Source organism: Scyliorhinus canicula, chromosome 12 (assembly GCF_902713615.1).
Source record: "Scyliorhinus canicula chromosome 12, sScyCan1.1, whole genome shotgun sequence".
NCBI classification, from domain to species: Eukaryota; Metazoa; Chordata; class Chondrichthyes; order Carcharhiniformes; family Scyliorhinidae; genus Scyliorhinus; species Scyliorhinus canicula.
Genome location: NC_052157.1, coordinates 123,027,139 through 123,099,227, shown reverse-complemented (window position 1 = coordinate 123,099,227; position 72,089 = coordinate 123,027,139). Strand labels below are relative to the sequence as shown.

The 72,089-nt window shown below is 45.8% G+C and overlaps 1 protein-coding gene across 2 annotated transcripts; it reads right to left on the bottom strand.

Annotated features, from left to right (window-relative positions):
• Nucleotides 1-20,115: 20,115 nt before the first annotated feature.
• On the bottom strand, nt 20,116-59,119 carry LOC119974775 (collagen alpha-1(X) chain-like). Of its 2 annotated transcripts, none has more exons than XM_038813995.1 (8): nt 59,038-59,119; nt 37,194-37,326; nt 34,888-34,955; nt 32,633-32,684; nt 28,697-28,758; nt 26,812-26,973; nt 23,935-24,096; nt 20,116-22,457 (listed from the first exon to the last, which is right to left on the bottom strand). In XM_038813995.1, the coding sequence occupies exons 2-8, from the start codon at nt 37,208-37,210 to the stop codon at nt 21,700-21,702; spliced, it is 1,281 nt and encodes a 426-aa protein (XP_038669923.1). In that variant the 5' UTR covers nt 37,211-37,326; nt 59,038-59,119; the 3' UTR covers nt 20,116-21,699. The 2 variants fall into 2 exon arrangements, with proteins under 2 accessions (XP_038669923.1, XP_038669925.1); XM_038813997.1 differs by lacking the exon at nt 59,038-59,119 and adding an exon at nt 42,321-42,403.
• Nucleotides 59,120-72,089: the final 12,970 nt, after the last annotated feature.

The following is a 72,089-nucleotide window of genomic DNA, read 5'->3' as shown; positions in this document are numbered from 1 at the left end:
TGTTGGTTATATTTGTATGTTTGACTGTTTGTATGTTTGTTGAATGTTTCATTTGGAGGTTGGCCACTCAGTTTTCAGCTGAAAAGCTTGTGACCACCTCACATGCACGTTAGTTTGTCCGCAGATATTTCTGAGGACTTGACTCAGCTGAAATGACTGGAGCCCAGCTCAACGTTTCACCAGGAGCATCTTGGCTCCTCCCCTTATTTTTTAGGTGCCCCTCTATTCCGGGAATAGAGGCTGCAATTCCACAATAACTACATTCTTGCCCATTCGCTTCAGGTTGCTCAGGCAGTGGAGAAACGGCATTGAGGACCCGCCCTGTCTGAGGACCACCCATCTGGTCAGCTAAGCTCGGGTACAGCACAGCACGCCCTACCCGGGGATCCCATTCAACTCTTACCCGTCACGGCCCATACGCAACTCATTCGACCTTTCATTTCTAAAGCTTGGTTTCATTTCGTTTAAGGTAGCCCTTCGGCCGCCACTCCATATGCTATTTACATCCAGGAACATTTTGGGATGGTAAATTGCAACACTCTGCGAGACGGCTCGCACTGGTTTAATAGATAAGTATATGTCTGGTCCTAAATCCGTTTTTGAAAAAGAAAAATGAGGGAGTCACATGGAGGTGACCATCATAAAGGGAAAATTGGAACAAGAGGACAGATATACTTAAAGTCAAGATATTAAGCTGAACACTAACAGATAATATGCTTGATCTCATAGCTTTCGGAGGTTCGGAAAGGAACCGAAGCAACAGCACAGCAAGATCCCACGAAGGAAGAGCAGAGAAGATGAAGAGCACTCGAATTGCTATGTTTTTAGCTATTGTGGCATCTGTGTGGTTGCGCGTGGACGCGGACCCCCTTTCCCACAGTACAACGTTTGCTAACTTCTCCCAAACCCAGACCACCCCCAGCCCAGTCAATGGTAACAGTACCCCGACCTGGTGTACCAAATTTCTGACATGGTACTCCTTGTCGTATGTAATAGAATCACTTTTGGTGATTGCAGTCCTATGTATTATAGTCCAGACCCTCAGGATGAGGAAATGGAGAAGGAGAGCCCACCGCTCCCGTGCCTCAACAGTGTACAGAGTACAATCCCCCATTTTCGGATTCCACCAATCCCCCCAACCCCTTGATGTATAATAAAGCATTTAATTTTGATACGATCTGTAAATAAAGACTTTTGCGGATGTATTAGAATGTTCTGCGCTCCACTGCCGAGTCAGAAAATGAAATGGAAAGATGCTGTTGTATAAATGAGTAAGGGTTTAAAATGTGGTAGAATGTTTTAAATATGAGATGAGAGTAGTTTATTGAGATAGTTAGAGGTTCCCGATTCCAATTGGTAATACATGTCCCCTTTGACATAGCGCAAATCAGAAATTGTTAGTAAAAATTTTTTTTGCCACAGTTGAGGAAAGGATAGAAGCAATGGAACTCGCTGAGGTCAGGAGACCCAAAGACACCGTACTTAGGTGATCCTTCATGATTTCTCATGAGGATCACAAGGAGGGAGTGTAGCCACGGAAGTTGGCCATTCCCTAAATACAAAATGGAGGAACGCAAAGCATACAGGTTAAAATGGACAATGTTTGCAACACCAGCAGGCTGCACCAAGCAAATGTGGATTCTGTCTGCTAAGAGAGCAGACAGCACCGAAAACGAACATTCCGCATACTAATGAGGCAATCTCCGGGATAGTTAGCATATTAATGGAACGATCCCGGAGACAATGGACACAAATGGGGAAGTAACTGCAACACTGTATAGGATACCAGACACCCCGGCACCAGCGGGGTCCGAAAACAAAGCACCTGAAAGACCGCCTAGTAGCCAAGGAACAGCCTCAGGGGGAATCAAACATATCGATTGGGAAGAGACCCAATCGATTCCGAGCAGGTAAAGGGATCTGCCCAAAGGAGCGCGGATCCCTGGGACCTATAAAAGACAGGTCCCACACTTAGTTCGCTCTTCTTGTCCAGCCCTCCTCTCTCCTTGACCAGCCCTCCTCTGTGGACCAGCACCTCGACCAGCTTTTGCCAAGAAGACCTTGAACGAGAGAGAGGAGAGGTTTAGGGACAGCAGCCGCCAGCAAGTAAGTGCCTCACAACGATCGCTATCAGAGATAGACACTCCTGACCCCTTTTAACCTATACCAACCTGAAGTCTGCAGACCAGAGCAGAGCAAGAGGCCTTGTTCCCTGATCCGGCAGTTTATTTAGCGGCAGGAATAGTTTAATCCTTTTAGCGTGTGCATGGGCAGTTTTATAATTGTATTATAATAAACTCAGTTGTTTGAACTTACTAATTGGTGTATGGCTTTATTGCTTTGAACGTCACCTTGAAACTTGTGGCGGTATCTTAACAATACCTGGCGACTCCAGAGCTAAGTAAAGAAACAGAGCCAAATTGAGTGTTAAGCACACTGACCCAGAACGAGCAACACCAGACAGCACAGAGTCCTGCGTCCCTGGGAACATCCCGTACAGCAGAGTCGTGCACCCCTGGAAACAACCCATACTGCACAGAGTCCGCATCCCTGGGAACAGCCCATAGAGCACAGAATTCTGCTTCATGGAGTCGGGAACAGCCCATAGAGCACAGAATTCTGCTTCATGGAGTCGGGAACAGCCCATAGAGCACAGAATTCTGCTTCATGGAGTCGGGAACAGCCCATAGAGCACAGAATTCTGCTTCATGGAGTCGGGAACAACCATAGAGCACAGAGTCATGCGTCATGTAGCTGGGAACAGCCCAGACAGCACAGAGTCCTGCATCCCTGGGAACAGCCAACAGAGCACAGAGACCTGTGTCATGGAGCTGGGAACAGCCCAGACAGCACAGAGTCCTGCATCCCTGGGAACAGCCAATAGAGCACAGAGACCTGTGTCATGGAGCTGGGAACAGCCCAGACAGCACAAAGTCCTGCGTCCCTGGGAACAGGGTGCTGGGATCAACCCATGGAGCACAGAGTCCTGCATCCCTGGGAACAGCCAACAGAGCACAGAGACCCGCGTCATGTAGCTGGGAACAGCCCAGACAGCACAAAGTCCTGCGTCCCTGGGAACAGGGAGCTGGGATCAGCCCATAGAGCACAGAGTCTTGCATCCCTGGGAACAGCCAATAGAGCACAGAGACCTGTATCATGGAGCTGGGAACAGCACATACAGCCCAGAGTGCTGCGTCACTGAGCTGGGATAGCATATAGAGCACAGAGTCCTGTGTCACAGAGCTGGAAACAGCCCATACAGCACAGAGTCCTGTGTCACAGAGCTGGAAACAGCCCATACAGCACAGAGTCCTGCTTCACAGAGCTGAGAACAATCATAGAGCACAGGGACCTGTGTCATGGAGCTGGGAACAGTACATCCAGCACAAACCTGCGTCAAGGAGCTGGAAACAACCATAGAGTGCAGGGTACTGCGTCAAGAAGCTGGGAACAGCACATACATCAGAATTCTGCACCATGGAGTTGGGAACAACCAATGCAGCACAGAGTCATGCATCATGAAACTGCTCAGGATGAACTTCGGTAATCTCTCTTCAGACCTTTTTGGCCGAGGCACATTCCACAAGAAGGTGGACAATAGACTCTTCTCCACCACAAACACCTCAAGGGCAACATGCAAATTGGCTGAGACTCCAAGCGTGTATCAAGGATCTGACCAACATAGCCTTTCTCACCACCAACCAAGCTAAGCCTTGGTGCTTGTTTGAAAGTTCTGCTGCAATCTGCCAAACAATATTTGTTTTGTTATGCTCTTGGCATAGCATAAGCGGCTTCCTTGATGTGCACTCTGACAAAGGAAGGTTCAGACGTGGAGATAACTTCAACATGTTTATTGAACTATTTACAATTCTCCTACGCAGGTTCACCACTACTGTTAATCCTTCTATAGCTACTTAGACTGACAAACCCGTCTGCTACAATCCACATGGTGGGTGTGATATTGAATCAACCCTGTGTCTGTACTCACTGAGTGTCTCCACTGGAAAGAGGAAGATCATGTGTGTTGTGTCCTTTATATATGGGTTGGTGTAATGCTCCCTGTGGTAGTGTCACCTCTGTGTGTATTGTGAATGCCTATTGGTCGTGTCCTATCTTACTGACCTATTGGTTGAGCATCTGTGTGTCATATCTCTGGTGCTCCCTCTAGTGTCTAGCTAGCCTACGTGTATTTACATTAACCCCTTGTGTATTTACAATGATTCATATCACCACAATATTGACAGTCTGCGCAGGGAACTATCTGACAGAATCCACCATCTCCTTTCTACAGGGCCTCTGGGATGTTACTTTCAGTCTACAGTCTGATGCACTTGTGGTCAAAGACATTTCTCTGAATAAATCTTTCCATGAGGGATGGATTGTTCGACATGATCCAATTACTTAGAGTGTTCCACAGCAATGTGGCCAGACCTATCCATTAAAACCTTGGATGGGTGGAACCTCAGCACATAGTGACACTTAGTGTTTGTGTACCAAGGGTCAATGCACAGTGTGATGTAGCCACACACCAAGGTGGCTATCAGATGACAATGATATTGGGTGCACTAATCTCACAACATCTGGGGATATTTGTCTTATCTGATGTTGATCTTTGTTGTGGTTCCAACTCAGCGAACAGTTACTAAAATATTTCTTCTTTTACTCCATTCATGGGTGTTGCTGGCTAGTCCAGTATTTAATGCCAATTCCTAATTGTTCTTGAACTGAGTAGCTTTGTTGGCCATAATACCAGAGACATGGAACAGTGTTTCATTGTTCCTTTTGACTTTGGGACTTTGACGAGGTTCCTTGTGATGACTCTTCTCATGAAGCATCCTTTAGAATGTAGACTGCTAGTAGGATCATTAGCTTCCCCAACCAGCCTGGGTAATAGTGGGGGCTACACTCCCCCATTCCATCTTTACAATGCAAAAGACAATAAAGAGCTTTACATACAAATGAATGGCTACAAAAGTTAAAGCACCACCTAACTCCAACATATCTTGAAGTGACCTTAGAAAGGACACTGACCTTCTGGGAACATCTGAAAACAATTGCAGCCAAGATCAAGTCCAGAATCAACTTGATTGCCAAACTAGCTGGCTCAACATGGGATGCTGCTACCACCACCCTCTGAACCTCAGCACTCGCACTCTCATACTCAGCAATAGAATACTGCTGCTCTGTTTGATCAAGATCATCAGGCACACGCAGATTGACACTCAGCTGCAAGCTACCATGTGTATCATTACTGGACACTACACTCAATGCCACTCCCTTGGTTCCCTGCCCTGGCCAACATTACTCCTCCTACATCCGCTGACTTGCAGCAACCCACAAATGATAGAAACGGTTTGCAAAAACTCCTCACCTGCCACTTTGTGTTCATGTATTCAGACCACCCAAGGTATTACTCCCATCAAGAAGGCTGATCTGCAAAATCCCTCCCACATTGGACTTCAACACAAATTCTACCTGGACAAATGAATGGGAATCATTGGACATGACAAATAAATACTTTGGCCGGGATTCTCCCCTACCCGGCGGGGCGGAGGGTCCCGGCGTAGCAGAGTGGTGCCAATCACTCCGGCATCGGGAGTTCTCCGCACCTTTAGGGGCTAGGCCCGCGCCGGAGTGGTTTCCACTCCGCCGGCCGGCGCCAAAACTGGATTTGCACCGGCCCCGGGGGGCCCCCGGGGGACCAACCCTGCGGGGGGTCCGGAGAAGTCCGCCCCTTGTCTCAAGCCTAACCCAACAGCTGCCTGGTTTTAACCTTCCAAGGAAAAAGTGGTCCAACCTCAAGAGGTTCTGACCTGCTTGGCCAACCTCCACCGATGGGGCATTAGTGCCAGCCTCCTATGTGCCGTGGGAGACAGTAAACTATGCACCACCTCATACAAGAATATCCAATGCAGAGATTCAGTAGAGACCTATCTATACTCAACACTCAACTGTTTGGTTTCTGGACTTTGCATTTGCTAAATAAATAAGCTAGAACTAGTTGAACCAGTGTTAATGTTGAACTAAAAGGTTCAGTGGCCTATGGGGATAACCCCATCACTCTGGTGGGGCAGGGCCTGACAGAGCCAGCAAGGCCGGCTCCACATACTCAATTCACTAACTTCAACACACTCTACAGAGATCAGGATGGCATCTTTTTTTTTTTTAATTTAGATTACCCAATTATTTTTTCCAATTAAGGGGCAATTTTAGCGGGGCCAATCTACCTACTCTGCATATTTTTGGGTTGTGGGGGCGAAACCCACGCAGACACGGGGAGAATGTGCAAACTCCACACAGACAGTGACCCAGAGCCGGGATCGAACCTGCGACCTCAGCGCCGTGAGGCGGTTGTGCTAACCACTAGGCCACCATGCTGCCCTAGGATGGCATCTTTAAAGGGCACGTGGAACTTCCCCCACCCCAACATGAAGCTACCGTGGACTTACCCACCCCGTACAAACTTTGGAGGTTCTCCCAACCCTCGGTACAAAGATCGGGGCTCCTCCCACTCCCCTCCCCACCCCCAGCACAATGATCAAGGGCTATGACTAACCCCCACCCCATTACCACTACCCCCCTGCACCCCCAGCACAATCATCGGGGGCTCCCACCCCCCCCCCCCCCCCCCCCAGCACCACTGAAGTATCACTGGCATTCCCCCCCTCCCGCGTTGCCCGCTTCCTCTCTGTACCTGCATGCTCCTTCCTCGTTGCCCACTCTCCCTTCCCCCCCCCCTCCACCACACATACCTGGAAACCTCCACACCCCCATGGAACTCCCACAAGAGCATGCCCCAGGAATGCCCCGGCACTTCCCCCTGGCACTGCCTCTTGGTATAGGTTGGCCTTGTGGCAACCTGGCAATGTCAACCGAGGGAAGCAAAACATGCCCAGCCAGTGCCCTGGCACTGCCCCGGCACAGGTTGGCACTATCAGGTTGGCATTTCCAGGCTGACCAATCTCTTTTACTACGAGGACACATTGCGTTTTTGCTATGTGGACACACTGACAACAATAAGGTTTAAATGGATGTGATTGATGTATTTGGAGCTGCTATTGTATTGTAATGTGCATGTCTGTAGATGTTAAAAATGCTGTGTTCATTTAAATTTAAGACCGTGTTACTAAAGGAATGGGAGATTTAAAGGAGCGCTTGAACCTCGTAGAAAAAACAGATTTTTAGGATACGTTGACAGTGAAAGAACTTTGGGGAATTAGAAAGTTCCAGTTTGACTGACTCTGCAGCAGATCTGAAGCTGCTATCGTGCTGGCTGATTCTTCCTGTCATGTGAGAGTACCTTTTAAGAAATGGGTGTTTAAGAAATGTACCTTTAAGAAATGGAGCTGCTCATGTTACTGGAGTGATGTCAGAGTATGGGTGGAGCTGAGCTCTACTTCTGCTTTTTGAGTTTCAGTTTGAGAAGAGCTTGGGGTGTGTCTGATTATTTGAGTGAGCTGCATTGCGGTTGATCTCTGCCACCCAAAAGACTATCTATGGATCATTTGGCGAACTCAGAATTGTAAAAAGGTCTCAGTATTAAATGTAAACCTAATGTGCTCCTGTTTGAAGGTTTGTTAAGTATTTTGGGTGTAAAAGGACAGCATACAGGTTACTTAGTGTTGTATTCTTTGGGGGTTGTATTTGATTTACTGATTGCTAAGGTATTCACTGTTTGTTTTAAAAGGTTAACTTGAGTTCATAGAATAAACATTGTTTTTTAAAACCCACTGGTCCATTTTCTCCTGTACCATACCTGTAGAGTGAGCCGTGTGCTCCCCATACCACAATCTATTAAAAGTTGTGGGTCAGGTGAACTCCATTATACACTTTGGGATTCTCTAAACCCTGACCCATAACATTCCCCAAATCGAATGTATGTTTTCTCAGCGAAGGAGTAATTAACCCTTTATTTCCATTTTACCATGTTACATTGCTGAATACAAATTCATACTCTATTTGATTTTAAGTATCATCTTAAAATGATAGAAGCATGCTTATTGCTTTCAAGATCTCACAAGGTGGAGAAATCAAGGTAGTTGTTAGTGATAATGAAGCATGATTTTTGAGCTAGTTCATGAAGACATGTGCACTAGGAACAAATAAATTGATTGAAAAAATGTTCAAGGAATTAGAAGCATAGAATAGAATCATAGAATCCCTACAGTACAGAGGAGGTCATTCTGCCCATCGAGTCTGCACTAACCTTCGAAAGACCACCCTACCTAGGCCCAACCCCCTGACCTATTCCAGTTACCCCACCCTAAGGGACAATTTAGCATGGCCAATCCACCTAACCGGCACATCTTTGGACTGTGGGAAGAAACTGGAGCACCGGGAGGAAATCCATGCACACACGGGGAGAATATGGCAAACATCCACACAGACAGTGACCTGAGGTCAGAATCGAACGCTGGTCCCTGGCGCTGTGAGGCAACAGTGCCAACCACTGTGCACCATGCTGCCCCAAGTAGTTTGAGTAGACCAAGATGTCTAATTATTGGTAATTAGAAGAACTGTGTTTAATAAAACTAATGTCCTTTAGATTTCAAATTAAGGAGCATCAGCGAAATATCTCCGCGATATCTCCATGTTTGATGTGTTAAAAAACACCTTTGTTAATGAATCCTTTCAGGGGTACCAGCCATTGAAATACCTCCCCTTTGAACACTTGGCTAATATCCAACTACATTCACAAAACTGTATGGAGCATTAATTCTTTTTGGATTGAACTGATGCCTTGGATGTTCCTTGCTATTTGGAGGAAGGAGATACCAGGGTACCTGCATATTTCATTTACGAATGACAATTTAAAAAATAAATTTAAAGTACCCAATTCCTTTTTCTTCCAATTAAGGGCAATTTAGCGTGGCCAGTCCTCCTACCCTGCACATCTTCGGGTTGTGGGGCTGAGACCCACGCAGATACGGGGAGAATGCGCAAACTCCACACGGACAGTGACGCAGGGTCAGAATCGAACCCGAGTCCTCGGTGCCGTGAGGCAGCAGTGCTAACCACTGTGCCACCGTGCCAGCCTTACGAATGACAATTGATGGTTCAAGGTGTGTTGGTACTTGGCTGACAGGATGATGCACACAAAGGTTTCAGTTTTACATACAGCAGCATCAAGATGAATAAACTACCATTCATGAATTGCGGAAATGGAACTGTGGACTCAGATTAAAGAACTGAAATGAGATCCCAAAGCAAACAAAACTGCTTCAGGATGAAGCAATGATATGCCCAGACAAGGAGAAGAATCAAATAATGAAAAATCTGCATTGATTGTTCTCTGATGGACTGTGGGCTTCATTGGCCCGCCAGCATTTATTGTCCATCGCTAATTGCCCCTTGAGGAGGTGGTGGAGAGCTGCCTTCTTGAACTGCTGCCGTCCCTGTGTACACACACAGTCTGTTGGGGAGGGAGTTCCAGGATTTTGATCCAGTGACAGTGACGTTTTAATCTTGTTCAGAGTTAATTTCAAGTATAAGAGAATATAATGCTCTCACTCACCAAACATTTATATTTTTAACTGCTGAGAGAGTCTCCATATTGGCATGTGACTCTGGCCTAAGCAGAAATAAATTCTGTTTGATGCAGCAGGGAGTATTAAGTACGTTAATGTCTGATCACGACCCATACGGTAGCTATTGGTCTCAGTGTAAAAGCAACACATGAAAATCTGCTTCGCGAGCATTAAGTCACCAGTGGTGGGTCAGCCAACATCTGCTCACCATGACGTCAGGACATAACAAAGAATCAGATATATGGACCTGGACATTCGTGGAATTGTGGGGACTATGCAGCGGTGTAAAAATATCATTCAGGACCTGATTCTAGATTTTTCCAACCTTTTTTCCAGTGTCAGCTAATTTTCACCATTGCAGTTTCAGGGTGCAGGCTGGTGCAGGTAGTGAACTCGTACCCTGCACTCCTGATTTGGCCAGCTCCATTGCTGGAATAACCCTCTGTAATGTTGGTGGAGTTGGATCAGCTTTTAAAGGTTTTGTGGTTGACTGACTCTCAGACTGTGAACCATAGTCTGGATGAGTGAATCTTTTGAAAGGTAAGTTCATAAGATCTTAACCATGCCCCTCATGCCAAGCTATGTTACCACCCAGCACCCGCATCCCGTGGCTCTTTATTCTCTCTCTGTTAAAATGTGGCACCTCATGCCCATTCATGCCCTATACATTGCTATGGCCATGTTCGGAGGGATTAAATATGACTCCCCTAGTTTATCACTCCAAATCTGACTGTAAGGGTGTTTGGACATATGTATGGATTTTACTCAATGTCTCTGAATAACAATTTATTAACTGATTGCAAATAAATGAGTCTACCAGTTTTCATGAAGTTTGAAACAAAAATGAGTTAGTTTCTATTGAGGCAAAAACCCACCCACATCAGGATGTTCTTGCTATGGAAGGAGTGCAGTGAAGCGGAGTTAATCATGGCCAATCCACCTAACCTGCACATCTTTGAACTGTGGGAGGAAACCGGAGCACCCGGAGAAAACCCACGCAGACACGGGGAGAACGTGCAGCCTCCACACAGAAGGTGACCCAAGCCGGGAATTAAACCTGGGAAACTGAAGCTGTGAAGCAACAGTGCCACTGTGCCACGGTGCTGCCCTTGACCTGGGTTCCCAGCTTGGGTCACTGTCTGTACGGAGCCTGCACACTGTGTCTGCATGGTTTCCTCCGGGTACTCCGGTTTCCTCCCACAAGTCCTGAAAAATATGCTGTTATTTGAATTGGACATTCTGAGTTCTCCCTCAGTGTACCCGAACAGGCGCCAGATTGTGGCGACGAGGGGCTTTTCACAGTAAATTGCACTTCGTTGCAGTGTTAATGTAATGTAAGCCTACTTGTGACACTAATAAAGATTATTAAGATTAGTATTGGGATGGCATTCATCCATACATCTCCAGACATTTTGGGAAAACTGTCTAATTTGTTTGTTGCCAGGGCAGCACGGTGGCCTAGTGGTTAGCACAGCTGCCTCATGGCGCTGAGGTCCCAGGTTCGATCCCGGCTCTGGGTCAGTGTCTGTGTGGAGTTTGCACATTCTCCCTGTGTCTGCGTGGGTTTCGCCCCCACAACCCAAAAATGTGCAGAGTAGGTGGATTGGCCACACTAAATTGCCCCCTTAATTGGAAAAAATAATTGGGTTAACTAAATAAAAAAAATAAAAAATAATAATTTGTTTGTTGCCAAATAAAACAATTGAGTAATTTATTTGCATTGTTTCACCTCTGTACTGTCGTGTACAAAAGAACTCCCAATCCTTGCGCATTCGTTGGTATACACAAGTCAATTCTATTGAATGATGTCGCCACATCTAGCCAAAGCTACTATTTCCTGAGCCTGTAATCCTCGGACGGTTTCATGGGCACTGTCGTCTTGCTCCTTAGAGTTTAGCATTCCACAACAGAATCTTCTGATTAAAGGAGAGCTTAAGAAACTCTCCCAACATGAGTGACAGATATTGTATAAGAAGAAATTTATTCAGCACCTGGGAGATAATTCCCCTCTATCCTTTGAGCTGTTGCTCTGCCGGCCAATTGCATGCCTCAAGCGGAAGTATGAATGAGTCCTCAAGAGAGCCTACAATTCTACGCTTTTTCGGAGGTGGATCATCAAGTGCACATTGAAAGTCATGGCAGCATCACATAATTTGCACCCTGCCAATAAATTAATACATCAATTCATCACATTTGCTTACCTTGTTGGGAGTGATTGATTTTTGTAACGGGAGGCAAGAAGCCTGCACGAGCAACACAAAATTGTCTGGATACATAATTGGAAGTATCCCACTTTGGCATGTCAATCACATAATGGTCTCGGGGACTTTAGTATATAACTCAGCGGCCGAGTGGAATCCAGCACCACTTTATTTCTGGGAGACACAATGTAAAATTCCTCATCTGTTTCTGAGCAAAGTCACAGTCGAGCATCTCCGAGCGGGGGGCAGTGCATGAAAGAGTGGCAGGTTTCCAAAAACTCTTGGTCGCATAACACCTCTGACTGTCCTCCCTCCTCCAGTGCCATTGCCATGTTGTTGAGTATTTCATCATCCGTCCAGTCCTCATATGCACAGATATCTAATGGGTATTTTACAGTCTGCTCCACTGTCTTCCCGGGATGATAGCACAAGCCACACCCATAATGTACATTAAATCTGACAGTATCCTGACATGAAGGGGTTGCATTGGTGGGTGCCAGGGGTTTTGAGGAACAAGCTTGAAGATCAGTGTCAGCCAGTGGATTGGGGAGGGTGGCGGAGGAGGGGTGGGGGTTTGGGAAATTGGAGGGATGGCATTTGGGACTGATCCCATGAGAGGGGTGGTAAATTACCCTTGCAGCTTGTTGGATGTCGTCCGTCTTCTTCCCACATTGGACGGCAGTCCTCCTGGTCATGCCGCCTGCACTCACTGCAGCTGCCACTACCTCCCAGCGGCATTAGGTGAAGCAGATGGGCAGGGTCAAAGGTTGCTCAGCGAGTGGGATTGGATCTAGGGGATTGGCGTGATGGTGCTGCGAGCGATTGCCCTCCAGTTACGCCCCAGCTCCTCCCCCCCACCCTCCCACGGCAGCCCATCCCTGTGGAGGATCCCCCCACACCCAGCTTAAGGTCCCCCATCCCCCACCAAGCACTGGGGCAGCAAGCCCAGTGCCCCCGGGGCTCTTTGCCTGTGAGCAGAGATGGCTATTCAACTCCTCGGCTGCTCACAGAACCCCTTCCGTCAGGTTCGCGATTTTAAAAAGGAGTACTAATTGGCGCCAGCGTGACCCCTTGCTGGGGAGGCCGCTGAATGACAGGAGGCCATTGGATAAGGGATGGTTCTTGTTAATTGTATGCAAATGGAGCTTAAGTGGTGATACTTGATTTCTCGCCACGATACAGCGTGATTCCGATTTCGCCGACGGGAGCAGGCCGCTTGTATCACAAACTGTTTGGTGCCTGGCGCGGTTCTAATTTTTAGCCTCTCCCACTATTCACCGGCCTTGTTACGCTTGACTGTCAGTATAATGAGGCGGCCAGATCGCATACTATGTTTCTTTTCTTGTTCTTTAATGGGGAATTGAGTAGTATCGTTTAAGCGGGTAATGGTAAGCTATTCTTTCTGGGTGTGAAGTGAAAGAGTTTCCTATTGTGTTCATAATAAAGTATTCTTTAAAAAAATGCCAAATCCCTATTTCTTCTTGCAATCAGTCCTGGAGCAAATCGGTCTTTCTGCACAGTCTTACCACATAAGCTAAAATATTGGGGTTTCAGTCCAGTAGCCACTGTTGGGATCATGTCTGGGATCGTAATACTTACGATGGAAGGAAGCTGCTGAAGAGAATTGGGCCTCGGACTCCCCTGAGGAACTCCTGTGATGTCCTGTAGCTGAGATGACTGACCCCAACAATCACAACCATATTAATTCGCCCGGGGTATGACTGAACCAGAGCTCCCTGATTCCCATTTGCTAGGCCTCCTTGATGTCACAGCCAGTCGGGTGCGACCTTGATATCACTCTCACCTCACCTCTGGAGTTCAGTTCTTCAGCACATGTTTGAATCAAAACTGTAATGAGTTGAGTGGCACTGGCGGATCCCAAATTGGGCATCAGTGAGCATGTTATTGCTAAGAAAGTACTGCTTGATTTATCTCACTTTACTGATGATCAATGGTAAACTGACAGGGCTGTAATTTGCTGGGTGGGATATGTCCTGCTTTCTGTGTACAGGATATTTCTCGGCAAATTTGCACATTGCCGGGTAATGGTAGTGTTGTAGCTGTACTGGGATAGCTCGGCTAGGGACGCGGAAAGTTTGGAGCTCAAATATTCAGTCCCATTTTCGGAATATTGTCAGGACCCTCAGCCTTTGTAGGCGCAAATTTCTTCTTCAAGCTTAATGCCTCGCATTGTCCCTGGTCATTTCATCTTGTGGAATTTCCAAGAGCTTACTACCTACTACTTTTGGGCTATCTGTTAACCAGGATCTCTTTCAAGCTCACATGGACTGTTTTAAGTGCCACAGGATATATCTGCATTGCAAATTGTAGCCACCTGGGGTGACCACTGCCCAAACACAAAATGGAAGATTGCAAGGAATGCAGGGAAAATTGGACAGGTTGTAAAAAGCAAGCAGCTTGCAGAGTGCTTGTATATTTGGACTGCTACAGAAACCAGTTTGGCTGTTGCTGAAACCAGACAGCACTATGAAAAGAAACAGTTAGCATGTTAATGAGGCGATACCGGGCGATCCCCAGGCACAGAAGACACAAGTTAACACTAATCGATACCTAGGATGGAAGGCCAGACTTTTTGCCGCCAAAGAAGCCCAAAACAATGAGCCCCAAGAACCGCCCCAGTGATCGAGCAACTGCCCCGCTATTGGGGAATTCAAATCAATCGATTGGGAAGAGACCCAATCAATTAGAAGAGTATAGAGGGTCCGCCCAGGTGGGCGCAACACCCTGAAAGGAGTATAAGACAGAGAACGCGACCCCAGGTCTCTCTCTCTACCAGCCTCTCCTCGACTAGCTCTCTACCAGCCTCTCCTCGCCTAGCTCTCTACCAGCCTCTCCTCGACTAGCTCTCTGTCAGCCTCTCCTTGACCAGCTAGCCCTCCCAGCAGAACACCGTTGCAGCAGAAAAACCCTGTGCAGGAGAGGTCTGGGCAGAAGCCGCCAGCAAGTAAGTCACAACGCACGCTACGGGAATAGACACTCCTGACCCCTTTAGGCCATAACCACTGGAAGCCTGCGGACCCTGGACAAAGCTAGAAGCCGTTGTTCCCTGATCCGGCAGTCCCCTTATCCAGATAAGTATTTGGCCTAGTAGTGGTAGGATTAGTCTCGTCTTATAGTTTTATATGCATGATTAGTAGATTACTGTAATATAATAAATGTGTCTTGTTTGAACTTACTAATTGGTGTATGGTTTTATTGCTTTGAACTTGACCTTGAAACTTGTGGCGGTATCTTTACGATACCTGGCGACTCCAAAGTTAAGTAACGAAACAGAGCCAAATTGAGTGTTAAGCACACTCAACCAGAATGAGCAACAAGATGATGTCGCCAATGTGGGATAAGCAAAGCAAGAACATGACCATAATCTGCGCTTTGTAAGACTCCTTCCTGTTTATTTCTTAATTCCCATTTTATTTAATTATTTCTGGTCCTTGGACCCATATTCAGAATGTGCTTTTAAGCAGAGGACTTGAGCTGAAGCAGCCTGCTTGTGAGGGCATTGTGTTGTTAGGTTTTGTATTTTAGAGAGCAGAAACAAACTCATCAGCATCAAGTGAATCTCAGGAACCAGTTTTGGAGGAAGTTGGTTCAATTGGTTGGTTAGCAACCTGTGGATTTCCCAGGGTCAATCTTCTGCCTGACAACAATCAGTGATTTGTTCCTCTCTGATACTTTCTGAGGGAGCTTGGCAGAAGTGTTTGGACTTGGAAGTAAAATGGGCAGTCTCTCTCTCTCTCTCTCTCTCTCTCTCCTGAAGTGAAGAACTGCTTTACTGTTCTTGAACCAGCAAATGCCAAGCACATCGCTGCTGTAAACTTGAACTACTCCTGAATCGACAGAAAAGTATGCAATCTTGCCAGAGAAAGAAAAAATCTCCAGCCTAGAAGGAAGACGTACCGAAACAAAAACTTGAACACCAGAAAGGCATGAACTGAAAACCAACCTAGTGCATCAAAAACCCCAGACTCTGAGATTAAGTGCTCTGTTCCCAGTTTCCACCCGAGGAGAAACAAACTCATATTATCTACCCTATTAAGCCCCCGGAGAACCATGGGCGCGATTCTCCGCAAATGCGGAGAGTCGTGAAGGCTGCCGTGAAACCGGCCGTATTTCACGGCAGCCTCTACGCCCCCTCCCGGGACCCGATTCTGCTCCCCGGTCGGGGCTAGCAGCGGGGCCCCGTGAACCTCGGCATCGCAGGCTTAGCGAAATTCCTAAGCCCGCGCGCCAAAGCTACCGGCGGCTGACGCGCACAATGACATCAGCCGCGCATGCGCGGATTGGACGGCTCCAACCCGCGCATGCGCAGATGACGTCATCGCGCATATGCGTGAAACCCGCGCATGCGCGGGCCGTTATGCCCCTCAGCCGCCCCGTGGACTGATCCAGCGGGGCGGCGGAGGAACAAAGAGTGCGCGGGGTTCGGACCCGCTGCCCGCGATCGGTGCCCACCGATCGCTGGCCCACCACGGCCGTGCCAATCGGTGCCATGGTTCCCCAGAACGGCACTTTGCGGCCGTTTTCACGAACGGTGAGAGCAGGTGTGTTGCCGTTTGTGAAAATGGCCGTAAAGGCCTGGGAAATAGGCCCATCGGCTAGGGGAGAATCGCTGCTCGCCGTAAAAAAACGGCGAGCAGCGATTCGTGTCGGGGGGCGGGCGTGGGTGAGGGGGGAGAATAGCGGGAGGTCGGGAAAAATGTCAGGAAGCCCCTCCCGCTATTCTCTGACCCGTCGTGGGGGCGGAGAATCGCGTCCCATATATATTTCAACAAAGTCAATTCTCATTCTTTTAAACTGCAATAAATATAGGCCCAACCTACTCAGCCCTCACAATAAGAAAATCCCTCCATAACCTGGATCAATTTAGTGAACATTCTCTGGCCAGACTCCAATGCCAGTATATCCTTCCGTAGATAAGGGGACTAAACTATGCCAGTTTTCCAAGTGCGGTCTAACTAGTGAAGGAAAACCACACCATTCCAGGAGACAAAGCGACATCGCTTCTTGAGAGTCAGCGAGGTCAACACAAATACCCTGGCCTCTAATCTCTAATTCCGGTGAGGCGGCTATCTTGTTGGCCCCACATTTTCAGCTGGAGACCCTAGGGGTCAAGGAGCTTGTGCTGGGCCGGTTGCTGAACCCTGCTGTCTGCTTGGGGAGAGCGACATTCACTTTGTGAATCTGTATGTTCCCCAGACTGGGCCGTAGCAAATGGGCTTCCGTGAAGACTTTTCTGCTTATCTCAGCTCCATTGATGCGGGCAAGTGCGTTGTTCTTGTGGGGGGGGGGGGGGGGGGGGGGGGGGGGGGGGGGGGGGGGGGGGGGGGGAGGGGGATTCAATTGTATCCACGGGGCCCAGGTCTGTGGCAGTGCCCCACACTGTTCAGCATCGATGGGGAAGTTGAGGAAGCTGATCAGGTCTTTCAATTTGCTGGTGACATCTCCACCCTGACTTGACGTTTCACTTTTGTGCTGCCTAGAGTCGGAGCATCCAGATTTGACCGCCTTTACATTTCTGAAGTGTACATGTCCTGTTTTCCAAAGGCCTCTGTGCAGCAGGTGTTATGCTCAGTGCACCATCTGGTGTGGGCAGAACCCGTTCTGTTATGCACTTGGATGGGGTCTCCGTACTGGCATTTTAGCAAACTGTTGTTGGAGGCCAAGTGGTTCCTGAACTCATTCCATAGCTTCTGGGTCACCTGGAGAAGGAAGCAGGGAGGCTTCCCCTCCTTGAGGTCATGGTGGGACTTGGGCAAAACTCGTGTCTTTGTATTCTGTCAGGAATATGCAAAGGGGTCGACAAAGAAGCAGAAATCTAGGATTGAGGTGTTGGTTGGTGAAGGAGTTACTTGACTTGGAGTCATGCTTCTTGAACCCGATGAGGACCCGGCCCTGAGGTCAGTGTATGAAGGGGGACTTGAAACTTGTCAGGTCACGAGGCATTTATGTGAGGTCGTGGATCCAGTTGTTGAAAGCCCTGGAACATGGCTCTCCCATCTTTTACCCGCTAGAAAAAAATGCAGGGGGTCCATCAGCAGATCTTTACACTACTGGCTGATGATAGTTCCCTTGTCTCGGATTCGGAGGGAGCAGATGATCAAACCTGAGCCTATTACTCTGCTCTTGTCCTTCAGATCTGTCCAGCGAGGATTCCCACAGAGCTTTATGGGAGGACCTGCTGCAAGTCAGCCCAGAGGGCACCGGAAAGATTGATGCCCCTATCAGCCTGGGTGAGCTGACCAGCACCCTCTACAGCCTCTGCAGAGGCAAGTCCCTTGGGCTGGGCCGGTAGACCATACACCACCATCGAGTGTCTAATTGAAATAAAAATGAAATGACAATTGCTTATCATCTCAAGTAGGTTTCAAATGAAGTTCTGTGAAAAGCCCCTAGTCGCCACATTCCGGCGCCTGTTCGGGGAGGCTGGTACGGGAATTGAACGCACGCTGCTGGCCTGCCATGGTCTGCTTTAAAAACCAGCTATTTATCCCTGTGCTAAACCAGCCCCCTGGATTAATGGAGGTCAATGGATCCTTGATGGCGCCCATTTGGTTTGGGAGAGGAGATCGTCTGGGCTATTATATTCAATTAGCTTAGTGCCTTGCCTGTGCCTCTTGTGGAGGAGGTTTTCAGGATTGGCTCTGTGCCAGCCGGGCATTGGGGTGCCCTTTCAGCCTGTGCTGATGAGGTACACCTTATGTTGACTGCCCCAGCGGAACTGCGGAGGATGCGCCAGTGCCAGTCTGTATACACTGCTGCATCCTCTGTCAGGATCAGCTGGAACAAATGTTCTAGACTCCTGATCAATCAATGGCGAGTGAACTCCCAACTGGAGGTGCTCAGGCCTTTCACCTGGAGCAGGACCAGTCTCCTCCATGTAGGAGTCCATCTCTGATCTGGCTGAGGAATCCTGGCCAGCGAACTGTTGCTGCCAGATGCCCAAGCTACTGCTTGTCTGGGCAGGACTGCTTTAAGTGCTGTCCTACAGGGGTCGGGCGCTGGTCATAAACCAACTGATTGCCACACAAGTTGTGGCACCGGCTAGTCACTTTGACCCCTTCTTTGGAGTTTGTCACAAAAATTCTGAATATGGTGATTGACTTCTTCTGGGATAAAAGCTGCACTGGATCACTGCTGAGATTCTGAGTCTCCTAGTGAGGGAGAGTGGTCAGATGCTGGTGTGCCTTTGCATTCAGGTAGCACTCATGCAACTTCAGACCCTGCAGCAATACGTTTACTTTGAGCTCCCTCCTAGATGGTATGCCCTGCAAATAATTTTTTCCGCTCGGTGCATGGTCTGAATTCTGACACGCAGCGCCTGTTTATAGACCTGAGGGGCCTGAGGGGTCTTTGCAACTCCTTACAAGTGTTACCCATCTTTTATAAGGAGCTGATCAAAGTCTGGAGTATGGCTGCCTTTCCCCTACCGTCAGGAGCGGTTGTCGTGAGGGAGCTGCTGCTCAGGAATCCACACCTCCATCATTTTAATTTCAGCTGGCTGACGCGGTGCCAAATTTAAACTTGCATTATTATACACCTAATTAGTCATAGAATTCTTATTATACAGAAGTAGGCCATGCAACCCATATGGTCTGCACTGACCCTCCAAAAGAGCACCCCACCCAGGCCCACACATCCCTGTAACTCGACCCAACCAGCTTTGGACACTGAGGGACAATTTTAGCATAACCATCCACCTGACCTGCACATCTTTGGACTGTGGGAGGAAACCAGAGGAAGGCCACACAGACACAGGGAGAAAGTGGAAACTCCACACAGTTACCCAAGGCCAGAATTGAACCTGGGACCCTGGTGCTGTGAGGCAGCAGTGCTAACCACTCTGCCACTGTGCTGCCTAATTAAGGAGGAGACAAGAGAACGCTGTTTATCACGTACTCTGGTAGGGTGTTGGAAACATTTCAGTCACTTTTGGTGTGTGTGACATAACCCCATGAAATTATGCTTCTCGTGAAAAGATCCAATTTTATTTCCTCCAGTCACTCCGCCCCCATCCCCACATCAAATATGACCTTGCAAGGATACTTAAAGAAAGCAAAACTGATGATTGATAATGATGACATTTCAGGATTTTCTTGTTTGCAGACAGAACTTTAAAGCTGGAAATCTAGCTCTTTGGTGTTTTGTGAGCTTCTCTCACAGTTGAATGAAAATAGGTTGGTCTGCCTTTTAGTTTGAGATGTGGTGGGTGTATTATTCTGGGTGTTAATTTGCATCTGTGTTCTCGTTTCCTTCTACCCATGATAGAACTGAAAACAAAGGTAGCTCCTTAATATAACGCGAGCCGTGTGGATAAAAACACCACTACCAGAATGAGAGTGCAGTGTTCTTTATTGTGTATCTTGCGAGTTTCCAAACAATCAATGTTTCAATTTCCATACAATTACGTTTTCATAGAAACAACCATTTCAAAAGGACAATCTGTTTCCCACTGAACTAAACTCCTGAGTTCTTATTACACTGGTCACCCAGTCACTCTGTTAGGAACTATTTCTTTACCATTGCATGTTTTTGCTATTAAGAATGTTGAATTCCAGGCATATTTTGTAATTTAACATATACTGATCCGTCCCATTGTGCCCACATGAATATTTGGCCCCAAACAAAATTGATAGGCAGGTCAAGTGAAATGTTTTAAATCAGACAAATCCAGACACAAAAATAAATAGGAAGAGGAAGATTTTCTTTAGCATGGTCAATTTTTCATTATTTGTTGCCAGGCTGTGGGATTCCAGACAGTGAGGGGCAGGACAGAGAAGGGCAGAACCCACAGAAATCTGGAGCTAGTGGAATTCCGCAGAGTATGGACAAGATCCACTGCCATTGACCTGAATTGTAAACTCGCGGGTTAAGCTGCTGATTCCGCATTTGCCACATCGTAAGTGTAAACTTTTCAACATCGATTTAACAATTACTTTGATTAGGAGTAGTCATGGAGGAGATTTGTCATTGGCCGAGGGTTACCACATAACTTCAGCTAGCCTTGATCAAAGCTGCTGCTGTGAAGCTGGTATGGTGACTGATCATAGCACACAATACATAAAAATAGGCATTAATAAATGCAAGCAGGTTCATGCATGTAATGAACTAAAATGAGAGTCTTGAACTTTTTAATGATTAACAGCATTTGGGGTGCAAACCCCTTCGACTCATTACCTGCTAAAACAACATATGATTGAGGCTGAATGTTTTATTCAGTCGATGCATTGTCTGGATTATAACAGATGCACTTGGCCATTGTGTTCTTCACACCATTAGCATCTCAAGTGACCGTCTGCTTATATTGCCCATGACCTAGCCATCTATGTGCCACACAGAAAGATTACTAGATGGTATCACAGCTAATTAACCAACACCAAATATGCCAATTATAGAAATACAACATGCAACAATCCTACAAATTCCTCATCATAGAAGCACTTACCAAATGAATGAGTTCTTGAAAATGTGCAAGAAATGTTAAATGTTTAGGTCTGAAGTGATCTTGTTCTGATTGGCGTTCTTTCTGTCCAAGAGGGTATTCAAAGCTCTAACTATGCTTGGTGTACATACATTTGGGTGGTTTCATAGAGTAGGTATCTGGAGCTGTTACTGTTAACTCTGTATGTGTTTTTGATTTGATAATATGTCCTCACTATACCCATGTTTAAGAAAATCACCTCTTCGATCATGTCTAGATAGCGTTAATGAAAGAAACTTCGCTCGTCTTTGGTGTTGACAGAAGAAGTACAGTTATGCAGTTCACAGGTAAAATAGGAATACATTATGATAACCTTTGAAATCTTTAAAACTAAATCACATTGGTGATAGTTTTCACTAGGGGATTGTATTTGTCAGTAATCCTAAAATAAAATGTGAAAGTTGTGAGATGATGCCATCATTAAATAGGGTTCACACTGAGATTAAGGAAATTAGATACACAATGCCTGTCTTTAACGAGAATAGTATGGACATTTGAAGAGCAGATGTCCAGCAAAGATGCTTGCTTTTGTGAGGCCATTCTGGTTTTCTGTTGTTGTCAAGTAAACTGTATCTCCAACATCTAATGCCATGACTGCACCCCCTGCCATTGATTGATAACTATTTTGATATGCCTGATAGGCAACAACAATAGTCATACCATTTTTCCTCAATTCAACATATGCATTTACCCTGTTAACCTCACAGTTAAATGAAAAGAAATACACACCAGGAATACTTGCCCTAAACATGCCTGTCTCCACAGAATAAGCTCTTTGTTCATTGTATATTATATTTCTAAACTGTATTGGCATATTGGGTCGTGGATAATTGGAGCCTAGAGACACACAGAAAGCTAGAACAAAAGATACAAGAGGTGGCATCGAACCTGGTGGCCCTACAGCCCCAGGCTCTCCTTTTTCTCCTGGGGACCCAACTTCCCCTCTGTTGCCCATCATTCCCCTTTGCCCAGCAGCACCTCGGTTACCGTTTGCACCTGGCATTCCATTAGTACCGTCTTGACCTTTAGCCCCAGGTGGTCCTCTTGGACCTCTTGGACCTGGTGTTCCAGGTGTTCCAGGATAGCCTGCTGGACCTGCCCGGCCCCGATGTCCATTTTGCCCTGGAATGCCTGGTGCTCCCCTATTTCCATCTGCACCCGCGTCACCTTTTGGTCCCATTGGTCCCATGGGACCTGGATCTCCCGGTGGTCCTCTTGGTGCACGGATGGCTGTTCAAAAAGTAAGTTTGTCATGTTTAGTCACAAAACCTGCAAATGTACTGTGTTATATACATGAGCGGCTGGTTTAGCACACTGGGCTAAATAGCTGGCTTGGAATGCAGAACAAGGCAGCAACGCGGGTTCAATTCCTGTACCGGCCTCCTTGAACAGGCGCCGGAATGTGGCGACGAGGAGCTTTTCACAGTAACTTCATTGAAGCCTACTTGTGACAATAAGCGATTATTATTATTATTATTTAGCATGCTCCCACTGGCAATGTGAGATCAATGTGATCATCCTCAAACTGTAAATATGAGAAATCTTTTTGACACTGATGGCGTGCATTGTTTCATCGAATGTTCATTTTTGTGGCACAAAATTGGAATTCAAGTCTGAAAGGGAACAGCCTTGGGAGAACAATGGGTCAAGGAAGCCAGCCAATTGTAGCTCTGGTTGGATGTGCAACAGCTCAATCGTAATGTGAAGACATGTACATTTACTTCTTGTCTTCCCAATGCCTCAAATTGAAAATTGGTTTTGGATCTCTCCATTGACTCCATTTTTCTCTAAAGTTCTCAAACCCTCCACCCCCACCCCGAACGTTCTGATCTCTGAGTCTTGCCTCCTATACATTCCCCTTTTTCCACCCCCCCCCAAAAACTCTCCAATGCTATTCCTTTCTGGTCACCATTGGTCATGCTTTCAGCTGCTTCATGGAATTGTTCAAAATTCCCTCCCCTAAACTCATCTGCCTTATCATGGTATCCTGGGGAATTCTGAACCCCTGTTAGCACAAATGAAATTACCTTTAGACATCGAGCAAGCTTTCCTGCTCTCCCTCCGTTGACTATTTTTGTTTTAATTAGGCCAAGTTATCAAAAACATAAGGGGTGGGCCTGCTACTCCCAGCTTGTGCTTTCATTCAATGCTGAACAAACTACCCGCCTGTTTGTGGGCTGGAATACTATAAGATGGTGAAGTGAGTGAAATACATTCTCCAATATAATTTGTATTGATGGCCTCAGATTGGAGAGTTTTAATTATTTTAGTTTTTAACTGACAAGACGGAGAATTTCAATATTTTTGAAAAAGCACGAGCAACCAAGCATTGCTAAATGCTACCCCACCCTGACCTGACTGCCCAGCTGAGGCTGAGAGTGTGCCTACAATACCTTAAAAGATCCTAAGACCAGGAAGTCAACCAGAGACCAGAAGTACATCTTTGTAGTCGCCAAAAGTCCCATCAAAACTGGCACTCTCCCCAAATCTGTAGAAATAAGTCTAAGCCCAAATGCATAGGTCAGCGGACAAATGTTTCTAGAAACTCCTTTCCTACTTCAGTAGCACACATTATCATCTTAGCAATTTGCTTAAGTTGCAAACCTTAGAATCTTAATGAATAGAAGGAGGCCATTTAGCCCATTGTGCCTGTGCCGGCCACTTGGAAGAGCTACATTTTAAAAGAAGGGAGTCTAGTAATACTCACCGATACAGCGTGGTGTAAATCCATCCCATTTACAAGTATTAAGACAGGTGAGCGTTTTCTTCCCCAGAAGATAATAGCCGTGTTGACAGGAATATGTCACAGAGTTACCCACACGATTGAAATGTCCATGCTTGATGTTCATCGGTGCAGGGCAGCTAATACCTGTAAGATAAAATTAAGAATAGTTGTGAAAGTTACACAGTGCACAATGTGAAACTACAGAAAGCGTAAATCAGTGACTGAGAATTATATATTGTGTACCCTGACATGTTGCAGAAAGTAATGCATGCATTCATATAACACCTAACTTGTAAAAATAATCACCACAAGATGCTTCACAGAATGAATGGGGATTTGTGCCAGAAAAGAGGCATTAAGAAAGGTATTCGTTATAACGCGCACGGACTTACTGGGTGTGAGCAATCCCAATCCCCTTGAGTCTTGCGAAACACGAGCTCCCCTGCTAAGTGGTCGGGGAGCCGAGATTGATCATAGTTGAGTTCTATATCAAGTCGGCCAAGGATGGAACCAACAGGACAGACCCGGCTGGGATTTGACGTATATTGTAAATGCCTTTAAATTACAATAAACCGGTTTGGACTCCTTGTGGTCTTCAAAAGTAATCAAAGTTATAATTGAAGAAATGGTTTTAAGGGAGGAAGCGAAGATATAGAAGGGTTTTCGAAAGAGAATTCCAGACTGCAGGGCACTGCAATGGTGAAGGCAAAGGCACAGATGGTTGATGAAGGGAGGGGTCAATGTACAAGAGGCTAGAGTGAGTGTTTCTAGCATGTAGTGTAGAATAAATGTTAATCTTACCGTACTTCCTCTTATAATAAGTAATATTAACCAAATTGGAGCCAAAAGCATGCACAACTCATTTCTGACATAATGTCAGCACTTGCGCTGGGAAGATCACAAACTATGTCAGGAACTGAACATGGTGTGATCCAAGTTTCTGGCGGGCCTTATGGGGATAGAGCTATTGCCCTCCCCAAATAAAGTTAGTGGCTCCAAAGTGGGAGGGGTCAAAGTGCAATGATTCCCAAAATCCAGGCCTCAGAACAATTGGGGAACATTTGTAGACAGTACATTTGGTGAAATCAAGAGCATCAGGCTGCTTGCTATGGATTTGTCGCTAATCTTGGGCAGTCAAGGGTGGACGCAGCATATAATTTAAATTTCTCCATTTTTACTTGGCTGGATATTCTTCCATCACAGTTGGCAGTTGCCTGAGGAAAGCAGATGTTCCAGCAGTTATCCGAATGAACTAGGACCCAATACTTTTGCTAGATTACGGATGGCACTGAATTTCACTGAGTCATCGGATTTGAACCAGGGAACACATGGGCACCAAGGGAATATCTACCTGTTCTTGTCAGTGGGAGACCTGTGCTACTTCAACAGCCGGACCACAATTCATGACTTTACTGAGCTGCACAAGTAGGATTTCTGTTAAAGGTCATTATCTCTGGACTGACTCTATACTTAGCAATATGAAGGCTGGGCTGGATAGCTGGCAGGTACATAGGTCTTTGAATGGTGGAACTGATTGTGGAGGCGGGAAATCCAGGAGAGCGGTGGTCCAAAGTGGTGCTCTGGCGCGTGGGGAAATATTCCAACTCCTTCTGCAGGGGCAGCACGATAGCACAAGTTGCGCAGCACGGTAGCACAAGTGGCTAGCACTGCGGCTTCACCGCGCTAGGGTCCCAGGTTCGATGCTCTGCTGGTACATTGTTTGTGCGGAGTCTGCACATTTTCCCCGTCTCTGCGTGGGTTTCCTCCAGGTGCTCCGGTTTCCTCCCATAATCCAAAGACATGCAGGTTAGGTGAATTAGCCATGATAAATTGCCCTTAGTGTCCAAAAAAGATTAGGAGAGGTTATTGGGTTACGAGGATAGGGTGGAAGTGAGAGTTTCAGTGGGTCAGTGCAGACTCGATAGGCTGAATGGCCTCCTTCTGCACTGTATGTTCTATGTTCTATGTTCTGACCTCAAGAAAATAGATCTGTATGTGGGTTTTTGGGTCTTTTATACTTCTCTGCCCTTTAAAATTGGCAGAATGCCCAAATACTCCTCAAAGCTGCATTGGGATCCATTGAATGTTATAGGAAATTGACATGCACTTAGTAATGAAATACCCACACATTTAATTTGAACCCCTCAGTTGAAGATGTGGGCACAATTTCAAGGATGATGAGCAATTGACACTCGTAGTTGTTTGGGTGGAAGGTGTGGGGGGGGGGGGGGGGGGCGACGAGTGCAGTATCGGTGGTGGATAGACCAAGGCGGGAGGGTGTCCTGGAGCTCCAACATCTTGTGGGGAGGGCTCCCCAACTCTGAAGGGGCCTTCAAAGTGAGAGGTACAGCCCCTCCCACCTGCCCGAGATGGGGAAAAGTGCATATGTAATTTTCTCAGTCTCTCTCCACCCACTCCTACCAGCCTAAAAATTGAGGATGAGCAAGATAAGCACCTAAGGTGGCCACTTAAGGGCCTTAATTGTTAAAAGTGTGGGTTCCCACCCAAGGCCTTGGCTGCCTAAGCGTAAAATTTTGGGAGCATGGGTCCCTGGGGTGGGGGAAGGGGGGGGGGGGGTGGGTGGGGAATCCAGTCAAATGTATTTCATGCTCAACAGCTGCCCCCCCTCTCCCCCCCCCCCCCCCTCACACCATTTCCATTCAATGCTCTATTAAGTGGGATGTGTAACTCTCTCTGTCACATCAACTGGAAAGCTTGACATTTGAGTATTATCCTTTCACACTTTATCCTTCCAGAAACACGTTTTTGGTCAGATTTTCCTCCTGAGCGATATCACCTGTCATTTTGCGAAACACATATTAATTTTATGCTCCAAACATATGCAATTAGGTTACTTACGTTGACATTTTGGTGCATCACAGGACCAACGGTTATTTTTTTGACAATGTAGTGTTGCACTTCCTATCATTATATAACCAGGATTGCAGGTGTATGTCACTGTTTTACCAGCGACGTGAGCCTCTCCACCAGTCACATCAGGTGGTTTACCACAACCAGACACTGAATTAAAGATAAAATCATCTTAGAATCATATACAATGACAAGAACAACAAATTGGCTGGGAATTCCCGGTCCCACAGGAATTGTCACAGGTTGGATGGACAATTTGATGGAGCAGAAAAAGGTCTGTTGACGCCAGGGCTCTGGTCCTGAAAGGAGAGAGGTTAAAAAACCCCAGTGCTTTTAGCACAGAATGATGTACCAAGACCCTTCAAATAGCTATATACAAACCAATGTGAAGCGAGGGTAGGTATGTTCAGAAGAGGAGGCAATTAGCCTGATTCGAGGTTTGCATTCAGAACGTTCTTGAAATAGAAGAGACTGATTGAAAGGTTTAGGGATAGAAGCCCAGCTAATAGAAGGCACATTTGTCAGCGGTGTATTAATGATGTGAAGGGGGTTGTCGGCGGTAATGGATGGCATACCTGACTGTTCTGGACAGTGAGGAAATGGAAGTTCAGGGTGGGGTGCTGTAATGCTGAAGAAGTTACAAACGTATGAATAACACTGATGGAAGAGTAGGAATTGGCTTGGGGTGGAATGTGGAAAGCAGCAGAGTGAATGGGCTGAAGTTGATGGAAGATGACCCACAGGCAGCTAGACTGGAGTTATCGATATTTTTGAATGGAATGAATATATGGTGGGCTGAGGCCAGGTCATATTTAGATGGCCTAGAATCATCAGCATGCAAAAGGCCAGCTGTCGGCTTGTAGGTTTATTATTAATGAAAAGGCTGTGGCAAATGGTTGGCCCACAACTTCTTAAAGCCAGAACGTGGCGGATAGAGATTTCAGTGGTGATGAGTAAGTGATGCATTCCAGAGGCATGATGACATCAGCTCTGACATGCTAATTCTTAGGTCTTGCTTTCGAGGACCTGCAGAGCCAGTGAGGACCAGGAAAGTGGTCTTCTCTCTTTCAGATCCCACAAGTCAACTTCATTCGAGGTAACACGAGGTTTATGAGTATTTCGGCACCAGCCAAGCTGAGGTAAGGGTAGAGACACGTGATGTTGTGGAGGAAAAAGATGGAAATGAGGGGCCATACTCTTCCATTGTGAAATGAAAATCAGACAGGTTGATGAAAGGTGCACTGCTGCCTACGGCGCTAAGGAACCAGTTCGATCCCAGCCCTGGGTCATTGTCTGTGTGGAGTTTGCACATTCTCCCCGCGTCTGTGTGGGTTTCACCCCCACGACTCAAAGATGTGCAGGTTAAGTGGATTGGCCATGCTAAACGGCCCCTCAATTGGAAACAAAAAATTGAGTACTCTAAATTTAGAAAACAAAAGAAAGAAAAAAAATGTGTATGAAGGGCACGTGATTTGTTCTGCCTGACTTACTGCCCAGGTGATCAATCTGGAAATGTTCCCAAATGTTAGGTCAGAAACTCAACTTGTGATCATATACTGTAAGCACTGACTCTGAAGAATGGATAAATCAATGATAATCCATTGTAATTCAATTGGAATTCCCATTGAAACCACCCCTCGCCGCTGGGAAACCTGCAGGTGGGGGTGCGCTGTCGGCAGGACCAGATAACCCAGCAAACGGCTGGAGAATTCTAGCCTAGAATTTCCAGTTGGATCCTTCCAATATTCCATTGTAACTTCAGCAGACAGTACATGTGAAACACAGAGAAATAGAATTAACAGTGATTGTGCCATCCTTCCTCACCTAGTTACATTACTCCCTTCATTTAGTCTAAAAATGTTTCTCAACTCACTATAAACGCGTTTTTGAAGATCAGCAGAAATTTCCTCAAGGTCTGAAGATGCTGGAATTACGCTGTTACAAAATAAAGAAAGAATTAGATTAAGTACCTAATCAAAGCAAGAGCTTTCGATTAATGCACAATCTACATTCTGCTAATGATGCAATGGGGTCATTTCAGGAACAGTAAAGCATTACAACAATATAAAATGACAAGAGGTAATTCAATGTATGAAAATTCATATTCATTCTTCAATGAAGTTCATTGGTTTGATGCCCTAATGCTCTCTTCAAAGTTCACCCTCTAGTTCATTAATGATTTGATCGAAGCTCACTTCACTAGTACATTAACACACCAATTTAAGCTCATACTAGTCCAAATTCTCCCAACTGTTGGATTCCGCTATGTTTTAGGTGTTTTTAAAATTCATTCTTGGGATTTGGGTGTCACTGACTAGGCCAATATTTATTGCCCATCCCTAATTACCCTTGAGAAGGTGATGGTGAGCTGTCTTCTTGAACAGCTGCAATCCAAACCTTCCAAACCCACTACCATTATCGCCTGGAAGGACAAGAGCGGCAGATATCTCGGCACCGCCTGGAGATTTCTCTCCAAGTCACTCACCACCCTGACTTGGAAATATATGGCCGTTCCTTCACTGTCGCTGGGGCAAAATCCTGGAACTTCCTCTCCAACAGCACAGTGAGTGTACCTACACCTGAAGAACTGCAGTGGTTCAGGGACTCACCACCACCTTCGGAAGGGCAAATAGGGATGGGCAATAAATGCTGGCCGAACCAGCAATGCCCACATCCCGTAAATGAATTTTTAAAAATCCATGTGGTGTTGTACACCGACTATGCTATGAAGTAGAGTTTTCCATTATTTTGACCCATTGGTAGTGAAGGAACAATGATATATTTCCAAATCAGGGTGGTGAGTGCCTTGGCGGGGATCTTGTAGGTAGTGGTGTTCTCATGTTTCTACTGCTCTTGTCCTTCAAGATAGTAACAATCATGGGATTGTAAGATGTTGTCTAAAGAGCCTCAGTGAGTTGCTGCCGTGCATATTGTAGTTGGTGTACACTGCTGCCACTGTGTGTCAATGGTGGAGGAAGTGAATGCTTTTCGAAGGGGTACTAATCAAGTGGGCTGCTCTGCCTGAATGGTGTCAAGCTTCTTGAGTATTATTGGAGCTACACTCATCCAGGCAGGTGGATAACACTCCTGACTTGTATCTTATAAATTGTGGACAGGTTTTCGGAGTCAGAAGCTGTATTTTCTTACCCCGCAGGGTTCCTAGCCTCTGACTTGCTCTTGGAGCCACAGTATTTATATGGCCAATCCTGTTGAGGTTTTGGTCTGTGGTAACTCCCAGGATGTTGATAGTAGGGGATTCAGCAGTGGGAATTCCATTCAATGTCAAGGGGCAATAGTTAGATTATCTTTTGTTGAAGATGGTTATTACCTGGCACTTGTGTGGCACAAATGTTAATTGCCACTTGCCAGCCCAAACCTGGGGATTGTCCAGGCCTTACTGCATTGGGACATGGACTGCTTCAGTATCTGAGAAGTCATGAATGGTACTGAACATTTTGAAGTCATCAGCAAACATCCTAATCTCTGACCTTATGATGGAAAGAAGGTCGTTGGTGAAACAGCTGAAAATGGTCGGGCCTACTTCCAGCAGTAAGATTCCAAAAATCATTTATCATTATATGTTTAAAGATTTCCTTCATGATAATATAGTTAGGTTGCTGAAAAGTGAAAATAAGTTTATATTGCCAGGTCAGTGTGGAAAATGGCAATTAAAAATCATGCTGATGGGTTATCATAATTAGAGATTAATTCTGGTGCACTGATTACATTTGGGATTATAAAGTATTGGGATTTGAATTCCCGTAATTTATACATTAATTAATTGAATGAATACTTAATTAATTTGATGAGTTAGTAACCAAAGCAAATACCGAACAACCAGTCTATCCAAAAATTGCAGACCACAGCAAATGGTTTCCGCTGTTAGACTTGCGTCTGCCCTTATAATGTCACCAAAAGTTTTAGTCCTGTAAATTATTGGAAATGTGAGATGGAAATGGTGTGAAACTCATTGTACAGGGCTTCTGGGAATTTGAGTGTACATGTAAACAAATGCATATTTTGGGGCAGCACGGTAGCATAGTGGTGAGCACAGTTGCTTCACAGCTCCAGAGTCCCAGGTTTGATTCTCGGCTTGGGTCACTGTCTGTGTGGAGCCTGCACGTTCTCCCCGTGTGTGCGTGGATTTCCTCTGGGTGCTCCGGTTTCCTCCCACAGTCCAAAGATGTGCGGGTTAGGTGGATTGCCCATGCTAAATTGCCCTTAGTGTCCAAAAAGGTTAAGTGGGGTTGGGGTGGAGATGTGGGCTTGGGTAGGGTGCTCTTTCCAAGGGCCAGTGCAGAGTCGATGGGCCGAATGGCCTCCTTCAGCACTGTAAATTCTATGATCTATGATGATTTCCTCAGCCAATCAGATCGAACTATGCAGTACAAAGCCTGAGCAGGAAGTTCAAATTGGAATGTTATATTTAACATTAAATCAAGTACAGAAAGAGAAATAAAGGGTGGGATTTTACAGGGCCCAATGATCCCCAACCACCCTTCGAATAAAAATTCGGAAGGGAGCCTGCCCACTATCTAATGGCTACCCAGCAGCAGTTTAAGGCTGGGAGCAATATCAATTGCGCTGATGCAACATTTCTCCCTTTTTGATATGAGGAACTTACATCTTAAAGAGCTGCCAGCCAATCAGATAGCAAGCAGCTCTGTAGTCCCAACCATGCCACTGGGAGTAATGGCCACTGCTATGACTGCAGATAATCCTCAATGCTGAGAAGCCCAGGTACGTTGGGGGGGAGGGGGGGGGGGGGGGCGTGCGTGGTACGGCTGTTGTGCAGAGTGCTGAGAGGCCTGGGCCTGCTTCAAGCAGACAAAGTGGTTGCAGACACACACACTGACATGGTGCCCACAAGGAAGGACCCCTATTCTTACAGCAGCCTATGGAGCTACAGCTTCTGGGCTTCCCGCATGACGTGAGGTCTCCCATCCCACACCCAGCTTTATGGGAAAATACTGAGGATGATGTGATGAGGTCCATAAGTCCCTTCACTGGCCATCAATTGGTCACTTAAGGGTTTCAATAGATCCAAAGGTGGCAGACTGCATGATCCCTCCACCGCCCACCCCCATACAATTTTGGACAGTTTGGGGGCAGGTCGGCAGCAGATTGGCCGCCCACTGGATTTTATGGGCTGCCTTGCCTTTAAACCTACTGATGGGAGAACGTACACCCCAGTCCATAAAGGGGAGGGGGGGGGGGGGGAAGGAAAATTGGATTAAGAGAATGAAGATAACACATAGAAAGGGGACATGATAAATTATGTAATAACGTTGAGTTCACGCAGCAAGGTGGAGATATGCGCTCTACTGAATGCTGTTCTGCCTGTTTCAAATTGTTTTCATGGATTTGAGACTTTGAGACAGGTCACAAAGAACAGCAGCCCACATCACAAATATAATCATAACTCAGCACTGATTGACTAGTCTCTGTTCTCAACATTGTGCGAATAGTTGGCGTCAAGCTGGCACAGTACACCAAGACTTCCAACCACAGCCTTGATTCACTATTTATCCGGCTGACCTCCAGGGACTAGATTTGCTGACTCCTGGCTGGCCTCCCACAGGGAGTTCTTCAGGGTGCCCATTCCTGGAAAGGGGGAGAAATCCCCAGTGCCTCATCAGTCAATTCCCTCTCCTTTTGAATGGTCCCATTAACTGAGTGCCAATAATTGTTATATTTTGGTGTTTCCACTTTGTAAAGTAGAGTCCCACCCCAAAACCAAGTTTGTGACCAGGAGTGTCATCATTTACAAACCCTGTCTGACAGAAGGGCGATTGAGAGAATAACCTACTTGTCACCGTAGAGGTGGTTTCTCCTCACTAGACCAATGGATTCCTCAGCTTCTATGGAAAATGAAAGGCACAGCATGTCAAGACCCAAAGGTCGAGTTGCAGAACACATCCAAGCAGCTTTGGCGATGCTGTTTATTCTTCCTTTTTCTCTCATTTATTATGTATATACATATAAAATCGCAAATGAACTCAAGGAAATTGATCAAGCTACAATATGTGAATCACTCTTAGTTAACATAACAAAGAAATAGGAACTATAACACGGAAATGTGGTTCCGAGATTGAACGACCTCTGACAAGAGACTCGAGAACTTTAACCCTCATTTGTTTTTCCTGTTACCTTTCACTCAACAGTCACCCCTTTAACTCTCAGTAACCTGCTAGGTTCCCATGAGCTGCATTTCAATGGGGCAAAGTTTATACACCAGAAGCAGGAAATAAAATTCAATATATTTTAAATTAATATTTTGGGCAAAGGGATTTGGTTTATTCCTGCAATAGGGTGTATGGTTGTATTTGTAGTAATGGCAGCAACAAGAGGTGGGAAACCATTTTGGTGGATGGGCTTCATTAGTATGTGGTCAGTGAGTTTGTGCATCAGATGAATGCACTTGAGGCAGTTGGCCAGTCAGAAAGCAAAACTGGCTGGACCCACGCCAAGCCAGCTGATTGCCCAAACCCTGAAGACAAAGGTAATCCTGTACAAGGGTTCTGCAAGGATGGGATTATTCTCATTGAGCACTTCTGCTTCCCTTCACCCAACAGACTTTAAAGAAAATAATGGCTATTTTTGGAGAGGTCGCTTTAAGAAAGTAGTCCATGGTACTGTAATGAACAAAGACTAGGAGTGTTCTTATTAAAGTAAACAAGCCTTTCCATTCACCTGAAGAAGGAGCCGTGCTCCGAAAGCTCGTGTTTGAAACAAACCTGTTGGACTTTAACCTGGTGTTGTAAGACTTCTTACTGTGCTTATTAAAGTAGGCAGGGTTAAGTACCAATAAATATTTGAAAGGGATAAATATGACAAAAAATAACAGAAAAGGGGAGCAATTGAACAAATCAATCAAAGAGTTGGCATGCACACGATGGACCATATGACTTTCTTCTGCGCTGCAAGACTGTGTGACTGAGAATTTACAGGGACATATTGCAATGAAATCCAAGGCTATTGATCAAATAATCAACTGGCCAAATAATTATGTTGGAATAGTGTTTGCCACAATAGTGGATGGTGGGGACAGCACACTTTTGATTGGAACATTATTTTGCATGTGCAAAATGTTATTTTGTGCGTTATTTATCCAATGAGCAATTAGATTATTCATCAAGTTAACGTGACACTGAAAACAATCAAATGTTATATGACAGCAGTTAATATTATATTTAAATAAAACCGCAGAAAATAAATGTTACCCTTCTTGCCCCAATGGGCTCTGGGCTCAACATTCCTGCTAAAGGTACCCTGAAGATCAGACATCCACAAAAGAAATGGTGCAATGGGAGAAATTGTGACTCTACAAATCATCCATTTTTGATACTTCCCAAGCAAATACAACCATCTAAAATTAAGTCAACATCAACAAAAAGAAAAAAAATGGGATGTTCTGCAGGCGCAAATTCCGATCAAAAGGGAAGGATTCTACCAACCAGACTTAATATTAGTGAACTCAGTAAATGGGGTATATCAATGTAACAGTGAGCTGGATATGGAATAATAACGGTACACCCAGATGGTTTAAAGGCGTCATCTAAGTTGGCAATAGTTTTATGAGATAAATGTAGCAGGGTACGTTTACTGACTGGGCATTGTTTGATTTAGGGTCTGCAAAGAGAAAAGATCACATGTTGTTTTAATGCTTCACATATCATTGGTACGTTAGTTTCAGAAACCAATATACTATTTTATAAAGCACATGGGATGATTTTATCTTTCTTCACCTTGTGCAAATGGAGCGGTGACAAAGTTAATAATCAAGGTGGTCAATATAATACTCAATCTATCACATCGTGTAGTCCAAGCAATTTTGAGCCCACATTTTATTTCCCTCCCAACTCCCAAAAGGAAAATTAAGTTTTTTTAATTGGTTTACACTGATGACCAGCACTATGATGTTTTACATTGATGGGGAATATTTAAATTGAATGACATTTGTATTAAATTCCCTTCAGTTGCTAGTATCAAGACCAATTCTAATCTGTGACATTACTCTAAAGAGCCGTGCTCACCTTTTTCATTTAACTTTGCTTCTCTTACCTGTAGGAGTTCCATAGGTCTGAGCGAGGAAGAGCCCAGCGAGGCACAGCGACCACACGGGCACCATTCTGAAAGGAACGCATTCAGTACATGTATCAGGGCTGATAGTTCCGAGAGTGGTTCAGAAATAACAAAAACTCACGCATACTTTCAGAGTAGAAGTAAGTAAATGATGGCAGGAGACTAACTAACAGGTCCAAATTCTAAACATTCCTCGAGACCAGAAATTTTATATCAAAATGATCCTTATTCGAAAATATTCAACTAGTCTCAAGATTAAAAGTGAAAATTGTTTTCAGATTCCTATCAAACCTAATCCTGACATTACATCTACCTTTTCAGAATTCTTATTTAAATGTAATTATCTCAGCTATAATCCTAATTCTATTGTCAATATAACAGGGGCCTGCAGGTTGTCAGCGGGTGACCTACACAGCCCCCAGAACGGGAGGCAGACTGTCACTCACCTCAGGCTTTCAGAATCTCTCTGAAAATGTTTCAGGATCTCAGCCTTTTAAATAACTTAGCCCCTCCCACAATTTGCATAATTTGGTCCCTTTTCTGGCTTGTCACTTCACACAGTGAGTTATATGGGTTTGTACAATGCCAGGCTCTGAGTGGAATGAATCACTCAGTGTTGCCAGCTTTAAAGGGATCTTTCTTATTCTGATGGAGGAAGGTGCAAGTGAATGTTTGAGGTCTGATTCAAATTTTGCTCTCCAAACTAGTTGGAAGAAATGAAAATATTTTGCAAATATTTGTGAAGACCAAAGCCTTTCTTTCCAGGATATTGGTGTCAAAATGCCAACATTTTGTATTGCCACCAAAGTGTATCAAGTGAGACGATACAAAGGAGCTCACTCTAAAGTAATTTCTGTTTTAGAATGCGTGCAATGCTGATTTGTATATCTGCCTGCATCAGTAGAGGAAGGGTAATTCAGATGACTACTAATCATCGGCTAAACTTTGAACTCACCCAACTGGCTGGATAGGTAATTAAATCCACTGATCTGTTTGGCTGGACATTCTTCTAATATGACATAGCATGGACTGAAAACTGGTCTCTCAGCTATCAAACTAGTAGCATGTCCAGTTTTGAGTGCCGGGGTGCCTCACAATCTATTAAATCTGCAATAGCCATTAATGCGCTGGTCCTGTAATTCTAGAACCTCTTTCAAAACCCAATTCTGTATTCCAATTCACTTTATTATCTGAAATCGAACATTATACAACCTGAGAGTTAGTCTCATTACACATTCCACTATTAAAGATATTTGCCAAATATTCATCATGCATTACTTATTTTGGTCATTTGAGTTTCCGTATGTCCATCTTTATGCCTGACTGTCAATGGCACATCTCACATTTTGCCTCTCGCTACAAAGCACCAATGTCATACTCCGAGACGTATATATCAAATGTCACATACAAGATGTCACACAATTCATCTGACACACAAGCCTACCCATGTGAGGCCTCACACACCATACACAATGCTTTATGGCAGATATAAAAAAGCTTTAAAAAAAAGAATGGCAGTCATTAACTTCCCAGAGTCATAAATTTAAAAGCAAATTAGTGGTTGCTAATTGAGCTGATACAGCTACAGTTACGTAGCTACTCACAGGGATAACTTCAATCGTGCCTTCAAAAACATAGGTCCAATTTTGAGGTAAACACTCTAACCTTACTCCAGCCCCCACACTGGTCATACTATAAGATCAGCAATCAGCAGTTACTGCCATGATCTATCTTTCGTCTATCTATCTATCTATCTAGCTATCTATCTGTCTGTCTGTCTATCTATCTATCTATCTATCTATCTATCTATCTATCTATCTATCTATCTATCTATCTATCTCTCTCTCTCTCTCTCTCTCTATCTATGTACTCTGTTTGTCTATGTTCCCCTTCCTCAGGTATTCACAGTTGATCCTATTTCCATTCAGAATCCGACTTATTCCTGACCTAAATCAGCAGGACAGGCTTGTTTACGTTGTTGAAATCAGAGGCCTGTTCCTGCAGAAGTACACTGGAAGCACCTAGTGGGGTCTTGGAGCAGCACTGAGACCTTAATCCTCAATTTAGTTTGAGGAGCAAAGAGTGGGTCATGGGAAGGTAATCAAATCATCAGTTATCAATTTTTTTTCTTGTGGTCATTCAAAGGCTCAGTTTGAGACTTTGCCTCCTCTCAGCAGGGGTAGGTTCCCCTGGGATTTGGGCAGAAATTCCAGGGTATCCTGGATATGCCCCAGGTATGGCTGCACAAACAATGGTGAATGTGAAGTAGCAGTTAAAAGATTTACCTGTCCAGTGTTCGCATGGGTGGAAAGTTGGTGGATCTGAGTTTAACCTTGAATTCTTGTCCTCTCCTGGAATGATCTTGCTTATTTTGGTCTCCTTCCCCACGTTGCAGTTTTATAGGAATTCAAATCATTGCTTGGGGATAAGGTAGAATCGTTATTTTGAAGCTGGCAGCCTGTTTGAACAAGTGAACACCAAACTTCCTTCACCAACAAAATAAGACCCAACAAAGTAATTTATTGAAACCTTGAAAGGTTGCAAACAATTCAGAATGCGTTTCAGTGTAAATATGAAAAACATTCGGTGACTAGGCTGACATTTATCTACTTTACAAATGGAAGTAATTCTTATAAAAGCTCAGCTGCACTTGACCATATTTCTGAATCTAGGTTGCTATTCTGTTCGTTAGGTCAAGTAGCAATGACTGCATTAAGTTATGAATCCTGAAGGTGTTGCTCTTACTGAATAACACTCTGGCTCCATCTCTGCACTAACCATTTGGCTGTAGAAGGATCACTGTGGTTTCGCACACACTCAAGTGTCTCAGGGTTATCTTGATATCATTACGTGGTATCATGATATCATTATACCACATAGAACAGAAAGAAAAGGCAGCAATACTGAAAGTAATATGTGATATAGGAATTCCACGGAGAGGTTAAGAGTTTATTCTCATTAGGATTATTATGTATAGAGGTCTCCATTAGCAAAATTAGAAAAGGGAAAAATATTTTGGAAGGGATTATTTACGCAATGTTCCCAGACAACATGAAGCTGTAATCAACAAGATAAATCAAATAGTGAGATCAGTCTTAAGGTCATTGTGCCATAAGTGAAGATAGATTATTCCACGTTGTTTTGATAACACAATGTGGTGATGCTCATTAAATTCTGTTCAGTGAGATATTTAAAACACACTGTGGAAACCTTTTTTCTCTTCTAGTTATATTTTGAAGGATAATGAAGTGTTCATTAAAGATATTAAAGTTCGGAATGTAGGCCATCTTCTGTGAGTATATGTCCAAGAAAGGCCTGTAATTCCCAGCAGAGAGAAATGTTACTATATAGCATTGATCATTGATAGCACTCTTACCAAGTAGTCAGAAGGTCATGCTTGCAAACTTTACTCCATGGTTTTGAGCATATGATCTAGATTGACACTGCCAGAAGTGCTGACATACAGATGAGGTATTAACCCTTGGTTTTATCTGCTTGTTCAGGTGGATGCAAAGACCCCTTTATAACGGAGATCTGATAACTTGTTTCAGAATCCAATCTAATATTTATCCTTCGATCAACATCTTATCACCCCCTCACCCCGCCCCGCAAGAATGCATGCTCATTTATCACATTATTTGTTGTGAAATTCTGATCCTAAAATAGGCGACTGTGTTTTCCAACATAATTCAAAAATGCTTAATTTGTGATATTGTGAGGTCACGATAGACCCGTTATTTCTTCCTTTGGTCAGACGGTGATGCGTCTCTCAATCCTGGTCAGGTTTTAGAGTCAAACCATACATGTGCTGAATTGACTGTGACAGTTGCTTTGAAACCTCTGTGTTTGTTGTGGGTCATACCGAACAATCTGTGGCGGACATACTTGGAACATTAGATTCAGACAAAGAAATCATTGATATTAACGCATTATGTAGGGTTGGTACTGACGAGATTGGGTCTTGCTATCCATTCTAAATACCTTTTAACGCATTGAATTCCCAAAATTCTATCCATTCATATTGATGTTGAATCTCTTCTGTTAAACACAATTGTATTATTTAATTATTCAGTTATAAGAGTCAATCTTTACTGCTGCATATCATGGCAATCAAACATTACATAAGAATTAAGCTTAGAAACTCTTCAAATAGATTTTGTGTAATTTGCTGTGTCTGAACTCAATCTTTATTCATCCAGTGAGGTGAATGGTCCACATAAAAGTTTAAGTTATGAAAAGCTCTGAAATGATACTCAAATAAATCAAGTCAAAAATCCATGCATTTCATCACTTCATTCAGCTATACTCTGAGCATTCCATGTTAATATTATAAAAAAAGCAACACTTGACAAGGTAACACTCAACCAAGGTAGCACTCAGTGTAAAAGCACTTAGCTAAGGCATCACTCAACCACAACAGTAGTTATCCATTATGGCACCCAACAAAAGCAGTCGATATAGCAGGATAAAATCAAAATGGTTTTACACAGATCAGGCTGAGACAATTATTAGTGAAAAAGTTAGAAGCATTGAGTTCTTTGCAATAGTTTATAAAATGGGGCGCAAAGTCACATCCCAGCCCCCAAAAATATTAGTTTGGAGATTTCTGAGTTTGCATCAGTGTAGAGGGTTCTGCCCCAAGTTTTGGTTGCTCTTCTGATTCTACACCTGAGCACCTGGAGTAACACTTCTGCATTCCTATGACCAGGATCGGCTTTCTAATGTGAGAAGTAGAAAAGATAAATGTAGTAATTAATAAGTTGGATTGTGACTGGAGATCTGGAGGATATGAGTGGAACCTTAATGATCTCGAAGGGAGGCTTAGAGTTGGAATAATGTTTTAGCCAACCCAGTGCTGGCTATATGTAAACATTCATCACTATGGTGATTATCTGCTATGAAAAGAGCTTGATAAGCAGTATAAAATAGCATCCTATTTACTTTATGTATTTTTGTTTTACACGCAGTGAGCAAATCATCAGGCTTCTCTCCACTTTTCCCTCATTTAGTTGTTTTCTGTCCTTTGGTATACGCTCCTCCTATTTCTACTTCCAATTAGCAACAGCTTGCATATATCCAGATTCATCTTCATTTCATAAAATCCCTAATGCAGGAGGAAGCCATTTAGCCCATCAGGTCTGCACCGACCCTCCAAAAGAGCACCCACCAATTCCCATGTCCCCAACCTAACCCCTCAGCCCCATCTAACATTTTAGCCACTAAGGGGCAATTTAGCGTGGCCATTCCAACTAACCCTTGCTGACCAACTTAGATTCAAACTCCGTTAAGGTTTATTTTCTAAACCTTTTAGTTCAAAATGTTTCCCGACTTTGTACTTAGTTCTAAATTTACCTAATGTGCAGCGGAGTTGGGAACTCAGATGATTTATGCATGCTGTGAACTCCCAGCCTGGATCCCCGTGGCAGCCTCCATTGATAGCTTCCCCATCTTATACGTCTGATTATTGAAGTCAGGCTACCAGGCTTTCGCTCCGAGGCTTTTCTTCAATGTGTGAACCACTGTGCCAGTTTCCAATCCGTCTGAACATTCCCAATGTTCTTGTCTCTCTCAAAATTACTTCCAGTGCTTTACAAATAGATTCCCCTTATATAAGCAACGCAAATTGCAGTAAATCAATTTTTGAGGAATTATTCATTTTTAACCATTGAAACCACTAGGGCCCTAGGGAAATAGGGTTGGAAAATAATATGAATGCAGGAACAGAGGAAGCTACAACATAGAAAAAGGCTAGGATGGACATCTCCTCTGGCGGGTGTTTCACTCCACATCAGTCACCTAGTCTAATCCTATTTCACTGTTTGCTCCTAAAACAGTTTAGGATTTCTTTCTTTCCATAACTACCTAATTTCAGTTTTAAATCATTGTTGAATGTGACTTCAGCAAAGATTTGAGGCCGAGAATTCCTTTCTGGTAACTAACTGTGTCAAGATTTTTGTTGAACCATTCATTGCAACACTTTGTGATTAGTTTAAATATGTGCCCTTATTAATATCTCACTGGCCAGTGGGAATAGTTTATCACTATTTGCTCTTTATAATCTTGAAGACTTTTATCATGTCCATTTCTAACCTTTTCAATTTACTGAAAGCAAAGTTTTAACCAACTGGATCCGAAAACTCAAAGATTCATCTTTCATTCTATTTCAATGCAAAGATGGCAACTGTGACATACCGATCACGGTCAAATACGATGATGTGTCTCAATTATAGCAAACTGTGCAATGACCAATGACCTGATCCAATGTTAATCAATCAATCAAACTATGATTCATTTATAGACAGTTTTTGGGAGGAAAGACCTCTGTTATTGCTCTACTGATCCGCCATATTGACCGCCAACTGGTTATCATGCCCTCAATCAGAGATGTGGCAGATTAGACCTGACTCTGCTGAGACATTGTGCAGAGTTATCAGACCAAAACTACAGCTTTTAGCTACATTGAGTGTACAGTGTGTGACTTGGGCGGACCTTTGTACTTGATCCAGTAGGCAGTTTGTGCAAAATATATTGTATGCAAGCAGGTTATCATGTCCTCCATCAGATCCAACTGTGATGATGTAGATTGCACACTAAAACTTGTGATATTAGCACTAATTCATTAACTTTCTGGAAAGCTCATATGAGCCAAAGCAATTACACGTGAACACTATAAGAGCCAGCAATGTCAAAGTACAGTGTATTCTCCCACGACATGTAAGTATTCCTGCTTGGATCCTTTCCCTAATGCAGGAGCCAGGAATCTTTGTGCTGGGCTACATTTATTGGAATGTTTAACGAATACACGATGAAGATTTTTTTTTGTTTTCAGAGGTCGTAAAATGATGCAATTCAGTAAACAGTCCGATGCAATTAGCAATTCCTGACCATTAATTCATCCAACTTCAAAATATTCTCCGGAATGCACTAAATTGACATGACGTGATTAAGCCCATGTTCTAAGCCTTCCCCATTTGGGGATTACTTTACTTATTTTGTGTGTTTTCCCCTTAACATTGCATCGTTCCCTGATATTGATCCTGTGCTTTAAATAGATCATGTCCAGGATAGGTATCACTATCAAATTGAATAATATGCTAGTGCTGGCACCAAGAGAGCCACAAAGTAAGAACATGGCGCATGACTTTCTCTCAACCCTTTGGTTCGGTTTGCACAGATGGGGTCAGCGCAGGCATGCCCTGTAGGTGCTGGAAACTTTTGACATGCCAGATCGTGATGTCAATCTGCCTTTCAGGTTGATTTGACACAAAGTTAGGAAACTTGGTCCCCACAGATCTAGTGAACATTTGTGCTAATCATTCACTGTCGACCATGCATTCAACCGTACAGGTCCCCCCCCCCCCCCCCCCCCCCCCACACCACCACCACCAGTGCTATTTAAAGATGCCATTTACCTTTCAAGAGAGGTGCATTTGATTTCTACTCTTGCAAAGTGTGTGGATGTACTGTAGATTGTTTTCCAAGAGGGTGTGATGAGTTTGTGCATCCAGACAGCAAGGACAGAAGATTGACATACGATTATTTTTGTCTTCACACTTTATAATCTGGAATTCCTAAATCATGCAAATATGTATATTTGTTAGCTTTGCTAAAATAATGTACTGCAACTACACTGGCATCTATCTGGCAAAGTGGAAAATATCCCATGGGCAGGATTCTCTGGTCCTGAGGCTAAATGTTGACGCCGTCGGAAAAGCCGTCGACGGCGTCAACACGGCCCCAGGATCAGCAATTCTGGTCCCTACAGGGGGCTAGCAGGGTGCTGATCCGGCCGTGGAATGGGCGACGGGGGATGCGCGCATGCGCAGTGGGTCCGGCACGAACCTGCGCATGCGCACTCCCACCGGTGCGATTTCCATCCATGCGCGGTGTCTCCCTTGTCCACGCTGTTCCTGACCCAACATGGCACAGGAGTACAGGCGCCGGTGCAGAAGAAAGGAGGCCAGGAGACAAAGAGGCCGGCCCGCCGATCGGTGGGTCAGGCCCCATCGGAGGCCCCCCCGGGGTTGGACCCCCCCTTCCCTCACCCCCCCCCCTCCCACAGGCTGGCCACCCGACCCTTCAACGCTGAGTTCCCGCCGGCTGAGAGCAGGTGTGGACGGTGCCGGCGGGAGTCGGCGTTTCCACGACGGCCGCTCTGCCCATCCTGGCCCGTGAATCGGCAGGCTGGCCGCGTAGAGCAGTGCGCGACCGGTGCCGTGCCAACCACGCTGGCGCCAATGTCGGCAATTAATGTTGACGGCGATATTGACGCTGACGCGTTTCCTGACGCCGTTTCCGACGGCGTCATCACTTAGCCTCAGGATCACAGAATCCTGCCCGCGAGTCTCTCGCTCTGCAGAGAATCTCATGCCGACGTCGGGGAGGCGTGGCGCGATTCGCGCCGGTCGTGGGGATTCTCCGGCTCGGCCCCAGGCTGAGAGAATCCCACCTCACATCTCTCGGGCGGGATTCTGTGATCCTGAGGCTAAGTGATGACGCCGTCGGAAACGCCGTCGAGAAATGTGACGGCGTCAACATCGCCTCAGGATCAGCAATTCTGGTCCCTACAGGGGGCCAGCATGGCACTGGAGCAATCCTCGCTGCTCCAGCTCCTGATCCTGGCATCAACTGGGCGCCGCGGGGTCCGCGCATGTGCAGTGGCACCGGTGCCAACGCGTGCATGTGCAGTGGCTCCCTTCTCCGCGCAGGCCCTGGCACCAAATGGTGTGGGGCTAAAGGGGCCGGCGCGGGATGAAGGAGGCCCCCAGCCCGAGTGGCTGGGATTCGAAGCCGGTGATGAAAATAATTCTAACTGTGGGCTTGTGCGGGGAGAACCTTCCCATGGCCCAAAAAAGTGATGAAGTGTGTTTAGATAGCGGTGGGGAACTCACCGACAGAGCCAGGGGGGAACTATTAGAAACTCCCGCCACAAATGTCACTTAGAAACCTTTCCAATAGATCGCACCCATAGTTTTCAACATTAAACATGATTCCATGATTGGGCAGCATTTGCTATACAATCTTGATTGTGCTAAGAATAATTAATTTAAGATGATCAGTTTGGCACACAGCAAAGCTAAATATATGAGGTCTTGTTCTTTGTAACCAGACGGCGCCTGTGCATGCATTGCCCCTTTTTCAACTAAACAACAGCTTGGGGGACAACTATTCCCTGGTAAATTCCCCATAGCAATGTCTTGTCCAATCAGAGTCGATGTGTATGGCTTGAATTTAAATAAAAACTTGGCAGTCAACTGTTCCCTGGTGCATTCTCAATGGCAAGGCTTCCACCAATCAGAGTCCATTTGGCAACCAATCAGCGCTCTCTTCGCATTCAGTGTAAATTGTTGTTTCCATACATTCTTGCACATGTGACCTGATGAGTGCAAGACGAAAAGTATTGATAGCATGTCTCTTTTTTCAACACACCATTCAAGTTCTGTACTACCATTACTAGCACTAATATAACTGGAATACAATTATTGTTCTTCAAGTCACACATCTATCACTTTTCTTTAGTTATCATGAGGTCAATATCGGGAAATTCCCTACCTAATATCATTGTGGGAGCACCATCAATACAAGGACAATAGTAGTTTAGGAATGTGTCTCACCATCCCCTGCTTCACTTGGGATATGTAATGAACGTGGATAACCATTTACCAGGAAGGCCAAGCTTTAGAGAAGGAAGAGGAATTTCTGTGGAGCCAAGTGAAATTGCATAAAAGGTCTCTGCTGCTACACACGCTTTATCTGGAAGCCACGTGTACATCACTAATCATGCCGACCTGGATAAATCCTGCATTAACCATTCACAAAGGGAACTGACACAGATTCCAGAAAATAATTGGCCAAGCATGCTGTCCGGATAGTTTCCACAACAGGGTTGTTCAGCTTGTGGCAGTAAAGGTGGCTGAAATATTATACTTGTACTTCCAAAGCACCATCAGGGACTTTTGCCAGATCAGTCAGTCTCTTTTAGACCTATGTATCAAACTACTGACACTGCAGGCCTTGTTTGCCAGAGAAAATATTTTCGTCCCTTTCCCCATGGAAAGGAGGCAGCAACATAAGAATAAATGGCACTAATACCAGGTGGCAGGTTTCCAAAACATGCAGAGAACATTTGATGGAACAACAACCCCATCGCTTATGCAAATAGGAAATGCTGCCATTACCATGCAGGTAGTCTTGGACCAGAAGAATTAAATAATGTCAGTGCATGTGCCATACCCTTGGAGCAAACACAGTGCCTTCGATTTCCAGAAGTCCGCTGAGGAAGTCATTGTTTGAAGGAGTAGGCAGTCTACTTGGGTGATTGCCAAGGGAATAAAGCATCCAATCGACGTTTTGGCCAGCAACTGCATTGAAAGTTGGATGAGTGCCAATGAACTGTGATGGAAGAGGCAAGTAATATTTCAGAGGTAAAGATAAGAAATTGGAGCAGGAGTAGACATTACGGTCCCTCTAGTCTGCTCCATCATTCAATAATCTTTGGTCTTTGCCCTCAACTTCATGACCCTTCCGCTTCCTATGTCCTTTGTTCCCTGGGAGGCCAATCAGTCTTTCCAGCCCAATATTTTTAACAATGGGCATCTACAACCCTCTAACTGGAGAATTCCAAGGGTGGAGTTAGTTGATCTTAGTGATGGAACAGAGAACGAGATGTGAAACTCATCTCAGAATCTAATGGAATATCAAGATTTCCAGTTAGTTGGCTTCAGCTTCAGGGAGAATGATAGAGTCTGTACCCTGGCAATAGAATTTGTGCTGGGGACTGAAGAAAGTCTATGGTTTGCCTAATCTTTAACTGGAGGATGTTTCTGTTCATCTATGACTGGACGTCAGACAAGCAGTGTGTCAGAGCAGAGACAATGGAGGAGTTAGGAGAGAAAGTAGTGAGGTAGAGTTGGGTGCTGTCAGAGTGCATGTGGAACTTATGTTTTTTGATGGGAGATTCTTAGGGGACTTCTGAGGTGAAATCACAGGAATGACCCAAAAAGCCACTTTAGGTGATGCTGGCAGATTAGAAGGGGAGGGGGACAGTACCAGAGGAAATGGAACCATTAACGATATTGACAGAGGGATCAGGAAGGGAAATTAAATAAATATAGAATGCAGATATTCATGCCTGCACACACCGAAATCCTGGTGCAACGTACCATTATCATGCTGGAGCAAAGATTCAAATGCTTGGGAAAATTAGGATGGAGGTGAGGAAGTTCTGGAGCCCTGATAAAATCTCCAATGTCATTTACATCTGCTCCATCAGTGAGGTCTAACTGTACAGCAAGAACATCAAATTCGCAGAGCCTCAATCTTTGGCAAAGGAAGAAGAGAAAATATAAGCTTCATATCCCTAAGACATAAAAGAGATGATAAACTATTAAGTCACATCATACTCTTTCGTTTATTTAAAATATGGACTACGCTGAACGAAAAGACAACTGCTACAGGTCACATGCTTCAAATGTTGGCGACAGTTTCTGGAAATTTCCAACAACAGTTGCCGGACAAAGTTGAGCCTCATCCTTATGAATATCACACCTCTCATTGTGAGGACACATTACAATCAGGAAACCCAGGGAGCAGCCGATGATACGTTTCCTCAGCCTGATCCAATAACAAAGGGGAACCCATTGAAACTTGTTATATCCGCAAACATGCTAAAAGCCACCACTTGTTCCCTCAGGTGAACAATGGATTTTGGCCAGAGGCATAGAAATTGCTGGGTAGTATGAAACTGACTCATTAATGGGCAACAGCACATGACCAAAGCTTTTAACCTTCAGAATGTTTTTGTGTTACATTTCTAAACTCGAAACTCAGTCTGCTGTTCAAACTCCAGCTTTAAAACAATAAAACAGGACTCCAGGCTGACTAACAATCTATATCAAGGCTAAACTTGCCATCACCTGCTTAAGAGGCCAATTCCCTTGATAATAACCTCATATCACTGCACCACCATCAACTTTAAAGAAATTCTGCAAAATCCCGCTTCGGCTAGCTGAACTGTAGCTCTTCCATGAAGATACATTTATTGGACACTGACTTTCTGGAGTCTGGCAATCACAGGAACTGATATGTTTTTTTTATTTTAAGTTATTCATAGTCATACAAACTCCTCTTTTTTATCTTCTTATTGTGTGCTTGAATGTCTGCATGAAATCACAACCATTCCCTGGGTTTGAATGTGTGAATAAACTTTACTTCTGATTTAACTCTAAGGAGAGTTTGATGTGAGTCACTTTTAAAATTGACCACACAGAAGGAAACACGTCACAGCTTATATCAAAAATTAAAGCAGATGTGCTTACAGATAGATGGTAAGATCATAAATTATTTCAGTTTGCCTCCCTCCCCGTCCATAACATAAGAAATGTTTGAAGAGGCATACACTCATAGAGAGAGAGAGAAATACCGCACAGAACAGGCCCTTCGGCCCACGATGTTGTGCCGAACTTTTATCCTAGGTTAATCATAGAGTTTTGGGCACTAAGGGCAATTTATCATGGCCAATCCACCCAACCTGCACATCTTTGGACTGTGGGAGGAAACCGGAGCACCCGGAGGAAACCCACGCACACACGGGGAGGATGTGCAGACTCCACACAGACAGTGACCCAAGTCGAAATTGAACTTGGGACCCTGGAGCTGTGAAGCAATTGTGCTATCCACAATGCTACCGTGCTGCCCTTGCAATTACTCATGTATCAACATTGGTTGTAAAGATGTTGACCCACGAATGCCCTCCAGCCACATATTGTCCTTTCCCACTGGACAAAACACAATGGCACATGAATGCATTAAACTGGATCTCAAACATCATGCTTACCCATTAAGCTATTGACTGTTGCTTTATGGTGCCCTTCCCCAGGGAAAACCGTTACCATGATTAAATAAATTGCAACCATTTTTTTCCTGATTATTATTCTTTGTATATGTGATCACAATTTCTTTCCACAATACAATCCCTTGGTGGCACAATGTTCTGTACATATTTTTCCTGTTCAAACGAGTGCTCTCCAAATATTGCCTCCATGAAAACAGTAACAGTGCTGACAATCTACTTCTCACTAATTGTTGCCTCATGTGAAACCTGAGCCTGAATTTTACCAGGCCATTCAAAGTGAGTTTGGATGTTGTTGAAGAGGGTAAAATGGGAGCACACTGCAATTGGCAGAAAGTCTGATGAATTGGTGTCATCTCGAGCTCAACCAGTGGCGTGAACCAGGACAGGCATCTCACCTTGAGGCAGCAGCATACCAACCGAGGTGTTTATTAACTCCAATTTTACAGCGCATTTTGCATTTTATAAACAGTCCAAAGAAGCATTTTCAGGTGAAAGAAAGCACAAATTATGCCATCGGGAGAGCCAGCTCTGTCAGTCAACAGGCAGAGTGTAAAGATATCTGACAGTTGTTGGCAAAAGAGTGACAAATTTGCCTGGACAGTGAGGGGTGTGTGGTTTGTGGCACAGTGACAGTAGCACTTGTTCAAAGGAAAGGGCTCAGGGATAAGTCTGGGGGATGGAAAATGGAATTGCATTACTGATGGAAGGCCTAAGAACATAGAATATAGACCATTACAGCGCAGTACAGGCCCTTCGGCCCTTGATGTTACGCCGACCTGTGAAACAAATCTGAAGTCCATCTACACTATTCCATTATCATCCATATGTTTATCCAATGACCATTTAAATGCCCTTAATAAGACCATAAGACATAGGAGCGGAAGTAAGGCTATTCGGCCATCGAGTCCACTCCACCATTCAATCATGGTTGATTTCAACTCCATTTACCCGCTCTCTCCCCATAGCCCTTAATTCCTCGAGAAATCAAGAATTTATCAATTTCTGTCTTAAAGACACTCAACGTCCCGGCCTCCACCACCCTCTGTGGCAATGAATTCCACAGACCTACCACTCTCTGGCTGAAGAAATTTCTCCTCATCTCTGTTCTAAAGTGACTCCCTTTTATTCTAAGGCTGTGCCCCCACGTCCTAGTCTCCCCTGCTAATGGAAACAACTTCCCTACGTCCATCCTATCCAAGCCATTCATTATCTTGTAAGTTTCTATTAGATCTCCCCTCAACCTCCTAAACTCCAGTGAATATAATCCCACGATCCTCAGACGTTCATCGTATGTTAGGCCTACCATTCCTGGGATCATCCGTGTGAATCTCCGCTGGACCCGCTCCAGTGCCAGTATGTCCTTCCTGAGGTGTGGGGCCCAAAATTGCTCACAGTATTCTAAATGGGGCCTAACTAGTGCTTTATAAAGCCTCAGAAGTACATCCCTGCTTTTATATTCCAAGCCTCTTGAGATAAATGACAACATTACATTTGCTTTCTTAATTACGGACTCAACCTGCAAGTTTACCTTTAGAGAATCCTGGACTAGGACTCCCAAGTCCCTTTGCACTTTAGCATTATGAATTTTGTTACCGTTTAGAAAATAGTCCATGTCTCTATTCTTTTTTCCAAAGTGTTGGCGAGTCTGGTGGGATTCTCTCTTACAGAGAGCCTGAACTGACTGTCCTCTGTTCTGGAGGTGTGGTTTCTGGTGGGGGTCTCTCTTACGAGGGGGTCTCTGCTGGGGACCTCCTTGATGGGGGGGGGGGTTGTGGTAGGGCTCTCTCTGATAGGTGCTTCTCCGGGGATCTCTATAATGCTGGGCTTTTGGTGGGAGTCGTTATTATGGGGAGATCTCTGGTGGGTCTCTCTGTAATGGGGGTCTCTGATGGGGGGGCTGGATACACTGCAGTAGGAGACCATTTAACCCATCGAGTCTGCACCAGCACTTGGAAAGAGCGCTCTACCTAAGTCCACGTCACCACTCATTCCCTGTAACCCAGTAACCCGACCTAATCTTTTGGACACTAATGGTCAATTTAGCATAGCCAATCCACCCAACCTGATGTGTTATCTGTGCTGGTCTAACATCGACTGCAACTGGATGCAGTAAAACGAGAAACAGACTTCCGACACAGGAGATGGTCCAACACTGTTTTATTGAACCTGTTGATTGCTGTACATAATCTGCTCGGGTTGACACTCTATCAACCTAACTGATAACCTCCTACTGGCTTGACCGGACTAGCTTTCTACCACATGGTGATGGTGTTCATTGGCCTGTGCACTGTGACTATCTCCCTGGCCGTGTCCTGTGAGAGAGTGAGAGAGCCTTAATGCCCGGTGGGCTTTATAGTGGTGGTGTACTGTCTGGTGATTGGTTGTTCTGTGCCGTGTGTGTTCATTTGTTATCCTGTGTGTCAATCACTGTCTGTCTGCATCTCATGATATACATGAGTGGATATTATGACACAACCTGCGCATCTTTGGACAATGAGAGGGAACCAGAGCACCTGGAGGAAACCCACGCAGACACAGAGAGAAAATGTAAACACCACACAGTCACCCGAGGCCGGAATTGAAATCCAGGTCACTGGAGCTGTGAAGCAGCAGCAGTGCTAACCACTATGCCACCATGCCGTATTGTTTGAGGGGGTTTGAACCGTAAATCTCGTGGTGGAGGGGTGGAATTGCGTTGTGAGGGGAGGCAAGGCCAGCCGCTCGTCCGTTCAAAATGGTGGCCCAATGGCAAGATTCACAATAATGTCCCTCGCAATCACCACCATGAATAAATTTAAATGGCAAGGGTGGGTGAATCGCCTCTGGATTACCGCTCCCAGTGTGAGCGCAAATCAGAAGCAATTCAACTCTGGCAGGTGTACATATGACCGGATTCTCAATCCAGCGATGCTGGGCAATCAGGTAGAGAATCCGGTGCCTGCCGGAGATCGGAGGACATGGGTGCCCAACGGAACACCATGCTCTGGTGCTTTGATGGCAACGCTGATGCGTTCCATGCCACGTGCCGGCCTGGGCATACAAATAGGATAGTAACAGCTGTTAGCATATCATTAACGCGCTTGACCCAGTAGTCGTATGGGTTCACCCACCACCCCCAAGGCCAAACCCCAGGAGTTCCCAGACCCCAGCCAACCCATCAACAGGACATGCGTGCCCCAGCGTAGCCAATGGCTCATCGGTATTGGCACCACTCAAACACTCATCCAAGGCACTTCCCCACTGCAGGTGGAGTGGGGAGGGAGTGCAGAGCACAGTCCGAACCGTAGACGCATGCACCGTGTGCCTTACCATGCTCGCTGGCACATTTATCCCCACCCAGGGCAGATACCCCACCAGTGACACTATCAACTAGCCTGCTCCATAGGAACACCACCGTCATCAAGCTATGCTTGTCAATGTACCCCTGCTCTCATCCACTCTGACCCCGGACAGGTACGCATGACCCATGTGTCACACAGAGGACCAACACCACAGCACAGCTACGGTCCCAACAGGTGTCCACCCTCCTCACCCCACTGGGTCCGTGGTTCCTGCCTGCTCGCATGGCACCAAGCATGGTGCCTGACCGTGTCATGTGGTGTCATGTGTCATGTGGTGCCCGCCATTCAACCAGGTGGCCCCCTGCCATCCATGGTAGACACCACAGGAGGACGTAGACAAGGGCCGCAGAGCATAACTCTGGCTGGGATGGGTGACAGAGCAAGTGGACCCTCCCGGTTACAGATACCGGTGGGGCCAGGAGCACGGCACGGAAGGAGCAGTGTCAGGGGGAACAGCCGGGGCTGGGGCTAGGATCAGGAGGGGGACATACGGGGCCAGGGCTTCAGTAGAGGCCAAGGCCACCATGTAGCCTGTTTGACCCACTTAGGCACGGGAGTACTCACCATGGTAACATGTCTGCCCTTTACCCCCTGCAGAAAATGAATTTGGTGTACAGCCGGGTGTGTTTGCTATCTGCCTGGCACCGCAGTCCTGGCAGATGGACTGAGGCTGCATGTCCAGGAGCTGCTCGGGGTGGACCCTGCATGAACTGGAATCTGCCCTAGAGTTGCAGGGACCAGCTAGTGATCATGGAGATCTTGCTGGCTGAGGCAGAAGTGGGAACAAAGTGCCGCATCAGGCCTTGTATGTACCAGCAGCGCCTGTCATACGAGGACCTGCCGGACCGGTTTTGCCACCGCTGACTGCAGCTGAGCAGGAAGACTGTGTGATATCTATGCCATCTATGGGTATGGGGGAGGACACCCACTCCTGGTGGCAGTACATGGGACGGTCGCCATGAATGTTTTGCCACGGATTCTTCCAGGCGCCAAGGGGGGACCTGTCAGACATTTCAGAGAACTCTGTGCACGGGTGCACCCGCACTGTAACAAATGGCCTGTATGCCTGGGCCGCACAATACATTACCTTTGATGTGGACTGAGCCCACCAGGTTGACAGGGCAACAGGATTGGCCGCTATCGCCGGCAGGACCAGGGTGTGATCGGCGGGACGCATGTCCTGCTATGGGCACTACTGCACGAGGGGGTGCTCTTCATAAATTGGAAGCGATTCCACTCCCGCAATGTACAGCTGGTGTGTGACCACCGGCTGCACATGGTGCACATCTCGGCCCGCTATCCAGGCAGCGGGGATGATGCATTTGGCCTATCACACCCGTCGATGCCTGATGATATCAGGGGCTATCCGCTACGCTCATGGTGATGACACCCATCTGGAAGTCTCAGACCGACACGCAGAACTGCTATAACAACGCGACCAGGGGTGACATTGAGTGGTGCATTGGCATGGTGCAGATGTACTGCAGGTGCCTGGACCCCCAAGTACAGCTCCATGAGGGTCTCCCGCATCGTGGTGGCCTGCTGCATCCTCCACAACGTCGCACTGAAGAGGGATGACATAGTGGAGAAGGATGTGGAGGAGGGCCAGGATGGACAGGACATGGTGTCCAGGCAGGCACAGGAGGCCGCATGACATGTGCGCCAGGGCCACTGTGGGGACAACTTGATTGCCTCCAGGTTCGCCAACAGGGAAAATGGGTGCTTATGGCCACAGAAACTAAAGGGAAAGAGTGCTAATGGCAGTCCCCATGCTGTAGTGTGCATTCGCTGCTCCCAATGTGGTCTCCTCTATATCGGAGAGACCAAACGCAGACTGGGTGTTCGCTTTGCTGAGCATCTTCGGTCTGTGCGCATTGAGGACCATGACTTTCCTGTTGCTTGCAATTTTAATAAAAGTCCCTGCTCCCATGCCCACATGTCTGTTCTTGGCCTGTTGCAATGTTCCAGTGAAGCGCAACGCAAACTGGAGGAACAACATTAGGCATGCTACAGCTTTCTGACCCAAACATCGAATTCAACAACTTCAGATGATCAGCCCCACCTCGACCCATTTGTTTTCATTTCATTTTAACTGTCTTTTACCATTTCTTTCTTTCTTTATATACATTTAATTTCACCCCCCCCCCCAAAATCTTAACCACCTCTCCTGCACCTTTCTCCTCTTTGCTTCCCCCCCCCCCCCCCCCCAACACACACCTATAGTTCATCCTCTGATGTTAGTTTCCCTGCTGTTTGACCTTTCACATCTTTTGTCCCCTCTGGGGACTGCCATTACCACTCTTTCCCCTTCGTTTCTGTGGCCAGCATCCGCAGTAATTTGCTTTTATCCTGTAAATGTCAATGTTAGACTGCGAACTGATGTGATAGGATACATTTCTGAGGTTGATCTGGCATGCGAGGTCTGACTATTTCTGTGGATTGTTACAATTGCAATTGCTGGGCCTTCAGTCTCCACATCTGTCACACCCAGGAGGATCAAGCACATGGAATTAGTGAATTATTTTTTGCTGAACGTTGCGCAGTATTATGTTTGCCACGGTCTTCCATGTTTGTGGACCAACTGTGATGGGGGCAAGGGCAGCCTGTTGGCAGGGGAATGTTAAATGGGGCCTTGGAATGGAGCACCCAACTAATGACCTCTGATTTGATGGTGTTAGTGTTATCAGTGAACCTAGGCTTACACTTGAGTAGATTAAATACTGATAGCTAGTTCTGAATATTACTGATAGACATTCTCGGACTGGTTGACCCTGGCACAAGATGTCATGGTGGAAAAGTACTCATCTCTCACTATTATTCAGCTCAATCACTTAACATTAAAGACTCTGGCTGAGGTTTTTTGGACCAGCTAATAATCCATTGACCTTGGGCAGGAATTTTGGGACCAGAAAATCCTGGATTCTGCAGATATTTTTAAATAATTCCAGTAGAAAATTAGATATTGAGGGTTTGATTAGTTAGGACTAGTGCACCAGACCAGAAGGAAAAGTTTTAACGATCTGCTATGGCCCCATTGCCAATTTGTCTTTATTCAGTTCTTCAATCAGCCCAGAGATCCATGGATGCTGCAGGTTGGAAAATGACCATTTCCACTGGTATTTAAAAAGATACTCAGCTGCACCTGCCCCCTCAATTAAATCCACCTCCACCATCAACTCGCCATGGAGTAGGCATTCAATTCCATCCATGATCAATCTAACACTCAACCACAAAAGCTTACATTTATATAGAGACTTTTTATAGTGCCTTTAACAGCAGCACTTCACAGGAGTGGTAACTCACAAAATGTAACCCTCAGCCATCCAGTATGAGGAGATGTTAAGGCAGATAGCAGTGTAAATACTGTGAATATAAAGTAAGAAGTCTTACAACACCAGGTTAAAGTCCAACAGGTTTGTTTCAAACACTAGCTTTCGGAGCACTGCTCCTTCCTCAGGTGACCTGGTGTTGTAAGACTTCTTACTGTGCTCACCCCAGTCCAGCGCCGGCATCTCCACATCGTGAATATAAAGAACAGATCAGAGGCTAGCAATTCTGCGGCAAGTAACACCCCTCCCGATGCCCCAGAAAATGTCCACAGTCTACAAGACACAACTCAGGAGTGTAATGGACTCCCCACTTGCTTGAATGAGTGCAGTTCCAACAAAACTCAAAAGCTTGACACCATTCAGCCCACTTGATTGGCACCCTATCCACAAACATTCACTCCCTCCACCACTGATGCACAGTAGCAGCAATGTGTACCATCGACACGATGCACTGCAGGAACTCACCAAGGCTCCTTAGGCAGCATGTTCTAATCCCACAACCACTACCATCTAGAAGGGCAAGAGCAGGCAGTGCCATTTGAAATTTCCCTCCAATCACCTCACCATGCTTACTTGGAGATATATCACTGTTCCTTCACTGTCGCTGGGTCAAAGTCCTGGAACTCCACCCCTGAAACACATAGATTGCAGTGGTTCAAGAAGGCAGCTCATCACCACCTTCTCAATGGCAATTCGGGTTGGGCAATAAATGTTAGCCTACCCAGCGACACGCACATCCCCTTTGAATAAAACAAAAGACCAAAGCTTGGTCAAAGATAAAGAAATGAAGGAGCTTCTTCAAAGAAGAAAATTAAATAAAGAGGCAGATGCTTTTGGGAGCGAATTCCAAAACTTTTGCCTAAGGAGCCTTGGTGAGTTCTATAGTGCATCTTGTAGATGGTGCACACTGCTGCTACTGGGTGTTGATGGTGGAATGAGTGAATGTTTGTGGATGGGATGCCAGTCAAGTGTCTCGTTGATGTCAAGTCTTTTGAGTGTTGTTTGAGTTGCACTCATCCAGGCAAGTGTAGAGTATTCGGGCATACTCTTGACTTGTGCCTTGTAGATGGTGGACAGTCTTTGGGGCTTCCAGAGGTGAGTTACTCGCTGGAGGATTCCTAGCTTCTGACCTGCTCTTGGAGCCACAGTGGTTATATGGATAATCCAGTTCAGTTTCTGGTCAATGGTAACCCCCAAGATGCTGAAAATGGTGGTGGTGGTGGTGGGGGGGTTGTTCAGTGATGGTAATGCCATTGAATGTTAACGGGCAATGGTTTAATTCTCTCTTATTGGAGTTGGTCATAGCCTGGCATTTCTGTGACAAACATATAATGTGTCTTGCTGCATTTGGGTGTGGACTGCTTCAATCTCTGAGGAGTCGCAAATGGTGCTGAACAATGTGCAGTCATCAGGGAACATCCCCACTTCTGACCTTATGATGGAGGGAAGGTCATGGATGAGGCAGCTGAAGATGATTGGGCCTAGGACATTACCCTGATGAAATCCGACAGTGATGTCCTGAAATTGACTTCCAACAACCACAACAATCGTCCTTTGTGCTAGGTGTGACTCCAACCAACAGAAAAGTTTCCCCCGATCCCCATTGACACAAGTTTTGCGAGGACTCTGGTATTATCATAACTATCAGCATTACAAGGATTAATGTAGTACCACGCATAGTCACTAGAGGGAGCTGCAGTTACTACTATAAAAAGCAGTGATGCTAGACTGTTGGGGTGGAGTAAGCAGGAGACAGCTAGAGAAAGGTCATCAGAGCAGTTAGTGTAAGGTTAGATTATAGTTATACCAGTGAGTGAGATTAGGTGAGTGCAGTTAGATGTTATTGAACAATTCTGTATTCTAAAAGGACTAAGTGTTGAAACCCAGTTTAGTAGTGTAAGTAAAATCATAGCTTTGTTTAAGTAAAAGCTACACTGTGGTCTTTGCGAAACACTTCATAATCCAGCCTAAATAAGCAACACAAAGAACACCACAGGCTCCTTGATGCCATACTCGGTCAAATGCTCCCTTGATGTCAAGTGCAGTCACCTCTTGGGTTTCTCTCTTTCGTACATGTTTGAATCAAGGCAGTAATGAGGTCAAGAGCTGAATGGCCCCGGTGTAAGCCAAACTGAGCATTAGTGAATAGGTTATTGCTGAGTAAGTGTTGCTTGACAACACTGTCGATGACTCCGTCCATAACTTTACTAGTGATCAAGGGTAGAGTGCTGGAATGCTAATTGGTCTGGTTTGATTTGTCCTGCTTATATACCTGGATATACCTGGACAATTTTCCCCATTGCCGAGTAGATGTCAGTGTTGTGGCTGTACTGGAACAGCTTGACTAGGGGTGCAAAACATTTTGGAGCACAAGACTTCAGTACTATGACTGAAATATTGTCAGAGCCCATAACCTTCCAGTATCTAATGCTTTCTTGATATCACCTAGATTGCATCAAATTGGTTGATAACTGGCTGTTTTGATGCTGGGGTCCTTCGCAGGAGGCCGAGATGGATCATCCACTTGGCTAAAGAGTGATGTAAATGCTACAGCCTTGTCTTTTGCATTTATGTGCTGGGTTCCACCATATTTGTGGAGCCTCCTCTTCCAGTGGCTTGTTCAATCATCCAGCACCATTCACAACTGGGAGTAGCAGGAATGCGGAGCACAGATCTGATCAGTTGGTTGTGATACTTAGCTCAGCTTTTTAGCACACGGAAGTACTCCTGTGTATTTGGTTGTCATCTCATTTTTAGGTATGCCTGGTTTGCTCCCAGCATGCCCTCCTGCAGGGTTGATCCTCTGGCTTGGGTGGTAATGCTAGAGTAAGTGATATTCCAGACAATGAGGTTACAGATTGTGGTTGAGTACTATTCTGTTGCTGTTGGAGGCCCATAGATGCCCAAACCTGTGTTGCTCAATCTGTTCAAAATCTATCCCATGTAGCGCCAATAGTACTGTAGTGCCACATAACAGGGTAGAATCCATCTTCATTGTGAAGATGGAACTTTGTCCCCACAGGACTGTGTAGTGGCAACTCCTACCGGTAATGTCACGGATAGATGCATCAGTGGCAAGCAGGATGGTGAGAATGAGTTCTAATACATTTTCCCCTCTTTTAAGTTCCCTCACCACCTTCTGCAACCTAGTCGAGCAGCTGTAGCCTTTAGCACTCACCAACTTGGTCTGTAGTGGTGCTAGTGAACCACTCTTGGTGATGGCATTGAACTCCCCCACCCAGGTTGCATTCCCCACCTTTGTCACCCTCAGTGCTTCTTCCAAGTGATGTTCATCATGGAGGAACACTGATTCCTCAGCTGAGGGGGTGAAGTATTTGGTCATCAGCAGGAGGTTTCTTTAATAATAATAATAATAATCTTTATTGTCAGAAGTAGGCTTAAATTAACACTGCAATGTAGTTACTGTGAAAAGCCCCGAGTCGTCACATTCCAGCGCCTGTTCAGGTACATGGAGGGAGAATTCAGAATGTCCAAATTATCTAACAGCACGCCTTTCGGGATTTGTGGGAGGAAACCGGAGTAACCGGAGGAAACCAACGCAGACATGGGGAGAATGTGCAGACTCCGTACAGACAGTGACCCAAGCCGGGAATCGAACGTGGGACACTGGAGCTGTGAAGCAACAGTGCCAACCACTGTGCTACAGTGCCACACCTTGTTTAACCTGATGCCGGAAGCTTCATGGGCCCATTATCAGTGTTGAGGACTTCCAGGTCAACTCCCTCTCAACTGTATACCACTGTACTTCTACTCGACTTGGTACTGTCCTGCCGTTGGGACAGGACATACCCAGGAATGGTGATGGTGGTGCCTGGGACATTATCTGTATACTCTACTGAGAAACTGGATATTATGCTGAAGGACTATATATTGCATGTCTTAAAGTCAATCTACTTGAATATCAGCACCAGAACAAAAAAGGGAGATTACCTGCATACTTGGCTTATCATAGTTAAACGCTGACAGCTTCCTCTTAACAAAATTACTGTGCTCAAGAAATAAATTGGAAACAATCTCAATCTATTGCAGACTTCATGGAAGTTAGTGCCACATATTGTGGTGTGTCTCTGCCAAATCCATCTCGAACTACTGATCCTTTTGGTACACAGCAAAAGGGAACAACAAATACCCTCCTCTTTACCTCCAGTGAAAGAATAAACAGGTAGTCTTGGCTGTCAAAAAACTGTAAATTGATTGGATTAACTCATGTGAATTTCTCATGTTGCCAAAATATATCTCCCCGATTGAGAACAAGATAACAAGCCAGTACTCAACTTTTTACTTGTTAAAATAACCACCAGTGTAAAATGGACCAATCATTGGACAAGTGAACTAGTTTTTGCCCAGAGATTGTGTCCAATAAATAAATGCATTGTGAGTGTTAGAACTACTTCTAATTAAGGACATGAGATCCTGATTATATTCAGCATAATTATTTCTCAATTACTCTAGGACTAATCATTCTTGCTCCACAATGTACCATGTTCCCATTAACTTATCTCCCCATTGCCACATTGTTACATGTTGATCTATCCATGATCCCTCTCCTTTTCCTCTTCTAGGTTCTGTTTTTTGCAAACCTTACCAACAGGCACAAGATCAACTTCCAGGCGGCCAGTTTTCAATGGCCCAGCCACAGGGTGTCCCCAGCCAGCGGATGCGGTGAGCCCTAACCCTAACCCATTTACTTCAGCGGGAACATAATATTACCACCAGACGGAAGGAGCCGGAAGAACCTGGCCCGTACGTATGCTGACCACACCCAAGGTTATTTCCCAACAACTGTTCACCTATATCTATGCTGTCAGACAGACTTTCATGAATAAATCATAATACTGCTTAACTGGATATCAGAAAGATTGAATGTCTGCTCCTGACTGATCAGGAGCATAATATCCACTTTTGCTAATTTGACTCAAACCTGACTACTTGGTGCAAGTCATTATTAAGTCACAGGTGGGATTTCCTGGCCATTCACACTGGCGGTCCCGCTGAAGGCTCATCCTCGCCCTAAATTTCTCAGCGGCAAGGGGCGTGTTTAATGGGAAGCCTCGTTGACAACGGCAAGACCAGAAGATCCCGTCACTGGCCACTGGCGTGCCGACCTCTGCCGCTGCAGAGGGTCCCGCCCATGGGCATCCCATGATTTTGCAAGAAAGCTGAACAACTATAGTCTACAAAGTTATTTTCAGTCACATTAGTTCAAATTTATGAAGCATAGTACTTTGTTCTGTATTCTCATTAAATCATCAATTGTACTATCAAGGATATCACGACTATTTTGTGCTTCTTATGGTTGTTGTGTTCATCAGTGAAGTACATCAGTACTGAGGAATCATAGAATCATAGAATTCCAGTGCGAAAGGAGACCATTTGGCCCATTGAGCCTGTACCGACCCTCTGAAAGAGCACACACTACCTAGGCTCACGTCTCCCACCATATCCCCATGATCCAGTAACCCCAACTAATCCTTTGGACATTAAGGGGCAATTTAGCATGACCAATCACCTAACTTACTTATTTTTCCTATTGATATTGTCACAGTCACGTGAGGAGGGGTGATAGGCTCCCCTATGTCCCACTCCTCATTTGACTCAAACTGAATTTAGAGAGGATATGCTTCACTGATTCTGTCACGGTGCACTGCTGGTAGAGGGAATGTTTAAGTTGGTGGGTAGGGTGCATATCAAGCGGGCTGTTTTGCCCTGGATGATGTCAGGTCTCCTGAGTGTTGCAGAGCTGCACTCACCCATCACACACCTGACTTGTGCCTTATAGATAGACTTTGAAGGGTCAGGAGGTGGGGAGGTGGGGGGGTTGGGACGGGGAGGTGGGGGGGTTGGGAGGGGGAGGTGGGGTGGGGGGGTGGTGTAAAGTTTGTCTGCTCACTGACCTGTTCCATACCTGGGTGGATATATGTTGCAGAGTTTAGGCAGGTCTGCACTCTAAGACAGAGACTAGCATTGTAACTGGGTGGGGGCGGTGGAGGATTACAGAAACATAGGGGACAATGGGCTATGGTAGAGTTGGGAGGGGAAGAAGGTCAGGGCCTGCTCTTGTAGCCACAGTAGTAACATGGCTGGCCCAGTTCAATTTATGCTCAATGGTAATCCCCAAAATATTGATAGTGGAATATTTCAGCAATAGTAATGCCATGAAATGTGAAAGAGAAATAATCAGATTCTGTCTTGGAGATAGTCATTGCCTGGCACTTGTGACGTGCAACGGTTACTTGTCGCTTATCTCTCCAAGCCTGAATGTTGCCCGGATTTTGCTGCATTTGGACATAGACTGCATAAGTGTCTGAAAGTTGTGAATAGTACTGAATATTGTGCAATAGTCTGCGATCAGCCCAATGTCTGACCGTATGATGGACTGAATGTCATTGATGAAGCAGCTGAAGATGTTTGGGCCTAGGGCATTACCCTGAGGAACCTTTGCAGTAATGACCTAGGACTGAAATTATTTTTTTTTTTAAATAATTTTTATTGAAAGAGTTTTTCCATACAAACATTTACCCCTACTAATTTTTAAATTATTTACAACACAATCCCTCTAGGCAAATGTCCCTCCCTCGCCCGCCCTCTCGCGCGCACCAGTCCTCCCCCCCCCCCCCCCCCCCCCCAGGCAACCTTAACAAACAAGGCAGCCTACAGTTTCAGACATGAGCAGCGAGCAGACTTGCCCGCGTTACAGTCGTGCATGTCCCCCCACGACCCATTTCCACATCCACCCAATGTGGTGCATGATCAGAGATCGCAATGGCCGAGTACTCAGCTTCCCGTACCCTCGGGATCAGCCCCCTGCTCAACACGAAGAAATCGATTCTGGAGTACACTCTATGGACGTGGGAGAAAAAGGAATACTCCCTCGCCCTCGGCCTACCAAACCTCCATGGGTCTACTCCTCCCATCTGCTCCATGTACCCCCTCAGCACTTCTGCCGCTGCCGGCCTCCTATTGGTCCTTGAGCTCGATCTGTCTAGCCCGGGGTCCAGCACTGTGTTAAAGTCCCCCCCCATGATCAAGCCCCCTGCCTCCAGTCCCGGAATGAGGCCCAATAGGCGCCTCATAAAACCCGCGTCATCCCAGTTCCGGGCATATACGTTGACCATCACCACTTTCTCCCCCTGCAGCTTACCCTTCACCATCACATACCTACCCTCCTTATCCGCCACCACCTCCTCCGCCACGAACGACACCCTCTTTCCCACCAGAATCGCCACCCCCCGGTTCTTTGCGTCCAATCCAGAGTGGAACACCTGTCCCACCCACCCCCTTCTCAGGCGAACCTGGTCCACTACCTTCAAATGGGTCTCCTGCAACATTGCTACATCAGCCTTCAGTCCCTTCAGGTGTGAGAATACCCTTGATCTCTTGACCGGCCCATTCAACCCCCTCACGTTCCAAGTGATCAGCCGGGTCGCGGGACGACCCGCCCCCTTCCCCTGCCGATTAGCCATGTCCTGTTCCCTGCTCGCCCCGGGTCGACCCTCCCCTTCTGACCCGCTCCCCATGGCGATGTCCCCCTCCCCCCACCTCTCCAGTCCTCCACTTCCCGTTTCTGGTCTTTTCAGCAGCAACCCGGTGTCCCTCCCTAACCCCCCTCCCCCCCCCCCCCCCCCCCCCCAGGCTAGGACCCCTCCTAGCCGCGATGTACCCTCCATCGTACTCCCGTAAGTCAGCTGGTTCACGCTGACCCGGCTGCTCCTGCCACACTCCGACTCCTCCCGGCTCGGGGGAGGGGGGCCTCCCCCCCCCCTTGCCACTCCTCCCTGGCCCCGCTCCAGCGCGGGAAAGGTCGCCATTGCTAGCCACGCCCCGCACTCCTCCCCTCCCCCCTCCTCTGCCCCGCGCGCGGGAAAACAGAGGAAAGCCCGCGCTTTCGCCCTGCCCCACCCCACCCCGCCATCTTCAGTTCCACCCCCGTCCCCGTCCATGCCTGTAAAGAACCCCCCCTAGGAGCCCTTATCCCCGATCTGCTCTCCCCCCCGTCCCGCCTCCCCAACTTAACATCATAAATAACAGATAAATAACAAGTAACAATGTACTTAACAATCGCCCTCTACCAAACAGCATAAATAACCATAAATAACCATGAATAACCACAATAACAATAACTAAGGGAAGTTGGCAAAGGGGGAAAAAACATCAGAAGAAAAACCACAGCAAGAGTTCAAAATCCAAACCAAGAATTCAGCTGAAAGTACCCGAGCGGCTACGGCCGCCAAGTATCCCCTGGGTCTAATTCGAGTCCAGTTTCTCTTCCTGTACAAAGGCCCACGCCTCCTCTGGGGACTCAAAATAGTGGTGTTGGTTCCTGTAGGTGACCCACAAGCGCGCTGGCTGCAGCATTCCGAACCTGATCCGTTTTGCATGTAGCACCGCCTTCGTCCGGTTGTACCGGGCCCGCCGCTTTGCCACCTCCGCACTCCAGTCCTGGTAGACCCTCACCGTCGAATTCTCCCACTTGCTGCTCCTTTCCCTCTTGGCCCACTCCAGCACTCTCTCACGATCGCTGAGTCGCTGGAACCGCACCAGCATCGCCCTCGGGGGCTCATTTGCTCTTGGCCTCCTAGCCATGACCCTGTAGGCCTCTTCCAGCTCCAGGGGCGAAGGGACGGCCCCTGCCCCCATCAGGGAGCTCAGCATTTCTGCTACATATCCCGGGAGGTCTGACCCCTCCAGGCCTTCTGCCAGGCCCAAGATCCTCAGGTTCTTCCGCCTCATTCGGGTATCCAGCTCCTCAAAACGGCTCTGCCATTTCAGGTGGAGTGCCTCGTGCACCTCTACCTTTCCCACGAGGACCGTGGCCTCCTCCTCCCTCACAGTCATCTCCTGTTGCAGCTCCCGAATCGACGCCTCTTGGGTCGCCTGGGCTCCCATCAGCCTGGTGGTCGTCGCATTCATTGACTCCAAGAGCTCCATTTTCAGCTCCGTAAAAAAGCGCAGGAGAGCGGCCTGCTGCTCCTCCGCCCATTTCCTCCATTCCTCGGGTGCACCACCGGCCGCCATTTTGGTCTTCTTCCCCCGCTTTTTTTTGGGAGCTGCTGTTGCTTTCTTTACCACCCCACTCCGGGTACCGACCATAAAGTTGGTCTGGTTCTCTTCAGGGAGCCTTCCCCCACCGGGATTTGTCCTTACAGCGCCGTTGGGGCCCTCCAATCGGCCCGAAAACACCTTTGTAGCAGGAGCAGCCAAACGTGCGACTTAGCTGGTCATAGCCGCAACCGGAAGCCTAGGACTGAAATTATTAACCATCAATAAGCACAACCATCTTTCTTGGTGCTGGGTATGGCTCCAACCAAGAGAGAATTTTCCCCCTGACCCATGGCAGGAAGGCCATTTACATTGTGAATGCTCAATAAAAATGCTAATCGCTGGAAACACGTAGCCACACTCAATCTAATGCCTGGTCAGCAGGAAATTAAATTGGGCAATATCACACTTGTAAGGGAGTGTATTTGTTGGCCCTCACTTTGTCTGTGACGTCAAGGTGAGTGCAACATTCAAAGCCTCAGCGCTGCTGCAAGTTTTTACCAATAACAGTGGTACCGCACTTGGGGGTGGTGGGGCGGGGGGTTGGGAGGGGCAGGTGGGGGGGTTGGGAGGGGGAGGTCGGGGGGGGGGGTGGTGGTGTAAGGTTTGTCTGCTCACTGGCTTGTTCCATAACTGGGTGGATGTATGTTGCAGAGTTTAGGCAGGTTTGCAGTCTAAGACAGAGACTAGCATTGTAACTGGGTGGGGGTGGTGGAGGATTACAGAAACATAGGGGACAATGGGCTATGGTGGAGTTGGGAGGGGAAGAAGGACGAAGACTTAAGAGGTAATGAGTGATGGTGAGGTTGTGGGGGCCCAGTTGTGGAGAGGGAAGACCAAAGGCCAAAATGTGGAGGCCGACATGGAAGACAAGAACACAGACTCAGAGGTGCTGGATGAGAATCAAATGGATGCTCGCAGATTCTGAATAGAAGGCGTGTGGAGGAGGTGTGGGTGGTTGATTTAGGGTAGCACAAGAGGGACTGGTTGCACAGAAAGTCATGGATGGGTGAGGAGATTATGTTGTCATCAGTGAAGAAGGAACAGAAGAGCTTGTTGAAAGATAGTGATAGCCCCTGGTTTCAGTCCAAGAGGTCAGAGAAATTAAAAGCACTCCAGGGACAGAGTGCGCCATGCTACAGGGTTGCGCAAGGCACACATGCTGTTGTTGGATCCCAGAGCAATACTCAATTTGGATTTGGCACAGCTTGGTGCACAAGGTGTGTTATAGTCTTACAGCTGGTGACCATGGGCTTGTCTCACTTGGTACTGGGCTGGGTATGGGTTGGTCATAGTTAAGGGAGGCATCATCTGCCGCTTGCAAATGGGGAAAATGTAAGTCATTTTTTGAAGCTTTCCTGGGGTTTGGGGGTTTGTTTGTGATATGTGACAGTGCACATAGCCTTGATTTGGGGAGGGGTGTGGTCCACATGGTCCATGGTGACATCAACGGTGATGGGTTCAAAGGGGAGGGTTGGAATGTCGACCACAATGACAACGAGATCCAGGATTACTGGGAGAGGCTGGAGAATAACCAGAGGGAGGCCGACGCGTACATCGTGAGGCTCAGGGTCACATTATGCGGAACACCTGCTGACACGTCTCCACAACAACCAGAAGCTACTGGACCCAAGTCTCCAAGACCTGCCAACAGTCAGCAAGGAAGTGGTGAAGGGAAAATTCCAAAATGATTTCCTGCCAGTAGAAATCTTGTTTCTGGCCTCTCTCGTTTGCCACTGCAGGCAGGAGCAGAAAATACCACCCACATTGTCCAGTCAAGTCCACTCTCCATAATATAAATACAAGGGACATTATGAATGTGAACAGCAGAGGGAACCATTCTCTGAATGTGCACCTTTGTTTATAGTCAGTCAAACAGCAGGAAGCAAGTGCATGTACATTTCCCAAAACACTGCAATGTTGCTTTTAACTGCCTTTCCAACAACCTCAAGCTTAACTGGAATGAGGAAAATGTTCTCTTTCTCATGACCGTTACAGGAAGAGAGAACTATTTCCTTAGTCCCACTTCTGTGCCTTCCCAAGTCCTTGCTTGTCCCACTTCCATTTTAAAAGCTGTCATCAATTCTGTTTTCAGCACTAATTGCCTTTTCTATACCTCGCAACCTACTGGGTAAAAACAAGTCCTCATAACCTCTCACTTCTTTTTACTCATGATGATCTTAAATTTACACCCGCTACTGATGGATTCTCTGCATGGAATTGTGTAGAATAGAAAGCTAAGTCAGTGCAACTAGTCTAAACTCGTAGCTATGCTCCACTTGAACTTCCTCCCATCCTTCCTCATTGAACTCAGGGGCCAGAATTCTCCAGTCGTTGCAAATCATTTTTCCTGTTGGCAGTGTGCCCCGCCCATGGGCTTCCCAGCGGAGTGGGGTGGTTTCAATCGAAAGCCTCATTGACAAGCGGCGGGAAGATAGAATCCCGCCACCAGCGAACGACAGGTGGCCAAGAAACAAGTGGCTGGAGAATCCCGCCCAGTTCGGAGTATCCCAGACCTGGGACACTGGACCCATTGGGCGGGATTCTGTGATCCTGAGGCTAAGTGTGGACGCCATCGTAAACGCCGTCGCGTTTCCTGATGCCATCAACATGCCCTCAGGAGCAGAAATTCTGATCTCTACAGGCCAGCACGGTACTGGAGCAACCCACACCGCTCCAGCTGCCGACCCCAGCATTAGATCGGCGCCGCGGGGTCTGCGCATGTGCAGTGGCACTGGCACCAACGCACGCATGCGCAGTGGGTCGGCGCGATTGCAGTGCATGTGTGCTGGCTCCCTTCTCCACGCCGACCCCAACACAACATGGCGTAGGGCTACAGGGAGGCCGGCTCGCCGATCAGTAGGCCCCGATTGCTGTCCCGGCCACAGTGGAGGCCCCCCCACCCCAGGCCGCCCCTAGATGCACCCACGCTGAGGTCCCACCAGGTAAGAGCAGGTGTGGACTGCGCTGGCGGGAGTTGGCTTTTTCAGCGTGGCCGCTTGGCCCATCCCAGGGGGAGAATCGCCAGTGCAGCCCCGTTGAGCGGCCCCCGACCGGCGCCGTACTGACCGCGCCGGCGCCAATGGCGTTGATTCTCCAGGCGCGGAGAATCGGCGGACCGGCGTCAGGGTGGCGTGGCGTGATTCTCTCCGGTCCCGGTGATTCTCCGGCCTGGCCCCAGGATGAGAGAATCCTGCCCTTGTCTCTCATATATTTATCTGACTTTCCCTTTTATCTATTTTAGTTACCTCCGTGACCACCGTGGGAGCATGAATGACATTCTAGCCATTGCCTATGTCAGGAAGTTTCTTCTAAATTCTCTTTCTGATTTCTTGGTGACCACCTTATGCCGATGGGCCTTTAGTTTTACTCTTCCCTACAAGTGGAAACATTCCTCTTTGTCTCCTCTTTCTAAACATTTTGAGCTATAAAACATTTAGGCACCACACTTAGGCCTTTGAAGAGAATAGAGACCCAGCCTACTCATACTTCCTGCTGGTATAGTCTCACAGTTTTGTTATCATCCTTCGAAAAAAATCTTTTTGCATTCTTTGCAACTTTTTGCAGTATGGCAGACAGAACTGGATACAGTGGCACAATTCTCAGGCCTTATTGCGCTCTTGCTCAAATGAAACGATGCCGGTGAATAGCGGGAGAGGCCGAAAACGAGAATCGTGCTAGGCGCCAAACAGTTTGTGATGTAACCGGCCCGATCCTGCAGGTGAAATCGGGATCTCACTGGGTGCTGGGCTGTGTCAGCACCATCAGCGGGTCACTGCCGGTGACAGGATAACCCACAGAGAGCTGAGCACCAGTGCTTCTCAATCTATGCCATAGTCTGACCCCTGCCACTCTGCTGAGTGCACGCTCACACCCATCACCTGCACACGGTGTGCCCGAGAGGGGGGATACCTGCAGAGATGGGTAAGTACTTGGATGCCGGCCGGCATTACGGAAGAAGGTGATAGAGGCATCATATTGGTTGTGCACAAGGTTGTTTATTCTGCGTAATGCTTCCCCCTCCCCTAAATCTTCACCTCACCTTCTACCTACACCCTACCCATCCCCCAGTACCCTCAGTAATCCTCGATATACATAGCCTTGTTCTCTGGTACATCTAGGATGCGCACCTGAGGTTGAGGCAGTTATAGATGTACCATGCGGTTTTAGTAGCACTTTGTGATTACTAGAACTCAGTAGAAATTTAAATTAAAACTTCTCAGGTGCAAATAAGAATTATTTTATTTGTCTTCTATTGAGTACAATAAAAAGTCATTTGAAAGGCAATTCGTAGACAATTGGAAACTTTCAAAGAATCACAGAAATGATTTTCGTGCTTAGGCAAACAGCTCACAATAACTTTAGAAGTCAAAGTCTGAAAATGAAATATGAAGACAGGGAGACAGTGAATAGTTCAGATCAAAGTATAGATGATTCATGAAGGAGAGAGAAATCCAGCTAATGATCCAGCTCCAGCTAAAAATGGCCGACCGGAACTTCATAGTTATATTGTATCATATCTGTCTTTAGCCATCTAATTACACCCCAATATAATCCTAACTGGTTTGGGTTAGACTCAAACACATCTGATTTGATGGCAAGCCGTCCATTTTTAATATGCAGCATTCATTTTAATTGTTTTGTGTCTACATACTTGTGTATGTTAAGGAATGTGATATTGTGCTGCTATCAAGACCAGTTTGAACTGGTCTTTTGCTGACTTATCTGTTGTAACAATAGAGCCTTCATGTTACTGTGTCGTTGCTATGCTGTTGCTATGGAGCCTGCCCTGTCCTTGGACACTGTCTTGAAAAATGTAATCATTAGTTCAGTTAAAGTGTTTGTTTTAGTCTCTACTGCTTTTGCATGTATCAGGTTCTTTTGTGTTTCTGTTGTTTTTATGTTGTACAGTCTTGCTAGAATAATGGAACTTAGTAAAGTGAATTATGCTGTGTTATGCTGTTTTGTAAGCTGTATGTTATGAGATGACCTGAGGTTATGAGAGTGTTGAAATCCTTAATTCAAAATGGGTAAAACTGGGGTTTAATATTTATCCTAAATAGCTATATTTTACCTATCAGGTGTATTAGGAAATAGTTGACTTCTACAGTCCCCGCTTTTGATGAATCGAAAGATTAAGTGAGATATATCAGAATAAGATAAAAGACATCATTAATGCGATAGGATAGGTAAAAACGCAAAGAGGAACTCATTCATATTGTCATTGCAGTTTTAAACAATAGAGTGGATAAGCATTGCAACAATTAATAAATTAATCAAATTTGATACTACTGATTCAGTATTAATATATATTAATAATACAGTCAAATATTGACCAAGGGGCTGGTTTAGCTCACTCTGCTAAATCGCTGGCTTTTAAAGCAGGCCAGCAGCACAGTTCGATTCCCGTACCAGCCTCCCCGGACAGGTGCCGGAATGTGGCGACTAGGGGCTTTTCACAGTAACTTCGTTGAAGTCTACTCGTGACAATAAGCGATTTTCATTTCATTTCATTTCAAATAATTGATTGATCAGTAACATTTCAACAATAATATTTCATTTCAAATTCATCCAATGGGGTGCAGTTGAGTTAGTTTGAATCATTCTGACAGTTGGTCCCCTGCGTTTAGCGAATAGTTCTTTGATGCACTTAGCACATTGGTATGTTATGTAAATGATGAATACAGCTACACAGGAGAATAGGACTATTCTTATTGTGGACATTCCAGTGTGTCCAAGCCACCCGCAAATTTTATCCCAGAGAGAGATAACTTGGAGTGGATCAAGTTTCTCGATTTCCTTTTCGATATGTAATGCCAAATCTTTAACTTCCTGTGAGTTATCTGGAATGAAAGTGCAACACTCTGCACCAATCAGGTGCCACCTTTTTTGGCTAGCACATAGTCAAGTGCCATTCGATTTTGTAGTACCACGGTTCGAATTGCTCGCATTTTTTGAGAAATTTTATCGAGGGCAGTGGCGGTGTAATCGGCTACGTTTTATATGATGTCTGTTATTTTATTCAATTCATTCTCCATCCTTATTTCCCAATAGAAAGGAATGATTCTAGCATAAATTGCATCTCTTAAGGTAATGGAACGTTTATTTTTTCGAGCAGCCGCTTCAGAAATATGAGGGAGATTAGGCACTTGACGAATGGAAGGTGCAATGTATCCTAAATAGCATTTTCCTGACCAGGATCTTGGGAGACAGGGATATGCTTTATCATCACAAATAAAATAAGTTACATTATAAGCAGAATATAAGTAAATATATTCTAAGAACCATTGGTCTGAGAATCTTTTATTATTTTTGAGGTTAGGTATGTATGTTATCCTTGAGTACCGTATAACTCTTTGTAAGCGATCGTTTGTACATTTATAAGCTGTGTCAACATCTACATAATTAGTACAAACACTATTACCCATTTGTATTCTTTTAAGGTTCTTACTGATGAAGCAAATCGATCCTTTTTGTTTAATATTAGTTGGGAGGTTAAGATGTTGAGGTTTTTGGTTAGGGTTATATTTAAGTTGGTGCCAACCTGAAAAGTGGATGAAAGTTTAGTAGATAGCCTGCAGATTTCCATAAGTTAATGGATTTTTGGATGTGAACCTTGCTTTTCCACATGAATATGTTCCAGAACGGATCACCACAGAGCGAGGGACGTTTTGATAGATGTACCATTCTGCTGTTTCTGAAGTATTAAAGGGAATAGTTAGAAAGGGAATACCCTCCCCTGAGTTAGTAGGGGTTGCAATGCATACCCAATAATTGGAAATATTAAAGATTTTAGCATATATCTTAGATGTGTAAAGGAATGTGTTCTTATTCAGTTCTGGTAGAACGTTCACAAAGCCAATGAAATAACTGAAAATTAAAATTGCGGCAAACATTTTACTTGTACGCGTGCTTCATGTGCGATACGTGAATCCAACTTTTCTTTCCTTTTAACTTCACAGTGGATTGGGTGGTGAGAAGGATTACAAAAGGACCTTCCCACTTCGATCCTAAGGGTTCCTTTTGCAGCTTTTTGACGTACACTTCTTCACCGGGCACCAGGTCGTGCCACCTTCTGGAGGATCTCCCCACGCAGCTAACACCTGTTGAGAAGCAGAACTAACAGCATTTGTTAGATTTTGACAGTAAGACAGCAAAGCATCACTTATTAAATGGCAGTCTGCTTTCTGTAAGTCAAGAGTTCCTGGCAGAGACATTGGTCTGCCTATGAGGACTTCAAAAGGACTCAAGCCTGTTATTCTGTTTAGTGTAGCTCTATAATACTGCATAATACTATTGGCAAAGCTTGGACCCAATTCATGCCTTCCTGGCTGTATTTAGACTGACTTTCTTTCGAAGTGTGATTCATACGTTCCACTTGTCCTGATGATTGTAAATTCCAGTTGATGTTTAGTAGTTTACAGACTTCCTCACAAACAGCACCTGTAAAGTGTGATCCATTGTTGGAGCCAATGCTAGATGGTACTCCTCATCTGGGGATAAAGCCTTTGTATAGCCCTTTGGCTGTAGGGCAGCTGTCCCTCTTCTAGCTGGAGCAGCCTCCACCCATCTGGAGAATTTATCCACTATTACAAGGACGTCATTGTATTGTTAACATTTAGGAAGAGTGATGTAATCTACCTGTATATCCTGGAATGGACCTGCAGGAGCAGGAGCTCTTAATTGAGGAATTGATGTTATAGTACCCAAGTTATTCTTTTGACAGGTTACACAACGGTTTGTGACCAATTGTGCATGTTTTTTTAATCCTTTACCACACCAACTTCTATGGAATCGATCCATCATTTGTTGAGGTGCCATGTGTCCCCATGAATGAATTTGTTGAGCTAAAAATGGCATTAGTGATTGTGGTGCGACTGGTTTACAAGTTTGAACTTCTCTCTAAATTGAATCATCATACAGTTGAATACCTGATTCTAACCATGTCCATTTTTCTTCCTTTGTACAATCATTCTGCATTTCACGTAAATCACATAATAAGGTGGTTACTCCCAATTTGTAAATGTGACTGGATTCCTGATGCCACTGAGAGGCAGAAAAGGAGGCAGCTTCCCTTGCTGCTTGGTCCGCAAGAACATTTCCTCTTGCTTCCATAGTGTCCTCTTCTTTTGGCAAGGTCAAAGCTTCTAGAAGGTCACATACTTCCTTTCCATTTCGGATAGGTGTACCTGCTGTTGTGAAAAATCCCCTTTTTCTCCACAGATGGCCAAAATCATGTGCTGCACCAAAACCATATCTGGAGTCAGTATAGATGTCAGCAGTTCTATCTCTTGCCATATGACATGCTTCTGTTAGTGCCTTTAATTTGGCCTGCTGAGCTGATGTACCTGGGGGCAAACTTACTTCAGCTAATAGTTCGTATGGGCTTGTGACTTTTAAAAAATAATAATCTTTATTGTCAGAAGTAGGCTTACATTAACACGGCAATGAAGTTACTGTGAAAAGCTCCGAGTCGCCACATTCCAGCGCCTGTTTGGGTAGACAGAGGGAGAATTCAGAATGTCCAATTCACCTAACAAGCATCTCTTTCAGGACTTTTGGGATGAAACCGGAGCACCCGGAGGAAATCCACGCAGA

What these genes read in the sequence shown, in the direction of transcription:
- LOC119974775 (XM_038813995.1), bottom strand. An exon ending in TCTTCAAAAACGCGTTTATA is followed by an intron (nt 26,974 to 28,696) that starts GTGAGTTGAGAA and finishes TCTTTAATTCAG; the next exon opens with TGTCTGGTTGTGGTAAACCA. An exon ending in ATTTACACCACGCTGTATCG is followed by an intron (nt 22,458 to 23,934) that starts GTGAGTATTACT and finishes CTTTTTGAACAG; the next exon opens with CCATCCGTGCACCAAGAGGA.